This window comes from Gastrolobium bilobum, unplaced genomic scaffold, assembly GCF_033153095.1.
Source record: "Gastrolobium bilobum isolate Gb01-03AN ecotype WA unplaced genomic scaffold, APGP_CSIRO_Gbil_v1 utg4894, whole genome shotgun sequence".
Classification (NCBI taxonomy): domain Eukaryota; kingdom Viridiplantae; phylum Streptophyta; class Magnoliopsida; order Fabales; family Fabaceae; genus Gastrolobium; species Gastrolobium bilobum.
Window position 1 is genome coordinate 1 of NW_026897359.1, and position 72,089 is coordinate 72,089.

The window sequence follows — 72,089 nt, forward strand, 5'->3', positions numbered from 1 at the left end:
GAAGAAGGAAAAAGTAGAAAAATAAAGCAAAATTAGAGATGGAAAAAAAAGGAGAAATGAGTGATGTGAAAGTAAAAGAGATAATTTGGGTCCAATGATTATGGTGTGAGCAAAGATTTGATTGGTCAGGGATTTTCCAAGTGGCCATTTTATGTGGATCTTTTCTTAAACAAAAGGAGAGTTGAGTTCAATAACTCCAATGTTAATAAATTTTTTTTTACTTTTTGAAATAAAATATATTTTTCCACCATTCTTAGGCATTGTCCTTGTCATTCACTCTCAAGCATTGTGGACTATTGGATGAAATCATTGCAATTAATTCCTAGGTTCGTATGCCATTTCAATTTACATTTCCTATCTGTTTGTCAACTCATATTCAGTTGGTTACAAACATTTACTTTTTTGTCTGTTTGTCAATCCATATCCAATTTTCTATCTGTTTGTGAACCCATATCCAGTTGGTTGCAAACATTTAATTTTTGTCCGTTTGTGAACTCATATCCAGTTGGTTGCAAAAGTCTTTTTATTTTCCTTTTGTCAACCCATATCTAGACGGTTGCATAAGTCTATTTATTTTCTTCTTATTAATCCATATCCAGTTTGGTTACAGAAGTCTCTTTATATTTCTTTTGTCAACCCATATCCAGTTGGTTGCAGAAGTCTCTTTATTTTATCTTTATGAACCCATATCCAGTTGGTTGCAAACAATTAATTTTCTGTCCGTTTGTGAACACATATCCAGTTTGTTACAAATATTTACTTCTCTTTCCTCTTGTCAACCAATATCCAGTTGGTCGTAGAAGTCTCTTTATTTTCTTGTTGTCAACCCATATCCAGTTTGTTACATATTTTATGCTCTGTCTGTTCGTGAACCCAAATCCAGTTGGTTACAAATATTTTATTTCCATTTGAGATACCATATCCAGTTGGTTTCAAATATTTCTTTTCCACTCAATTTGTCAACCCATATCCAGTTGGTTACATACATTTATTTTCTGTCCGTTTGTGAACTCATAACCAGTTGGTTACAAACCTTTATTTTTCTTTCCGTTTGAGAACCCATATCTAGTTGGTTACAAACCTTTACTTTTTTTGTCCGTTTGTTAACCCACATCCAGTTAGTTGCAAACGTTTATTTGTGAACCCATATCTAGTTGGTTACAAAAATTTTGCCATTTTTTTATAAACCCATATCCAGTTGGTTGCAGAAGTCTCTTTATTTTTCTCTGTTCAACCCATATCTAGTTGGTTGCAGAAGTCACTTTATTTTTCCTAAATTTGTGAACCTCTATTTCCTTAAAATAAAAGAAAAAAAAGGGATTTGAAAAAGGAAATTAAAAGAGAGTATATTTGTCTTATAATTTGCAATGAGCTGATATTAAAAAAGAAAAAAGAAAAAGAAAACAAAAGTAACTAGATGCCAATTCCGCACAGGACAACATACGCATGCAAAGTCCAATACATGATTGAGGTAAGTAGACAGAGGGCAGAAAACAAATGCAAGGACCGGAAGCAGAGAGATATTCACAAGAAGGGAAATTTCAGTGAAAAACACAGGTCCAATAAAGAGGAGGTCTTCTTGGTCGACGCCTCTTTTGAAGAAGACAAACGCCTTACCTGCATTCACAACAAAAGAACAGAGTTGTCTGTACGCAGAGAGCAAAAGAATCAGAGTTGATTTGGGATTTAGCCTAAATAAGGCATGACAAGAAAGAAAAAAAGAAGATAAGGGCTTTAATGCAAGTTTTATAAACATAGCAAGAGTGTTGCTAGCAAAAAAAAAAAGGAGAAAGAGGCGATCAGAAAAGAACAAAAATCGTTCTTTATATAAGAGGGGGTTCTAGTGTTCTAAAAAAGAAAAGAATGGAGAGAGCATGCAAAGAAAAAGAGGAAATCGGAGTAAGAGTTTTGTAAAGAACCTTGGGATACACCACCCTAAAAGCTAGCTCAAAGGGTGGGAGTGTCCAAGGTCTTATAAACTCCACATTAGTTGCACATACAACCAATGTGAGACTATATATCTCAACACGCCCCTCCAAAGAGATGCTCCTCTGCCTTTTCCAAGGTCTCTGGCCGCCGATGAATTATGAGTTTCCTCTGAAGATTAGATTAAATATGTGTAGGAACCTTTACTTGGGTGAAAATCCCGTAATGGTCCTTAGCTAGGTCGCAATTGGGCTGAAGCGCGTTAAATTGCGCTATTTTGGCAGCAAAAATATGATTTTGGAGATGAGGGCCATAAAGTGAGCTATATTCGTCCAATTGATGTGATCTTAGTCTCGTTGGAAAAATAAAAGAAAGATATACAACTTCTATGAAGAACACGAGATCAAAATCCATAATCTTTGTTGTGAAAAATTGGCGAAAGATAGCTTCAAGAATATTTTCACTAAATCATTGCTCCATATTTATTTCTTTAATTCATTCTAGCTTCCACTTGGCTCTAAATCTCTGATTTAACAATTTAACCTGAAGCCAATATGTTTTTAAGTCAATATCATGTCCAAATATTAAAACCCTATAATATATTGCATTCACTAATTATCACTATGTTCTTGATCATATTCATCATTATTTAACCCAACATGCTAAATTATAGTATTTTGGAGGCGGTTGGGGTAAGAAAAAGGCCTACCACAAAATGGACTTTGTGAATTAAGGTCCAATATAGAGAACTTTGGGGGCTGGTTTGCATACTATAACCTATTTTTGCAACTTTAATCTTGGTCGCGATAATGAAATTTAAAAGTTCTTTATTGCTACTCCTAAGAAGTTCGTTAACACCATAAAATTAGGTCTATTGTAATGTGTGTATAAAAGTTATGAGGTACATATCAATTAAGTTATAGAAGTTACTTATGAGAACTCCCTCAAAAGAATAAGGATAGTGGTCTAGTGTCCTCCATAAAAACTCTAGACGAGGATCCAAGAGAAAGACTATGGTCCAATATCCTAGATACAGAGTCTAGCCCAGTGCCTCCATAAGTACTCTGGTCTAGTGTCAGGATAAGGACTATGATCTCCTATACTCGATAAGAACTCTAGTTAAGTATCAAGATTAGGACTCTGGTCAGTGTTAAAGATAAGGACTCTAGTCAATTATCCTCGATAAGGAATTTGTTCCACTTTTCTTCATGAAGACTCTGGTCCAGTGTTCTTCACAAGAACTTTGGTCTTTTATTCTCCATAAAGACTATGGTCCAGTGTCAAGATTAGGACTCTGATGCCGAATGCACATAGAAAATGTGGCTAAACAGAAAGTTAGGATTTTATAAAAGAGTAACCCTGTAGTTTTCAATTATAATTAGCAAAACAACAAAATTCAACTCCTACAATAAGAGTGTCAAACACCTTTTTATAGACTAATTACAAATTGATTTAAAATTTAAAATTCAAAATCCTGAAATAAATATAACAATAGCTACATCTAATATATATATATATATATATATATATATATATATATATAATTCAATTATTCAAAACACGTCCCAAATCTTAGATCTCAAATCATGCCAAATTTGTTGCTTTCTTTTTCTTGCAAACAAATCACAATCATATTTATTACTTCCTTTTAACTTGGATTTGATCGTAATTTGTTATATTTCAATTTTCTGCTTTTTTAAACATTCAGGTCATACTTATTGGAACATGATTTTGGCTAACTCCAAACTTTTTGAATCAATAGTTGAACCATATTTTATGAGCCAACTGTAAGTGCATCGGACTGATCTGATATAGCAATCCAAGATAAGGACTCTAGTTTATGGTTCTAAGACTGAGGTCCAATGTCCACGATAAGGACTTTGGTCAAATATCCTTGAAAAGGACTATAGTCTAGTGAACTCCATAAGAATTTTGATCCAGTGTCAGGATCAAGACTCTGGTCCATTGTCCAAGATAAGGACTCTCTTCTAGGGAATTTTCTTCTGTAAATCGGATGTACCCACTTGGGTATATCTTTTTTCCAAATAAAGTAAGTTTTCTTCTCATTTAAACCCACAGTTTCATTTTTATTCCATCCTTATCTCAATTTTTTTGCTTTTTTGGGACCGATGCATAGTGCATCGGTAGCACCAAAAGTTTACTCCTCTTATAGGGTCCTCGATAAAGACTATGAACTGATTTGTCATAAATATCATGGAGAATAAAATTTAAAGTAATTGAATATTACTCTATAAATTATACAAATTTGCCTCTATTTTTTTAAATAATTTAGCGTGATTGGATTTTGGTTAATGTGACAATAAAGATAGCTATTAACTGAAAGTAATTTAATGAAAAAATATGATTATTTTCCATGTGCGAATTTTTTTCAAAAATTTATCGCATTAAAATAATTTATAAAATAAAGAGATGCATTTGTATGATTCGTGAAGAAGCACATTGAAATTACTTGTAAAAACTAAAAATGCAATTAAATTTTTGAAAATTATTTTTCAGTTTATGTCTTACCCCTAAAATTAATTAATATCCATTAATTGCATGCATGGATCAATTGATAAGGAGTTGTTATAACTAATTAAAATCATCACTGTTCCTCACCCAAGTGCACTTGTTTCCCACAATCCCTTCACACCAAACAACACAGTAGATTCAGAAACATTTACACTAGCATAGCAAGCTCAAAACGAGAGACAGAGAGAAAGATAGAGGAACATGAAGTTACATCGTGATGCAAGAGAAAGCGAAATTAAAATGATCCCATATACACCTGCAGGTTTGATTTGACTCCAAATCGAACCATAAGGTGACTAGATTTTCCTAGGGTTTATCGATTCTCCATCAGAGAAATTTTCAGAAGAAATGCTAAGCTAGAATAAAAAGAACGAAAAAACTTCGAAGATGTGATTGCTAAGAATGGAGATTTGAAGAAAGATGAAATAAATTAAGAAATAAAAAAAATGAAAAAAAATGAAAACTGCTCAATTAAATTGAAGAGTGAAAAAAAATGAAAGAGATGAGTTTTTATGTTTTTGGTTTTACTTAGGTCACAAAGCATTTTTTTCTGGGGTAATTTGAGAGGTTAAAAAACAAGAAGTAAAGTGAAGGATATTTTTGTAATTTTAAGATGATTTCATTAAATGTGGCAAAACATATGTAGCTAAAGACAGCTTTTCTTGTAGTGATGGATCAATTGATAAGGAGTTGTTATAACTAATTAGGAGTCTTGAGTTCGAATATCTGATAATGCAACTATGTTAAAACTTGGTTAAGAATCTTTTGTATAATCAACATCAACAACACCTTTATCCCAAATTAATTGGGGTCGGTGGTAGATGAACTCATATGAAAGATACAAAACGGTTGAAAAAAAGTAAAAAAAGTAAATAAATAAAAATAAAAAATAAAATAAAATAAAATAAAAATATATGTATATATAAATAAATAAAAGTAAAAAAGAAAGGGACAAGAAGAAGTGGGGGGAATGAAGGGGAAAAGGACTAAAAAGGGACCATCTGAAACATAGGAATAACAGCGGGTCTAACCCTCCACCATACTTATAGCTTTTCTCCATTTCGTTCTAAGACATACTGTCCGCCAATCTATATCCCACTCCATTAAATCTTGTTTTACTACCTTCCCCCAAGTAAGCTTCGACCTACCTCTGCCTCTTTTTGTGTTTAGCTCTTGGTAACAAACTTCTGTTCTTACAGGAGCATCCATGGGCCTTCTCATCACGTGTCCAAACCACCTCAATCTATGTTCTCTCATCTTCTCAGCTACCGGTACTACTCCGACCTTTCGTCGAATATCTTCATTTCTTATCTTATCCATCCTTGTGTAACCACACATCCACCTTAACATCCTCATCTCTGCTACTCCCATCTTATGCTCATGTTGCCTATGTGCTGGCCAGCATTCCGCTCCATATAGCATTGCCGGTCTTACTGCCGTTTTATAGAATTTTCCTTTTAACTTTAGGGGAATTTTGCGGTCACACAAAAATGGAGATGCACTGCGTCATTTCATCCACCCTGCTCTGATTCTGTGATTTATATCCTCATCAATCTCTCCACCTTTTTATAAAATGGAGCCCAAGTATTTAAAAGCATCTTTTTTGGGTACCTCTTGACCTTTTAGATGCACGGGCTCTTGGTCCCCATCTCGTACCAGAGAAAACTCACACTTCAGATACTCAGTCTTGCTTCGACTTAATGTGAATCCTTTGGATTCCAATGTGCTTCTCCACAATTCAAGTTTTCTATTAACACCCTCCTTGCTCTCACCAATAAGCACAATATCGTCTGCAAAAAGCATACACCATGGCACTTCCTCTTGAATATCTTTTGTTAGTTCATCCATAACTAAGGCAAAGAGGTAAGGACTTAGAGCCGACCCTTGATGTACACCTTCCGTGATAGGAAAATAACTTGATGATCCGTTACAAGCTTTTACACATGTAGTAGCCCCATCATACATATCCTTGATTGCCTTTACATACTTTAATGGAACCTTTTTCTTCTCCAGAACCCACCATAAAACTTTTGTATAATATAAAAAAAAATGTCCGTTCTTTTTTTTTTGGGTAAACAAAAAAGTCTATTTTTTTTCTTTAATTATTAATCGGCGAGTATATCCTGGCTTTGAAAATATTATCAGTAAATACCTTCTTGTAATTAAAAATATTTATATTATTGTATTTTATAATTAACACTGTTTTTTTCATAAACACAATTTAAGTGAATGATGTAATTCAAATTTTTTTCCATTTTTTTCATGTCCAAATTTAAGTTTGATTCATATAGAACAGAATTACATCCATTTTTTAAAAAATTCAATCGCATTAGATTTGGCTTTTTAACCCTTTTATCTTTTATTAATTAAAAAATAACCATTTTATCCCTGTTTCAAAATTATACCCCCATCTGCCCCTTTAATCGATTACAAGCACACTTAATCGATTAAATATCCAAAAAAATATTTTAATCGATTACGAAAAAAAATTTAATCGATTACGTTTTCACCATCTTCGTCATATTATATTATATACAGAATTAATGGTACCCATTTCCCATCTTCCAGTTCTGAAACACACAAAAAGTAGTAAAACTGGTTGCTTATTGGTCTTGGCAACCGTAAAGAAAAAGAAAGGCACAGATTCAAAAGAAGGGCATGCACATCCAAAAACAAAGCAAAGTTGATCTTCACATGTGGGTGGAGATATCGGATTTGGATCTGAAAGAACCTGCAGTAGTTTGGATAAACTTGAAGACACAGGCTACAAATTTGGTGATTTAGGCTCTCCAACAAAAGTATCAATGGAAGTTAACATGTAAGTTGTGAGGAAAATTTTCTTTTGCTTGGCTCTTCTGCGTCTTCTGCATCTAAAACCAAATGCAAAACAGAAATGTAATCTTTTCAACTGTGATTTCTTCTTGCAAGACATTTCGAAGGACACAACAAAGGATCTCATGCTTACCCTTTAATTCTCTACTCCAGTTTGCTAAATCCTTCCCCTCCTTACTCTTCTCCTTCTATCGTGGAACACCAATCAAAGCTGGGAATTTTAGTAAAAAAGTGAATGAATTTGTTGGTTGGTGTGAAATGGCTATGACGAAGATGGTGAAAATGTAATCGATTAAAAGAATTTTGTAATCGATTAAAATATTTTTTTTTTGGACACTTAATCGATTAAGTGTGCTTGTAATCGATTAAACAAGGGTAGACGAGGGTATTGTTTTGAAACGGGGGCAAAATGGTTATTTTTTAATTAATAAGGGACAAAAGGATTCAAAAGCCCATTAAATTTACTAAGAAATCCAATCATATTTTTGCATTAAATTACTTTCTGTTAATAGCCGTAATTATTTTCCAAAATCTATCGCATTAAATTATTTGTAAAATAAAGCGGTACATTAGAATGATTCATAGAATAAAAAATTAAATTAATATTAATTTTATTCCCGTTATCATAGATGACAAATCAAATTTCAGAGATTTTAGTGAGATGAGTGAATTATATGGTGAGGGATGCTAGGCTTTTTGACCCTTTTGCCCCTAATTAAATAATTAATAACCAATTTGCCCCTCCCCCAGAACTATCCACCACCCTGCCCCCATTTAGTCGATTAAGTTGCACTTTTAATCGACTAAATGGGGTAAACTCAGAAATCATGAAACGCGAATTTTAGTCGACTAAAAACTCACCTTAATCGACTACATTGTTTGCACTTTTAGTCGACTAAGCACATTATTTAGTCGACTAAATGTCGCAGATCAGGTTTTTTAAAAAAAACCCCCATTTCGCAAAGGGGGTTATTTTCAAACCCTAATCGACTAAATCGCTCCATTCCGTCCCCTCTCTCCAACCAAGTCCGAATCTCAACCCTTGAAGGTGCGATTGAAGCTTCCTTGGTTCACACTTGCGAAATCGACATTTAGGTAACGTATTCTGACTTGCATTTGGTTTTAAGTTTAGTTTTTTTTTTTTTTCTCCATGCATTTGATTTCTGTTTGCGGTTTTGTGGATTTAGGTTAGGGGTAGGGTGCTAAGTTTGATGTGAGGGTGAGGGTTAGGGTTGATGGGGTGCCTTAGGCTTAGGGTTAGGGTTAGGGTTAGGGTTAGGGTTTATGTTGCTATTTTGTTTGGGTTGTAGTGTTAGGGCAAGGAATGGGTTTTTGTGATGTGCTAGGGTTAGGGTTAGGGTTAGGGTTATGGTTTCTGTTTTAGGGTTAGGGTTTCTATTTTCTGTTTTATTTTAGGATTAGGTTTTGTTTTTTATATTGAATTTTAAATTTTTTGATATTGTTATTGTTCATTGATTTTTGTTTCCACTTGCATTGTAGGTACAATTGTTCCATGGCTGGCCGTAGAAGATCGTCTAGCACTGGAAATGAGAGGCGACAGAAGCTACGACAAGACCGTCCGTCTTCGTCAAGGCCACAAGAGGAAGACCCCGCTGCTGTCGACCTCCCATTCAGATACTTGTTCGAGAATAACCCGGTGGTTCATGAATCTTTTGTCCGTGACTTTGTTAACTGACCGATTTGTGGGGCCAAATCACTTGATACAGCCTTTTTTGAACAAGAAGGTTTTAACATTGTGAGGTGGTTGGAGGAATCACATCTTAGGACCTTGGCTGAACTGTCGTGTTCATATTTTGAGCTGCATGTACGAGCCTTCTACCATAACCTCAGCTACCATCAGGGTGAGCTGAGGTCTAGGGTCTGCGGGGTGGAGATCATCATGACGACTCCGGTATGGTTGGAGTTACTGGGGTATGACTTTGATTCTGCGCAGACTGTGGAATATGACGCAGACAGCGGGACCATACTTCCAGGATATACACGCGGTGATGCCGTGCAGGAGCAGAGAAGAGTCCGTGGGCAATACATTGCCTATACGGTGGGGTTGCTTACCGTGGAGTCTCGCATACTACACTATGTCATCACCCACATTCTGTTTCCGCGAGCGTTCAATCATTCCAGGGTGTTGGAGCATGACATTCCCATCATGTGGGCTATCCGACATGGTACTTCGGTGAACTGGAGGCACTACATCTGTTGGATGATGTATAAGGCCAAACACAAGGGTGCACTTCCATTTGCTTGTCTTGTTCAGAGGATATTGGAGCATTTTGATGTTCCCATGGGTAATGTGACCTTGAAGAAGACAACAGGGTATAATCATAAGTTTGGAAAACGTCTACTGGAGCAGTGCAAGATGACAAAGAACCCCAAACAGGAGTGTGGCAGTTCACAGGTGCGGCTGATGTTGAGGTTCCTGATGTTGCTCCAGTTGTAGACATGGTTGAGCCCGAGGTGGAGGATGATGATGACGATGATGATGAGGGTGACCAGCAGGAGATAGCTGAGCCTGAGGGTGGGTTTTCATCACGTGATGTCATGAAGGGCATAAACGCCACGCTGAAGAAAATAGGAAAAATGGCGCTGAAACACAAAAAATGGAGGAAGAGTCACGTGCAGAAGGGAAATGAAAGATTTAGACATATACAGGGACGGTTCAAGGGTGTTGAAGATAGGCTTGCTCGTATAGAGCTTGGACGAGGACAACAGATTGAGGATGTTGCAGGGCAGGGGGCTGATGTGTCAGATGAGGATGACGAGGAGACGGCGTCCGAGGAGGATGAGGATTAGATTTAGGGTTTATGTTTCTATTTTACGTTTGTAGTGTATGTTGTTATGTAATTGACTTCGGTCTTCCTATTTGACATTTGTAGTTTATGTAATATTATGGTTATGAAATGAACTATTTGATGTTCCCATCATGTTGTGAACCGTTTACGTAATTATTGCTGTTTTCTTGTTTACCAAATGAAGGAACAAATATCTTTTACCTTCTTGTTTTCAATTTGTGTCTAATCACAGTCCAACGGGTCTAAAATGTCCAATGAAATTCAGAACAGGTGCTCATAACAGAGTTAAATGAAGAACACAAGTTTTGGATACCCTAACCTACGGGTGGCAATACGGGTCAACCCGACACGAAACGACACGACACGTTTTTGACCCGTACACTATTTGACACGACCCTGACACTATATGTCCCTGTGCTTTGTTAAAAAAAAGAAACCACATGGATTTATGTGATAAAAAACATACCCTTTTACAAACCACAGAGGAATATGTGATAAGAAAAAAATCACAGGGGCATAAATGATTCTGAAGTAAACCACAGGGCTATTGGTGAATTTTTCCCTAAAAAAAATCAATCAATCTTACTCTTTTTTTTTTTGGTAGAGATCAATCAATCTTACTCTGTTTTAAAAGTATTAATACAAAATTTTAGTGGGGTATAATTTAGGGATTTTTCATTTTAAATGTGTTATTATTGACCCAATTGTGACTAACTTAGATTTGTTAGATTAATCACATTCTCACACGCTTTTATAGTCTCTTAAGCGGTGTGAATTGAGAGTAAACTTTCTGTACAACGGGTTTACATACACCCTGATTAAATGAGAAAAGTTTGTGGGACATAGAGAAGAATATATATATAAAGGTTAAAATGAAAAAAAAATACCTATTTTAATAAATAGGTGTAGCGAACTATATTAAAAAAATTTCCGGGATCTGATCCTATATGATGGAGGAAATGTGATAAAATTGTTATATATAATTGTAATCATTCTTCTATGATGTAAGTGCTTGGTCTTATAAAATGACATTTAATACATGTTTATGCATGATTTTAATTAATTTTATATATATTTTTATCAATATTCAATACTTGTTTATGGATGTGTTTAATTAACATTTAAAGCGTCTCACATTCTACAGCAAAAACTAATTTCAAGGGCGGTTTCTTGGAGTCGGTTATACGAAAAGCCGCTGATTTTAAAATTTTATTTTCTAGAAACAATCAAGTAATTAGAAATAGGGGTTTGATTTTCTCATGTAATGAGAATTCAATTCTCATGTTGTAGAGATAAAAAGCATGTGAGACTCATGTATTAGAAAAAATTATATCTAAGACCCATATTAACACGAAAATCGAAGAGTGTCCAAGAAAATTTAAATCTCATGTTAGAGAATTATAATGCATTATAATGATAAGAATAATGCATTCCACATTGAAACTCTAAACCATTCCCAACGCAGAAGACTAACTTTGTTTCTTTTAACACACATTGCAAACAGATCTGAAAGGCCATTCAAATACAATGACTATTGTCTTCGTTTCCATCATCTCACGTTTCCAGATCTGAAAAAAAATTATTTTATACTCTCAATCACACAGATCTGAAAGGTATGCATTGGAGACTCTCTCCGTCGTGAAGAATGTGGGTGTCTCTTTATATCTATCTTTCTCTTTTTCGTTGTTTTTCGTAGACAAAATGCTTGTAAAAATGTCTTATTCATTTGTTAATTTTCACACAGTATCACCATCAATGGCACCATCGTATGTCACCGCCGTGCAGGTCGACAATGTGACTTTCCCTCCCACCGTCAAGGTTCCGTCCTCCGCCAACAGCTTCTTCCTTGGTGGCGCAGGGGTCAGGGGCCTGCAAATCAAGGACAATTTCGTCAAGTTCACCGCCATTGGGGTTTGCCTTCAGGTACTGTACTCTCTTGACTCTTCTTTTCGGTCATGCCTATTTTGGTAAATTTCATCATCACCGACGAATAAGTGCCTGTTTAGTTAATGTGCCCCTGAAATCTATTTAGAATGGCTCTAAATAAGAATGGCTCTTTTTTAGTGCAGTAATAAGGTTCATATTTTTTTATTAAGTAGAGAATTTAATGTTAAGTTGAAGTGGAACAAGGTCAAAACCATTAGGCTTTAAGAAATTATAACATTATTTATTTTTTTTTTTCTTATCTCACGCTTAAGGTTGGACACCTGTGTTTCCAAACCATGAAAGTTCACTCAGGTAATGATATATTTCGTGAAGTTAAAGAGTGTTAATGAATGTCAAAAGAATACCTGCCTTGAAATAATTTTGGATTGTTTTTGAAATGACATTTTTTGACCATAAATATAATTGATTAGTAAAGCAAAATCAGGTAATGATAATTCATACTTCAAAAATAAAATAAAAATGAGGGTGTTTATTGAAAAGAAAAACCAAAAGAGGAAAAAGTGAGGGAACTTCATTTTACTCTTTGTGTCACTCTAAAAATTATCAAGATTACTTTAATTTGGAGATTATAACCACCCATCATGAGGGTTGTTTTTGGACTGACTAATCCGTATTGCAATCTAGCTTCTAGAAGTAGGCATGCTGTAAAATGACAATTGGGTTAAATTTTCTGGGTACTAGTAACAACTCATTGGGTTAATTTTTTTTCAATTATATGGGTCAGATATTATGGAAGATGTTTGAATTTAATAATGGTAATGTGAACATATAAACTCGACAAATTACAAGTCTATAGGGTGAGGAAAAGTACTAGTCAATAGTCATATAGTGCATGAGTTTTGTTAGAAGTCAAAAACCAGAAATGTCTTTCGAAACTGCAGTATCAATCGATGTTGGATTGGGGATGATATTTTTCATATGGGGAATGAATATTTGCAGCTTTAAAAAAGTAAAAGGGTGAAACATATATGAACATCATTAAAAGCTGAGAGTACTCAAAGAATTTGGATTGGTCAATTTGATAAAGAGCAACAACGCCCATGTACTTGTGAAATTAACACCATTTCCATTTTATTGATTTGTCATGATTATTTGTTCATGAAAAAGAGCAACGTACGTAACACAGGTTTTGGCTTATCTTAAGAAGATAGATAGGATTATAAAATTATAGGAGTTAGGCCATTTCCATGTGCTCTAACAGAGCTGTTTTTTGACTGTCTTAATTTTGTAGGTGCTACTTGGGTGTTGAGCTACTTATATCTAATAGCGAGGGAAACAAAACTTTACTCAAGTCCTTCTGGCATCACTCAGATGTCACTACAAGAAAAACGGCAAATAATGGCTGTGTTGAATGTTGTGAAGCAAAAAGATCCACTTTCTAGTGAGGTAATTACTTTTGTGCAATCTATCTTTTTTATATTTTTATTAATGTTTGTATGGAGTATTATAATTCTATCTTTTCCATGATCCGTATTAGAGTAGCGTAGGCTGCCATATCTGTGATTGTTGATTTTTAGACTGTATGAATTAGAGTCTCGGGAAAGTTTCTTAACTTTAACTACATGTGCTGTATGTTTTGGTCTCATGCAGGCATCTTTTGTTGGAGCCATGGCTATTGCTGACTTAGTGAAGACTACCTTAGGGCCAAAGGGAATGGTAAAAACTCCTCTTCACTAAATGATTTTATTTTTTACTGTTAACTAATTCATATATCTTGGATGTGATAACTGCAGGATCAAATTTTGCAGTCAACTAGTAGAGGACGTGAAGTTTTTGTCACTAATGATGGTGCTACAATCTTGAAGTCCCTCCATATTGATAATCCATCTGCTAAAGTCCTTGTTGGTATCCTTATCATTTTTTATTGCTATGTGAAATCAGCTTAGAAATTGTTGGATGGTAAAGGATTTTGGAGAGAGCTAATATGAAAGGCCTGAAGCGCACACGCAAAGGTAATATATTTCCTGAAATTTACCTTCCTATGTTACAAGATATTTGCGATTCTGATTGTTTTTTATTCATGTTCTCTGCAAGCTCTCTTTGTTTTTTCATTTCTCACACTAGTTTCATTAAGCCTTCTATGTGTGCGCTCTGTTTTTTCTGTAGTGTGTGTACTTGTTTCAATTTACTATTAGACAAGCATTTTCTGAATTTCATATACATTTAATTTCTCTGTGTGGTGTGGTTGGATTCATAACAGATCAAGAAGTAGAGATGGTGAGAGGAAAGACTCAGATGAGGCGCATAGAGAACGCCACAAGAAGACAAGTCACTTTCTCAAAGCGGCGTAATGGGTTGCTGAAGAAGGCTTTTGAACTATCTGTTCTTTGTGATGCTGAGGTAGCTCTTATTATCTTCTCTCCAAGAGGAAAACTTTACGAATTTGCAAGCTCCAGGTATGGATCCTCAACATTTATTACAAATTCTTTTATGTGAGAGTTAGTTTAATTTTGTCGGCTAGTAAATTTCATGCATACTTTACGAATTTTATTTGATATTGTTATTATTATTATTATATAACCTCTTAAGTACAAGAGCTTATAATATGACATATGATCACGTGTAAATTTTTGTCTATATTTAGAAGAATTTTCCGCTGAATGCTCAAACCCTTGATGAGCTTCACTTTCGACAGAAGAAGAAGTTCGCACCCACCACCCTTGTCAAAGGGAATCAAACTCCCTTTGCCATTCTCTCTGAACAAGAGCGCCAGAAGCTGCAACTACAGTCTATCAGGTATATATTTTTGTCGCTTTTTAAGAACTGCAAATTAGTTTTACTGATTTGATTAAGTAAATCAAATTACTGCAAATCAATTTTCTAGAGTTGATTGAGAAAATCAAATTACTGCAAATTATTTTTATTGATTTGATTGAGTAAATCAAATTATTGCAAATCAATTTTCTTGAGATGATTGAGTTAATCAAATTACTGCAAATAGTTTTCTTGAGTTGATTTTGTATTTGTTTTTTTATAGAATTTTTGTATTTTTGTGGATTACAAAAGTTACTTTTTTTAATAGAAATTAAATTATTGACAACTACAACAGCACGATGGTTCCTGCTTCTGGCCAAAAACCTGCTTTTGATCCAGTTATATCTGCTATACTGGATCCAATAATTCAGGTATTTTTCTCAATCTGGTACCTGTATTTGATAACATGACCATTCTGTGTAATCATGAAAGAGAATGATGTGAAATTGTGAATATTTTCTCAATCTGGTAATTTTTTTTTGGTACCTGCATTTGATAGCATGACCATTTTGTGTAATCATGAAAGGGAATGATGTGAAATTGTGAATATTATTCTAAAATTTGACCTTTGTGATTTTATATGGTTACTTACATAATGGTAGTCTTTGAAAATCTTTGTACTTGGCAGCTATATATAACACTATGAGATGGTGTATCTGTGTAGAACTGCTGCCCTTGGGTTCCAAAATAATGCTATTATTTTTGGTTCTTACCTGAGGTTTTTTAAGATTTTGCACTAATAGTTTTGCACCTAATTCTCAGATTGATTCTTAGACCTTTGACTTAAAAAGAGATATTGTCTTGATAGATTCGTGGCTTGGCATGGCCTGCGGTTCTTTACGGACTGGTTGCTCAAAGTGCAAGGTGTGCCTCTACCCATGCGTCATCTATTATTCACCTGCAACTCTTGAGTCTGAAAGCATGTGCGGGTTGTTATTTTCTGATGGTTATGAATTTTACATTCGCTCATCATGTTGAGGTTCTATATCGGTCCAGTAGTGTAAGCAATGACCATACAGGATACACAATATATGAAATGATGCATATTAGCATATATGAATATAAGCAAAATTCTTTCTGTAAATGATATGATTTGGTTTTTTTCTTTTCCAGGGCTAGAACGGAGTACTCTCATGCCATCAATTATGAGAGTAAATAGAAAAGAGGTATGTGCTACTTTTTCTTGTTTTGCTTTTTCCCTTCTTAACCCTAAGCATAACTGCTGCATTTTTATGTATTTTTATAGTTTACTATTATAATTTGCTATTAGAAAGGATAAGAACTTAGAATAGATCCACCAACACAGGAAAGGATGAAGAATCAAATGATAAAAGTTCAGTTGGTGTCAGAGAACTGAGTAGGTAGGGGTTGAGAGTATGTGTTCGATCTTTCCTAATACCATCTTTGGAAGGGGTTTAAAACTTTAATTCAGGAATCCGCTATTAGCTTTGAATTATGTATATTTTAATGGTTTGGTTTCTGATTTATTTAGGCTGAGTGAAGTGTGATTTGCATGTATTGGGCCCAAAAAGAGAAATCCAAGGAGGTATTAAAGTCCAGCACAATTGGTAGATAGCTGAGTTCCTTAAACATGCTGACAGGGGTTCGATTCCGAGTCGTGCGTATGGAAAAGGCTTTGTTGGGAGAGGTTTACTCATTTAATGTGATCTCCCGCCTCGAAAGGATTAGTCTTCGGCTGTCGGCTGGAGTATACCTTAGGAAAAAAAAATATAAATTAGCCAATAGATCTTGGGAAAGGATCCTTCTGCGAATTAAAGCAAGAATTGGAAAATTCCAATGAAATAGCATAGTAAGTCGAATTCTGAGATTAAAGTGTCATAGCATAGCAGTGCGATAAATGCAGAAATTCAAACTATTTAAATTTGAATTTTGAACTTGATTAGTACTGGAAGAGTTCAGCATTTAATATTTTTGTAGTGGGAAAAAAATATATAATAAATTTAAATATAATATAAAATTATAGATTAAATGAAAAAATATTTAAAATTATAAAAATATATGTAGAGCTGATAAAAAAATAATTTAAAATTTAACTGCAAAAAAATAGTAGTAATTAATATACATATTACGAATAAGTCTAATTGCTGATGTTAATAATGAGTTGCCAATTTCATTAATAAAAATGAGAAATAGTTAATCCTAAGATGAATGAGATATGAATGAAATCCTTATAAAAATGGTAGTTGTCAATGCTCATAATGATAAGATGAAAAATAAAAAATAATTATACGAGATATAGAATTTAAAAACACAAATAAATGAAAAACATTTTATTTCAAATCAAAATTTAAAATATTTAAACTAAATATTAGTGCGAAAAGAGTTTAGTATTAATTAGTCGCGGACAGGTGCATTAATATCCTATTTCGTTTTTGAATGGGAAAATAGTTTAACATCTTTTAATGGGAGACAATTATATTAAATTCTCATTATTTTCTACATGCGAATTAGTGGCAGACAGGTGCATTAATATCTTACTTCTTTTTTAAAATTTGAAATTTGAAGTTGATATAGGTTGGAAAATAGTTTACCATCTTTTAGTAGGAGACAATTATATTAAATTTCCATTATTTTCTACATTGGAATTGTTAACTCTCATTTTAAAAACCATTGAATGCTTTTTCCCATAATTATCAAAAAAACCAAAAGATCCCAAGAAATTTCTGAAGTTGAACATATATATATATATATATATATATATATATATATATATATATATATATATATATATATATATATATATATAGTAAATTTCTTTTAGCATTTTAAGTTTCTGCACTGGGAAAAATATATATAATAAATTTAAATATAATATAAAATTATAGATTAAATGAAAAATATTTAAAATTATAAAAAATAAGTAAAGTTGATAAAAATATTTGAAATTTAACTGCAAAAAAAATGACTTAATTATACTTTAAAATAAAATTAATTAAAAATTTAACTTAAAAAAATAATACAAAAGAAAAGAAAAAATCGTACAAGTATTTTTTTTAACATAACTGTTTTAAATTATATGTATGACCAATATAAAAATTATAAATTAAAAGATAAAATTAATTTTTCAAAACATATTTATAATTAATACAAAATAATTGGATACCAAAAAAATACAAAATAATTCAAATTTTTTATTGAAATAAAAAAATGACATCTATCATTCAGTAAAAAACTAATTATAAAAAACTAATTATAAAAATTTAATCACTGTAAAAAATGAATGATTCAAAAAGAGAATGAAAAAAATATTTTTGTAGAGCTGATATTTTTGTAGTGAGAAAAAAATATATAATAAATTTAAATATAATATAAAATTATACATTAAATGAAGAAATATTTAAAATTATAAAAATATATGTAGAGCTGATAAAAAATAATTTAAATTTAAAATTTAACTGCAAAAAAATAGTAGTAATTAATATACATATTACGAATAAGTCTAATTGCTGATGTTAATAATGAGTTGCCAATTTCATTAATAAAAATGAGAAATAGTTAATCCTAAGATGAATGAGATATGAATGAAATCCTTATAAAAATGGTAGTTGTCAATGCTCATAATGATAAGATGAAAAATGAAAAATAATTATACGAGATATAGAAATTAAAAACACAAATAAATGAAAAACATTTTATTTCAAATCAAAATTTAAAATATTTAAACTAAATATTAGTGCGAAAAGAGTTTAGTATTAATTTGCGCGGACAGGTGCATTAATATCCTATTTCATTTTTGTTCGAAATTTGAAGTTATATAGATGGAAAAATAGTTTAACATCTTTTAATGGGAGACAATTATATTAAATTCTCATTATTTTCTACATGCGAATTAGTGGCAGACAGGTGCATTAATATCTTACTTCTTTTTTAAAATTTGAAATTTGAAGTTGATATAGGTGGAAAAATAGTTTACCATCTTTTAGTAGGAGACAATTGTATTAAATTTCCATTATTTTCTGCATTGGAATTGTTATCTCTCATTTTAAAAACCATTGAATGCTTTTTCCCATAATTATCAAAAAAACCAAAAGACCTCAAGAAATTTCTGAAGTTGAACATATATATATATATATATATATATAAATTTATTATATATATACATATATAGTAAATTTCTTTTAGCATTTTAATTTTCTGCACTGGGAAAAATATATATATAATAAATTTAAATATAATATAAAATTATAGTTTAAATGAAAAATATTTAAAATTATAATAAATATGTAAAGTTGATAAAAAATATTTGAAATTTAACTGCAAAAAAAAAAGACTTAATTATACTTTAAAAGAAAATAAATTAAAAATTTAACTTAAAATGTACTAATTTAGAGATTAATTTTGAATATTTTTTTAGAGATTAATCAACAACAAAATTTTGATTTTTTTTTTCTATGGATCGCATGAATAATGTACTAATTTAATATAAATTTAATTTAGCGGAATTGAAGCAACAATCCAACTACTGAATATAAGTATTAATCCAATACGTTGACCAATCAATTAACAATCAGAATTTAATAACATTGACAGAACATGTGAAAAAGCTGTGACAGGAGTCCATTGGGTACACATGTTTTGGTTTTCAAAGTTGCACGTGCACAAATAACCTAGGACTGTAAAAGATCACGTGGGGGCAATCGCTACACTAAGTGGGCCCATAAAGATCGCCACATAAGCAACAATGGAATGTGTATAGCAGCTGATGATTAATATATATATAGAAGTCCGACGTGCATATGCTCAGGATATAGATATATATGTTAATTTTATATAATATTTCAAATTTCAAATTAATGTTAAATATAAAAAGTTAAATTAAACAAGAGTCTTAATTACTATAAAAGGATTATAATATATGTTCTTTCGTGTGAAAGGCGGCATTCTCAAAACTGAAAAGTATCCAATGGCTGTAGAGGGAGTGATGGATTCTCCAAGCAAGAAGCCTCAAGGAGGATTCGCCAAAAAGAAAATGTTCTTTGGAATCAATGAACGTGTTGAGGTAATCAATTTCTTGACAAAAAGAATGTTCTTTTCGTTATTGGAATTTCTGGGGTCTTTTTTAATTTATTTATTTTCGCAATTCTTTAACTTTTGTACGATGCTGTTTTTTTTTAATTGTTTTTCTATCCTTGTCAATGTGTTTCAGTTTGTGAGTATTTGGTTTTCATTGTTGTTGTTGTTAATTCTTGGGTTTTGATTAGTTTCAACGATTGGTTGTCACTGTATTTTGATGGCTACATTACACATACCATTGATGTTTTCATTATTAAATTCCCTTTTTTTTTATCTACCAAAAAAAAAAATTTCCCCTTTTTTCACGGTTTATTGTGCTGTGCATTGTTCCCTTTGTCGTTCTTGCAAAGTACTTTTTTGACTTGTGGCAATGTTTATGGTAATATAATATTAAGTTTTCAAAAATTTCCATCATGATCACTATGTTTTTTTTTTTAAAGCTACTTTGTAGTTAAAATTAGTGTGTATTTTTTTTTTATCTGGAATTTCCTTTTCTAGAATTTGAAAAGTTTTGACTTTTGAAATTTTCAGTTGAGGAGTGTTGAGGATGGGTTTCTGGGGTCATGGCACCCGGGGATAGTTATCCATTGTGAGAAGCTAAAGCGCCTTGTCAGATATGATAATATCTTAGATGATGATGAGATTAATAATCTTGAGGAGTTAGTGAATGTTTCTGAAGCTTTGGATGGTCAAAGTAGCTCTTCAGATTTCTATAAGCGCGGTTTCATTAGGCCAGTGCCTCCTTTGATTGAGTTTGATAAAAGGAACCTTAAATTTGGTGTGTGTGTTGATGTGAACTATCAGGAAGCTTGGTGGGAAGGTGTTATATTTGATCACAATGATGAGAAGGAGGAGAGGAGTGTGTTTTTCCCTGATTTGGGTGATGAAATGAATGTTGAAATTCACCAACTTCGGATTACTCAGGACTGGGATGAAGTTGCAGAGAAGTGGGAGCAGCGAGGGAAATGGGTGTTTCTTGAATTGATTGAGGAGTGTGAGAGGACATCATTTGTTGGAGTTTCAGCAAAGCAGATTTGGTATGATGTACGGGGAAAAAGTGATTTTAACAGGATTGGGGAGTGGACATTCAATGTGAAGGACTTATGGAGAGACATGGTATTGGATGTTGTTGATGAGTACTTTTCTCTTACTGCAGAAGAAGTTTTCTCAGTCTTAAACCTTCCAAGGAGTTTATTCAATGAAACACCAGAGGTGGAGTCTGTTGAACCTGTAGCTAATGGGGACTTGAACACAACATTACCTGAAAAGGAAATTTTGATGCAGAAAGATCCTCTTCCTCCATTTGAAGAGGTCTTATCAGAGTTTCAAACTGAAATCCCCCCTGATGATGCTGGTGAAGAAGTTTCAGGTTCTAGCTGTTTTGAGAATAATAGAGAAAATATATCCTCAACTCGTTCAAGGTCCGGGCATTGGAAACCTCTTAAGTTTTCTGAAGTTGAATTATGTCCTGATGCTGTTAAGCAATATGCACTTGGTTCTAAGAGCATAGCAACTAGGAAACTTTGGACTAAAAAAGTACATAAACATCTTGCATACCTTGGATGGAAAATTGAGTGGACATCTAAATTTCGTGGGTATAAACGTTACAGGTACAAGTCACCTGATGAACAGGACCAGAAGTTTTACCTCTCACTCACTAAAGTTTGTAAAGTTATGCAAAATAACTCCAAAACAAACTTCTTGATGTCCCAAAATGATGAGAGTATAATGCATCATACCTTTGACTCCCATCTTTCACATGTGCCTCTTAATCCATCCGAAAAGATTCAGGATCCAGATACTTCTCTTGCAACTTTGCCACCTCCTCCTGTTGAAGTTGTAGATGAACCAGAATTTGCAGATGAACCGGCGTTTTGTCCTCAAGCTGTTGTGGAATATTATAATGCATTCAAAAAGAACAGGACTGATAAAAGAAAATGGATACAGAAAGCAAAGAAGCATCTGCTAGCAGAAGGATGGACTTTGGAACATCATCCAACTAATAAAAGAAGGGGAATTAAATATATATGTCCACAAAAGAAAATTTTTCTGACACTCCATGCAGCATGCGGATTTTGTATCAAAGAAAGCATTCCTAAATGGACTAATTCTGGCATGCAACTTGTAAATGAAAATGACTCAGTCATTAATGAGGAAAATGTTGATCAAGTTCAGAATGGTTATTTATTAAATAGAGTATCCCAATTGCCTCCGGAGAAACCTGCATTACATGGCATAGATGGCGTAGCTGCAAGTGGATCTACTGCAAATAGGAAGCGGAAACGCTTGAGTAATTCAAAGGCTAGCCTACCTAAGCGCCAAAGGAATGGATTACCTGTACGGGTGCTTAGATCAAGTAAAAGGGTGCAAGAGGTGTCTACCCCTTCTCTGTCACACCAGAAGCCACAAAATGTTCTGTCTTGGTTGATAGACCACAATGTAGTGCTACCAAGGTCTAAGGTTTATTACCTGGAAAAAAGCCGGTACCGTGCTATGGCTGAGGGGCGAATAACTCGTGATGGAATCAAATGTAACTGCTGTCAGACAGTTTACAGTCTTGTTGGCTTTGAAAAGCATGCTAGTGGTAGTAGTACCCCCAGACCTGCTGCTAATATCTTTTTGGAAGATTATGGTAGGTCACTCTTAGATTGCCAGATTCAAATAATGCAAGATTATAGGATAAGGGAAACTAAAGAAAAACCATGCAATGGTTTGTTTCAAGGGGAGAATGACTACATTTGTTCTGTTTGCCACTATGGTGGTGAACTTATTTTATGTGATCAATGTCCGTCTTCATTTCACAAGACATGTCTCGGTTTGGAGGTAGATTAGCCTTTTCCTTCTCAATCATGCAATATTTATTTAATGTTATCTTGTTTTTACTTATTACTTCAATTTACGTGGGCTGGTTTCATTTTTCCTCTATAGGATATCCCTGATGGTGACTGGTTTTGTCCATCGTGTCGTTGCGGGATTTGTGGCCAAAGCAAAATCAATGGAGATGAGGATGGACATTTCCTTGCTTGTACTCAGTGTGAAAATAAATGTAAGTACGCTAATATGTATGTTCACTTTAACATTTCGTTCATGCCTGGATATCTTTTTGAGTGTGTATTTTTCTACATATGTAATAATGTAAATCAACATTGCAATGCTTATGGTGTCATCTTTGTCAATCTTATGTAGATCATGTTAGGTGCGTGAAAAGTAGAGCTGTGGATGAATCAAGAAGGTATCAGGAAAACTGGTTCTGTGGAAAAAAGTGTGAAAAGGTACATTAAATCCACCTCCCTCATTTCTTCTAGTTTTAAGAAATTTTTAGTCATATTTTGCACCAAAAATTAGCAGTTCCTTTTTATTTACTTCCAGGATTTTCTTTCCCTTTTTTTGTTATTGAATTTATTCTGCTTTTACTTTCATTCGAAGCATTATTTTACTGCTCGTTTATTGAAACAAAATTGTATGTATTGTCAATACTTCTGCATATGTGATTCTGGTCAACAGTTACACGTGATTTCATTGAATTTATGAGGCTTTATTTTCTTGAAAAGCAGAAGGTATTTGTTTAATGCCAGAGAAGCATATAAGGCTGTCTGTCTTTGATATATGTGCTGCTAGAAAAGGTTTTTTTACTACACCAGTTCTACTCTACACTCTCATATCTATTTTTTGCAGATATATGAAGGCCTCAACAAACTGTTAGGAGTGCCAGTTACAGTGGGTTTGGGCAATCTAACTTGGACACTAGTGAAGTTCAGCAACTCTGAGAGTTGTAATCTTGGCAGTGCTAAAAGTGAATTGCTAGCAGAAAGTTACTGCAAACTCAACGTTGCTCTTTCAGTGATGCATGAATGTTTCGAGCCCCTAAAGGAACCTTTCTCTAGCAGAGATCTCGTGGAAGATGTTATATTCAGCAGATGGTCAGAAATTCTTATCCTTCAAGATATGCTCATAATGTTTTATTATAATTCTTTGTATATTGTGTTTGTGTTGTACTCATCATATACGTAGTGTGTAAATCATAGGCAGAGGGACCTGCTGACCATAGTTCTATCTTATATTACGCCTTTTAATCTCACCTTTCCTGGGATGTTCAATTGGAGTGGTTCTAGTTTTATCTATAGGGTAAAGTTGTTCATGTGAGAATGTTTCATAAGTCTTATTTAACAAGAGGATCCTTTACTTCCTTTTGATTTGTATTGTATTTTCTGCAGAAAAAATGTATTCCATTTGACTAGTGATTTTTGAGTCTTTTTACTATCTGTATTTTCTGCAGAAAAAATGTACAAATTGTATTGCACAAATAAGTGTTGAAAAAATGTATTTTCTGCAAAGGATATAATTTCTAGGAGTAATTGTTATTGGATAATATCGGGTAGGTCATTCATATTTATGTGGATTTTTTGGCTTCCTACACGGCTACTGATAGAAATTTATTTTCAGTTAGAGACAAGTAATGGATGTAATTCAGTTATGTAATGTGGTTAGTTATTCTTGTAGTATTTAGGAGTTAGTTATTTAAATAAATAATTAGTAATTGTATTAACTGCAATTTAATGGGCAGTTATTGTGGGAAGATCTGAATTAATGTAGCTGTTATGGTTAAATGCAGCATTTATTTTAGAAAATAACTGCAATATTAGTTAGCAGTGTTTAATGCTCTCTATATATGAAAGTAGGAGGGATGAGTAGCATTATTCTGGTTTTTCATATTGTAAGTTCTGCATAGCAGGGGCTTGGAGAGATCCTCCAATGCTGGGAGCAGTTTTACACTTTTATTATTGCTTGTAATTCTCTTTTAATTCAATAAACTCTCTTTCTTTGTTCACGATAGGAATTTAAACCTATCAGCTACACATTTATACCATTTACTAATGGATTTGTTCACATCTACCATATCTACTCTGACCATATGATCATGATATCTTCTCTAAATTGTGCTACATTATAGTTTTATCTGAGTCAATACCTGATACCTGTACTTTGGAATTTTGTAGGTCAGAGCTTAATCGGTTAAATTTCCAGGGTTTCTATACCGTACTTCTGGAAAGAAATGAAGAACTGATTAGTGTGGCAACCATTAGGTGAGTATAGGATCAATTTCCATCAAGTACTAGGCTTTGTTGGATTGTATGATTCCCTTTTCTATTTGTGCTGCATTTTCTTATGCCTTGTTGTGCTATGCTCATCTTGATTTACTATTTCAATCTTTTAGGATCTATGGAGATAAGGTTGCAGAAATACCTCTTGTTGGTACCAGATTACAGTATCGTCGACATGGAATGTGTCGCATTTTAATGAATGAGCTTGAAAAGGTAATCCACAAAGCACCCATTTACCCTTTTTTTGTCTTTTTCCCTTCATTACTTATTTTTTTCCTGGAATAAATGGTGTAATGACTGCACAGTCTGCACTGCATTGTTTTCTGAAGGCAACTACAGCAAAGCTTTCTCTAGAATAATATACCTTTGAGGCTAAAAGATGTACTGAAACCAATCTCATTCTCTAGAATAATATACCTTTGAGGCTAAAAGATGTCCTGAAACCAATCTCATTGTCACAAAAGCATTCTCCCTGATCCTAGCATGACCATTTTTATCCAATAAGCTTTCATTCTTTCAACTTTTTGAGCTCATTTTTAATCCTACTTAATACGAAACTTCCTTTGTCTGTGAAGTCTGCCACATATGTGTTTGTTTTTATAATTCAGAAGAAAATTAAAGGAAATTAAGTATTTATAATGGAGCAGCACTATTTCACCCGAAGTTTTTACTGTAAATCGTCACTTTGAATTTAGGTGTATGGTTGAAAAACATTAAAAAATTTCAATATTTATAAACTTTTCTGTTCATATTGATGTTAAGACTTCAATCCTAGACTAAACTCAGGTTTGAAGCAATAATCTTCAGTACAACTTTAGCAGAACAATATATTTTGTAGGGACAGGATATTAAGCCTATCTTATTTCATGCCTACTCTACCTATACCATTAGATCACAATCTCAACTTACCTTTATCCTTTCTCTTTCTTCTTGAGATTATGATCTAATGGTATTAAGGAATAGTCATGAAAAAAAGATGGACATGATATCCTATCCCTATTATGTAATATGTAGATTGGCTATGAAAGTCCTATCCTTACTTTCTATTTTAATTAATTCCAATGATGACCATATGATTTTGACATTATGATCAAAATATTTAGTATGATATTCTTGTCACAATAAAAAAGTCCAGTTTGGCGAATTGTTAAAATTTTATGATAGCTACAACTCAAGAATTATGAAAACTTCAACAAGACAATTTATTTATCAATTAACCAACGGCAATTCGAGGTTGCCGACAACTCCAGAAATGATAAGAGGAAGGAGAGAATTCAGTTATCAGTACTAAGCTACCTCTACTACAGTTCCTCTCAGCTACTTAAGGCAGAGCTAAATGATAGAGCAACACTTTGGGTTGGTAATAGTCCAGACCCATTACAATAGAAGGAAACTAACAACGGGTAAATGGGCTAACAGTAACAACTCAAGCCCACTAAGAATTAATAGACCAACTCCATCAGATGATGCCACCTATTGTCCACGTGCCCCCATCACAAAGTCTTTGTGGTCCACTTGGCTCTTACTCTGACTCTCTTCCCTCTTCTAAGTACTTCATCTTCCTTCTCCATTGGTACGCTTCCTTCTGCCTCATCTTCCTCCTCTCTTCCGGTGCTCTCACCTCTGTTCCCTGGCTTGAGGTTCGTATCATTTTCCCCTTCCCTTAAAGACTCGATCTTGCCCTCAAGATCGAACTGGGGGTAAGCCTTACAAAAATCAGAAACTGACACCCAAGAGGCATCCTCTAATGGTAGTCCCTGCCACTGAACCAAAATCTGAAGATCAGAGCCCTTTCCCTACGGCACCGTCCTTGAACGCACAATAGCTAGCAGTTCTGTCACTGGATGATTCTCCCACATTGTCTCTGGCAAAGGCTGGGGATGAAAGAATGAATTTTGACGAAACGCCTTGAGCAATGAAACATGAAAGATAGGATGTATGTGTGACCCTTCTGGAAGTGTCAAACGGTAAGCTACCGGAAACGGACCATAATACCGTCGTCTCAGCTTGGAGAAAGTCTGGTTTCTCACCGAGCTCTGACTATAAGGTTGGAGTTTTACCAAGACCTGGTCACCAACATCAAATTGCACATCACGACGGTGCTTATCAGCCTGGTTCTTCATGCGCTGGCGGGTGCGGTGCAAGTTGTCCCTGAGATTCTGGATGATGGCGTCCCTCTGTGTCAGGAGAGTATCCACCGCTTCAATAGGTGAGGTTCCTCCATCGTATGGCTGCAAGGCTGGAGGTAGACGTTCGTACAGAACCTGAAATGGTGTTGACCCAATCGAGGAATGAAACGAGGAACTATACGAGAACTCAGCCCAAGGTAAGTATTGAACCCAGCTCTTTGGATTCTCCATGGTGTAACATCTCAGATAATGTTCTAACCCCCGATTAGTAACCTTGGTTTGTCCATCGCTTTTAGGGTGATTGGCAGTGCTGAAATGGAGACGAGTTCCACGTAACCATGATAGCTCTTGCCAAAACTTGCTGATGAATACCCGATCTCGATCTGAAACAATAGAGCGAGGGACTCCATGGTGTCGGCAGATGTCAGAGACGAACACAGATGCCACCTTCGAAGCTGTGAAATTCCCAGCCAGAGCAGAAAAATGGGCATATTTTGACAGCCGATCTACAACAACCATAATGGTTGTTTTGCCTTCTGATGGGGGAAGGCCCACTATGAAATCCATCGAAAGATCTTCCCAAACCGCATGAGGAATCATCAACGGCTGTAGGAGTCCAGTAGGGGATAGTGGTTGATACTTGGTGACCTGACATATGGGGCAGGTTCGCACAAACTCTTGAACATCGTGTTTCATATTTGGCCAATAGTAATGGGTAGAGATCCGATGCAGTATTTTTCGGATTCCGCCATGTCGTCCAATTGCTGAGGAGTGGAATGTATGCAACAAAGTGATTTTGATGTCAGAAGTACTAGCAAGGACTATTCGCCCTTTGAAGAAGATCAAGCCCTCTTTGAAAGTGTAATGTTCAAACCCCTCTCTCTGTTCTTCAATGGCTTTGGCTATGCTCATTAATTCTGAGTTGCTTTTGACCTCAGCTTTACGAATGGAACGCAAATCAACGTAGAATCACTGATGTGTTCTGAACGGACGAGACCCACAACGAACAGAGGGCAGATCTGGAAAGAAGGGAGGAAGGCGAGTTTGTCTGCCCTAGAATGGCAGGAAAAGGTGACTAGAAAAGTGCTCACGCGCCGCTGAAAGGAGGCGCGTGAGCACCACGCGCAGGAAGGTCAGTCGCGCGTGTGGGCGCGTGAGATGGCTGCCGGTGATGGGCCTTCCACAGAGACGGTCGTCGGAGGAAGGGGAGCCTGATCGCAGGTGTTCCGGTTGAAACCGTAGCCGGAAAAGTTTTCCGGTGACCGTGAACAGTAGCAAACGGCGGTTCCGGCGGCAAACGGAGGCTGATGTCGTCCTATTCAAGGTTGAGGAGGCTGGTTTCTGACTATTCAAGGCTGAGGATAAGTATTTTGTGACAAATTAAAGGTTAGGTCTAAAAAAGGGTTGCCGGTATGATGCACGGCGAGATAGGGGTTTTATGCGGAAGCGAGGTTTCTTAGAATATTAGCTCTGGTACCAACTTAAAAGTAAGAAAATATATTGTATTCAATTGTATATAGAATTGTACAAAGGACCTCTATTTAAAGAGGTTAAATGACCTAATGGGCTAAGCCTAAATAACTTGCTAGAATAACAGAATAATAACTAAAAGGGCCGACCCAGTTCAAACCCACTGCGTGAGTGTTTGGGGAAGGGCAAATACGAGTCAAGCCTTACCCTTGCTTTGCAAGGAGGCCGAGTCGAATCCAGGACCTTGGACACCCCGGCAAGCAAGCTTACCGCTGAGCCAAGCCGGCCTTTCACAAATTTTCAGCGGCGATTATGAAAACTTCAACGAGACAATTTGTTTATCAATTAACCAACGACAATTCGAGGTTGCCGGCAACTCCAGAAATGATAAGAGGAAGGAGAGAATTCAGTTATCAGTTAACCTACGGCAATTCGAGGTTGCCGGCAACTCTAGAAATGATAAGAGGAAGGAGAGAATTCAGTTATCAGTACTAAGCTACCTCTAAAACAGTTCCTCTCAGCTACTTAAGGCAGAGCTAAATGACAAAGCAACACTTTGGGCTGGTAATAGTCCAGACCCATTACGATAGAAGGAAACTAACAACGGGTAAATGGGCTAGCAGTAACAACTCAAGCCCACTAAGAATTAATAGACCAACTCCATCAGATGATGCCACCTATTGTCCACGTGCCCCCATCACAAAGTCTTTGGTCCACCTGGCTCTTACTCTGACTCTCTTCCCTCTTCTAAGTACTTCATCTTCCTTCTCCATTGGTACGCTTCCTTCTGCCTCATCTTCCTCCTCTCTTCCGGTGCTCTCACCTCCGTTCCCTGGCTTGAGGTTCGTATCATTTTAGCATTTAGTTCCTAACAGAAGCTACATCTGTGACATAATTTAAGATTGATTATTTAATTGAACTTTCCATGTTTGATATGGAAATGGATTAATAAATTTGTTTTTATTATCGGTTTTCTATAGACCTTTGTTCTACTTTCTCATTTCTGGTATCTCAGCGAGTTTATTTTTAATAGCTTATTCAGTGATCTGATATGGCTAGCAGTATAATCTGGATATAGTAACTAAGGATGATTTCGAAAGCATGTGTATTCAGTACTGATGTTGAATTTGTGTAATTAAAGTGATGGGGGTGGATGAAATGTGGATAATTACAATGTCATAGATTTTTTAAAAATAAAGTCCTACAGTTCCAGCTATTTTTTAAGTTATAATTTTCTAACTTGTGTTTTTCTTTCATCAGAAGCTCATGCAATTAGGAGTTGAGAGGCTTGTGTTGCCTGCTATTCCTAGTGTGCTAGAAACGTGGACAAATGCTTTTGGGTTTGCAGAGATGACAAATTTTGAGAGATCAGAATTTCTGGACCATACATTCCTAGATTTCCAGGGTACCATCATGTGCCAGAAGCGGTTGGAAAAGATTCCTTCTCCAGATTCAGTTTTGTCAAAAGGTTTGTAACTTTTTATGATTCTTGTTGTAAAAGTAACAATTAAATAAAATATTTCTGCTCTAAGTGGTTTACTAATTTAATGTTTCATTTTGCAGATTCCCAACTAAAACAAATTGATGTTTTCAATGGAAGTTGTAGTGTTGACTTTGATAAGCCTTGTCCAGACTCTGAAGTATACCAAGCTAAAGAGATTGACAAAAGAGGGATGATGGATCAACAAATGAGGGAGTATGTCTCACCTCGGTCTATTTAGTTAGTCCTAACCTTACAAAAAAAACAAGATTGTAATGGCATAAATGCTTCTTAAGAGAGAGAGAGACTGCAAAGGCAATATAGTATTGTGGTCTTGTGGACCATTGATCAGGGAAAGGAAGAAAAACAAACCCTTTGAACTATTATTAAATACATTGAAAATTGTAACCTTAGTTGCAACCAAAGTTCATATTTCTCGGAGTTTTATAAGAAAGGTTTTTTTATTACATAATATATCCTGCATTAATGTTCTTGTGATCTATTTGGGTATGATTCACATGTTAGACTATTAATAATTAAACTATGTCTTGATAATACGATTAATGTATTAGCGGATATGTCTATGGTTGTCAGGGATTCTGTGTGTCCTAACATATGCCAAATTTTTAGCAATACATGTGTTCTCTCATATTTCTTTGCTAAATTATTTATGGGCTTCTTTGTGAGTTTCAGCAGATGTTTTTATAGGATAGTATTTTTTTATTGCCAAGGGGGGCCAGTTTAGAGCAGTGGATTACTTGTGATTGAAATGTTACGAATTTGAATGCAGTAAATAACCTTAAACATATCTAGTTCTTTTTTGTTACTAGATTGGGAGGGGAAATCCCCAAAGAACTGAGAAAACTACACCACTATGCTACCAGAAGAAAGAAACAATAATAGAAAATAGGTTTATCAATCTCCTCATATGCAGAGTGTCACGTTGGTGTACCAATATGATCTGCTACAGATCAATCTCATCATCAACATCATCATTTTCCCCCTATTTGCCACCGTAACTATGTTGTTCAGAGATTTTATGTTGGGAAGTGATGATGGTATTGTATCTAACTAATGTGATATTTTTCCAGTACTTGCGCACGCAACAATGATCACCTTGGCAATGGTGTTATTGACTCAGTCACCATGGTACTTTCCATGTCGTTCTTCGATTTGTTTGTGATTCAGACTTTGTTCCCTTATTTTATTTTTTTTGTGTCATTTCTTGTTTCAATTAAGACTGATAACATCCTTGAATCTTAGGTGAAACAACTAAGTGCCGAGGATCAACGGTGCCAGAATGGAACCATTCCACAGTGCTCACTTGTACAAGAATCTGCTGGCAAGTTTAGTGGCTCATATAAGTACTACATCCGTCGGGAAGTGAGAAAGAAAGGCTAGAGTAGGATTTGGGAATGTCATCATGAGCTGCATTGCTGGAAATTGAAATAATTAGCATAGAAGATTTTGCTCAGGAGAATTGAAGTGTCCATCAACCCACACTAATCTCACAAGTTTAGCTTCTTTGTAGAAAGTAAGAATATGTGTATAAGCAGTAGATCAGTTATTCTGTCACGCATGGTTTTACAACGTTTCCCAATTGTACAGTTTGCTTTTACCTGAGTTTGTAAAATAGAAAAGGAAAATTTGATGGAGGCCATTTGTACTTTTTGTTTGTTTGCACTGTGTATATTTTCTACCTGACTGATCTTTAATTTAGACGGTGGAAAAGCATAAACAGATCTCGATTCATAATTATTTTTATCTAAAGGTATCTCAACTCAAAATCTTAAATAGTGAGTTTACCGATCTTTTTAAGTTATATAATCCTCACTTAATTTATTTCTCATCAATATGTAATTTTTTTTTATTTTTTGGTACTCAATCAATATGGAATTTTTACAGCATGCACTTTAACTTCATTTTTAAAATATTTTATATAGATGGTTATATGTCTTATTTCACAAGTGGTTTACTTGAAAAGGATGTTTTTTCAAAACTCAGCACAGACTAGCATGGCACTGACATTTTATTTATTTCAATGTACTTTCTAAAACTTCCTGTAAAATATATTTATTAACCAAACTTTGGTGTCAGTTCATAGCTTTTTCATTTATTTAACATAATTAAAATTTGATGTCCCATGTTAAACATCTACAAACTACAAAGCGAAAAAAAAAAATACTCTAACCTAAGGTGATAAATAATATTAAAACAAAAAATATAAAACATATTAAAATGGCATTTATAAATGTAATTTTAAAATATAAAATAATACATAAACTATCCTAGATATTAATATCTATACAAAAGAATATAACAATATTAAGTTCTATTTTATGGTTTAAAAAAAAAACACATATTCTAACATAAGGTTTCAACTAGAGGTGTCAAAATAGGTTGAAGTCGCAAGTCAGACCTCAAAGCACTATATTTGGCCCTAACCTATTAAGTCCTTTTGTGGTAGGGTTTTTTTTAGCCCGAACCCTTAAAACCCAAAAGTTTAGCGGGCTAAGTTAGGGTTGGACCGTGGGTCAAAATAAAAGGAAGAATAAAATAAGAACAAGTATGAGCTTTTAAAGGTAAGAAAATATTATTATATTCTAATTCACCAAGTACCATTTTTTCCATCTAAGATATGTCCTTATATAGGACTCTAAGCATAACTAGGGGAATAATTACAATTCAGCACACTATTTGTGTGATGGTGGTAGAATACATCTATAACATCCCGGGTGCTGACGAGGGCGGGGAGTGATCGCCGATGCGAAAAGGCATTGACAAGGAGCGGCTACTGGCAGGCTTCCAGCGGCAGGGGTACATGAATGAATCGAATCAACACCCGAAAGAGAGGGATTCCAGAGACTGTGCAGGTATGGGACGGTACAGTTGGGAATGGCTTATAAGAATTAATTAGTACTACCTATACTTACAAGATGCATCTACTTTTCGGTAGCCTGGAACGGAAGAACTCCATAGTTAAGTGTGCTTGACTTGCGGCAATTCTGGGATGGGTGACCTCCTGGGAAGTTTTCCCGGGAAGTGTTCAAGTGAGGACAAAGCACGCTGAAAAGTCTCGTGTTAGTGTGTGGGGATAGTCGTTGATCCTTGCAAGTTGCCAGGCGTTACAAGTGGTATCAGAGCAAGGCCTCTCTTCCAGTACGGTGTGGTTCGAGGACAAACCAGGCGGAAGCTGGTGAGCATGTAACATCCCTGGTGCTGACGAGGGCGGGGAGTGATCGCCGGTGCGAAAGGGCATGGACAAGGAGCGGCTCCTGGCAGGCTTCCAGCGACGGGGGTACATGAATGAATCGAATCAACACCCGAAAGAGAGGGATTCCAGAGACTGTGCTGGTATGGGACGGTACAGTTGGGAATGACTTATAAGAATTAATTAGTACTACCTATACTAACAAGATACATCTACTTTTCGGTAGCCTGGAACGGAAGAACTCCATAGTTAAGCGTGCTTGACTTGGGGCAATTCTGAGATGGGTGACCTCTTGGGAAGTTTTCCCGGAAAGTGTGCAAGTGAGGACAAAGCACGCTGAAAAGTCTCGTGTTAGTGTGTGGGGACAGTCTTTGATCCTCGCAAGTTGCCAAGCGTTACAACATCAAAGGTCATTAAAAATAAAGGGTCACATATTATGAACCATGTAGAAAGTCATCCACAATATTTTACACCATTTCCCCTTAGATGTATTCTACAATTCAACACACCATTAGTGTGATGGTTATAGAGACATTAAAGGTCATAAAAAAATAAAAAGTCACATGTTATGAATAATGTGAAAAATCATCCATAATTCATGCGAAATGTCATTCATAATATTTTACAACACTCCCCCTTAGATATATTCTACAATTCTACACACCATTAGTGTGATGGTTATAGAATACATTAAAGATCATGAAAAATAGAGAGTCACGTGTTATGAGAAAGGTCATCCATAATTCATTTGAAAAGTCATCCATAATATTTTACAACACTCCCCCTTAGATATATTCTACAATTCAATACAACATTAATGTGATGGTTATAGAATAGATGAAACTATGGATATTATACTTGGTAGGTGTTTTATATCACATAATAGGTACCACAAGCTCTAGAAGATAAGATTCCAAGCCAATCCTAATTTGAAATATGAATCATTGATAGTGGGCTTATCTAATTAGGTGTTTGAATCCTACTCGTACTCTCCCACCTTCAAGTAAATCCTCTCTATAAATACTGAGGTTAAACCATCAGGAATGCATATGGACTTTGCACACTCCATCCTTGATCGTATACTGACTTGAGCGTATGAGTCACTACAAGTGACCCATCACCTTTTGCCAATGGAGCATTGATAACATCAATAGCTAAGGTCAAAAATTCATATCATCAACCTGTCCAGGTATGTTCTATCTGATCAATAGGTGATCCTACTTTAGAGAACTTACCTTATTTTTGACTTTGGTCATACATATAGTAGGCAATCATAGCTAGGGTGCATAATTGGTCATACATTCTTTGTGAATTTGATCATTACTTCATTATATAACATGTAATTACTTGAGCACAATATTATGAATAAAGATTAAGGATAAGGATAAGATAATATTTGTATTATATAAACAACTTCTGTTTCTATCCTTGTATGTTAATTGCTTAGTTATTTATCAAATATGTATTTGGGCATCTATATATAGACGTCTCTTTAATAATAGAAATAACTTTGATTCCATATAATTTCCAATATGATTTCATCCTCCGTGATCTAATTGCAACTTTTCTGTTGCGGAGTTCCTTAAAGTTGGGAGCTCTATGTCATCATTTCCCAATTCCTAATGTCCCATTTATTTTTCAGCAACCCTTTAATTTTAATTTTTTTCAACAAAGCCCATGTGTTCCAGTTGTTGCCTACTTTAAAGTTTTCAAATGCTGTTGTTGACGAATTTGGAGGAGAAGTTTTATTTCTTGCTGCATATATTTGTTTGCCATAATATTTTTGCTGATGGTTATTCCAACAAACAACACATCTGCTAATGCTATTCTAGCAAAGTCTTTTATTTGGTCAAGTAATATTTCAAGCAGCTTTTTAGGTTGATAGTAATTCCAGGCATTTTAATGAGTTAATTTTTCAGCAACGATTATTTTTTTGAAGTCTCTGGTATCCCTGAGTTGTCTTTTTAACAATATTTTGTGGGCATTTTTCATCTCTTCAGGTTGATTGTAATTCCAGCCATTTTATTGAGTTAATTTTTCAGCAACAGTTATCTCTCGAACATCTCCAACATTCATGAGTTGTCTTTTTAGAAATATTTTGTAGGCTTTTTTAATAAAATATTGGGCATAAATTTTTTTATCTTTCTAGTTTGCAAGTTGGGCATCCATTGCCTCCATGCTCCAACTTGAGGGGAGCATTAGAATTAATGACTAATGATAAGGATAAGATAATATTTGAATTATGTAAACAACTTTTGTTTCTATCCTTATTTGTTAGTTGCTTAATTGTTTATCAATCTTATATTTGTGCATCTATATATAGATGTCTCATCAATGATGAGAAACTTTAATTTCATAGAATTTCCAATATGGTATTAGAGAACTTTCATCCTCTGTGACCTTTCTTCTAGTTTTCTGCTACAAAGTTCCATAATGTTAGGAGCTCTACATCACCTTTCTCAACTCTTGATATTTCATTTATTTTCAGCAACCCCTATAATTTTTTTTCTTCAAAAAATCCTATTTGTTCTGGTAGTTGCTGAAGGTATATCATCAGAAACGCGGAAGCGCATCGTACCGATACGATGATGAATGAAGAACACCGCTTTGATTACCTGAGATGAAGCAGCGAGCGTGCCAATTTCTCACGTTCAGTTCTCCTCCTCAAGCCTCACGATCTGCAGCAACGCACCACGAACGGTCACAATTCCGCTCTACGGTTGATCTTCCAGCTATGACTCAAGGGGATCAGGTGGTCGTGTGGGCAACCGTTCAGATGATGAACGTCTGCCTCTTAGGTGTGTTTCTGATGTCTGTAACCCTAGGAGGCACTAGGAGAAAAGAGAGATTATATACTCTGCCCAATCCAAAACTAACCCTAAGCTTCATGGGTTATAATTGGACTTTGGGCTCACTCTCACTAAAGCTATTGGGCTTAAGTGAAAAGAGCATACTAAACCCAACAGTTACCTACTTTATAAGCTTCCAAATGCTGTTGTTGATGAATTTGGAGTAGAAGTTTTAATTCTTGTTGCATATATTTGCTTTCCAATTTATTTCCTTGTATTTGTACGTCTATATATAGACATCTCTCCAATAATAAATATAACTTTGATTCCATAGAATTTTCAATACACAGCATGCCAAATTATTTATTCTATGCTATCTCTTGATCTTGAGTGTTAAATATCATTATGAGGTGGTGTATTTAATTCATTATACTACTCAATATTTGCACGTAGGACCTGCAATGCAAGTAGGGGTGCTAAATGAACCAGGGGCCTTTGGTTTGGCTCGTGAAAGCCTAAGCTTACATGTCTAAAATTGGTTATTGGACCAGGCTTGAACTTGTATAAAAGCTCGTTTAATAAAAAGGCCTCAGGCTCCAATTCAAAAGCTCGGCCTTAGAGCTTTTCAGGCTAGCCTAGTGTATATATATATATATATATATATATATATATATATATATATATATATATATATATATATTTTATAATACTTGTAATAGCTCTTTCTTTCTCCTCAATCCATTTCACCCCATTTTATTGGTTAAATAGAGTTTTTGAATGATTTTGTTCTATATTATGCTGTTTGGATATACATTGAATTTATGAATATTTATGAAATTACTAGTGTTGTTGATTGTATATTTTGTTTAGATAAATTTTTGTTGTCTTATTTTTTATTTAAACAGGCTAACAGGCTAAACCATGTTTTTATTTTTTGTAAATAAGTCAGGCCATAGGCCAATAATTATATTTATAACAGGTAACAGACTTGGTCAGGCTGACACATTTAAACACATATTTAGCCTTTTAAGACCAAAGCTCGGCTCGGCCCATTAACGCCCCTAAATGCAAGACCATTTTCATTACATATTTTTTGTGGTCATTTGATATTGGAACACTTTATTCATTGATATTTTGTCTTTCCTATATTTGTTTGGTATAAAGAATCATTTCAACCTAAAAGCTAAACTTGTTAGATGATGCTATATTAAAGAATTTTATATTATGTTTACCAAAAAAAAATTATATTATATTTCTCTAACACGACCCATTTTACACAAGAGCCCCTTTTACACAAGAGCATATTAGCTTGAAGTGTGAATAATAGATCAAGTTTCGCGTACATGTGTTAAGAAATTCCATAATATTTAATTATTATCATCAAGAAAGAACGTACCAAAAAATCTAGAGTACAAGAGAAGGAGGCTGCTATTGAGGGAACCTCAAAACCTTATTCTCAAAATCCCCTACTTTACCATGCATTGCATCTTTCTAATTTTGCATTCTTTCCTTTGCATATTTGTTTGCTTGCTTTATATTTTTGACATGGATGGATCATGTTTTATATTCAATTTTCAGAACCATTTTTCTTAAATACTTTTAGTTCATTAATAAGGGATAATTTTCATGTTTAAAATTGTGTTTATCTAACTTTGGTTACAGTAGCGAATCCATAAAATTTTATTTATGTATGTTTAGTACGAATATTTACTAGAGGGGGTTTAGGGGCAGTGATTTCAAAAAAAAAAAGTTAAACAAAGTTTTAAGTGCAATAAAAAATAAAAAACAAAAACAAAAATGGATTTATATCTCTCATGTTATATAAACCAAATTTTTATCATGTTAAAAAAAAGACAAGACTAATTCATTGAATTATGTGCCATCTCACTTTCTTTAATGTTATATAACTTGTCTTTTTCTTAACATGACAAAAAGTTTCGTTCATATAATATGAGAGATATAATCCTCAAACAACAAAAGAAAAGAAAACTTTAACTTAACATAAAAAAATAGTAATCAACTTAATGATATAAAACCAATAAAACATAAGCAGTAAATAAGAAGTGTTTCTTTCTTAATACATGTGCTTGTATTACTGGCAATGCAACCACTAAAATTGCTCCTCGAGTGACATTCCTAATTAATTAAAATATATATCTCTTTTTTACTATAAAAAATGTATGACCAAATTTATCTGTGCACTTGCATACATTGGCAACCAAATAGGTCCCCTAATGCTTGGTTATACATGCAGTCTATGCTAAGAGGGACAACGACCAAGTTTTCACTGTTTACCTAAAATATTACCAAAATGCCACACCCCAGAAATTTTTTTCCAAAGTGGCACGTCATAAGTTCCGCTATGTTTCGTGGCGAGTTAGGATTGGCCACGTGGCAGAACCTGGATGGCCACGTAACTAGCTGCACAATGCAGCTAGATTACGTGGCAGACAACCCCTGCCGCCGTTTGCCACCTGGCCTAAAGCGCTGGGCTACATGGCGTCTTACGTGGCCAAAACCACTTGACTGCGTAGCTGTTTACGTGGCGGCTGTTGAAAACTCAACGCATGTGTGACACGTGTCACATTGCGATAAACACGCTGGGCTAAGCAGCTGGTTACGTGCATGTGTGACACGTGTCATTTAAATGAAATTAAATAACATTAATTTAACACTCCTAAATTTAATTACTTAACATTTACAAATAATTTAAGTTAACATTTTGCTATTTAAAATGAAATAATTAACAATCTAAAAAAATAAATAATTAACAATTATAACATAAATAATGAATCGTTAGGATCAATTTAAAATTAATATAGATTAAATTAAAATATTTCAATTAACAAACATAAAATATATTGCATTAATTAACAACCCTTGAATAAATTAAGTAACGTAACAGTTCACAAATTTTTAATGTAACACAAACTACATTAAATTATTTTAGTTAACACCCCTAAAATTAACTAATTAATTATTCTAAAATAATTAAAATTAATATATACTGAATTAAAATAAAATAATTAATATTAATTTAATTTATTTTAATTCTTTAACACTACTCATTTATATTAAATTTTTTAACCATTACAAACAATTTCAATTAGCATAAATTAAATTAAATTAATATAGTTAAAACTCCTATAAATTATCAAATGATAATTGTAAAATAATTTATACTAATTTACACCACATTAATTAACAAACATAAAAACTCCTAAATTCATTAACACTTATAACTTATATTAAACTCCTAATTTATTTATAAATGTTAAGTAATTAAATTTAGGAGTGTTAAATTAATGTTATTTAATTTTTTTCCGTTTTTTAAAAAAAAAATTTAGCTATAAAAAAAATTCATTTAAATAACATGTGTCACACATGCACGTAACCAGCTGCTCAGCCCAGCGAGTTTATTACAATGTGACACATGTCACACGTGAGTTTATCACAATGTGACACATGTCACACATGCGTTGAGTATTTCAACATGTAAATAGCTATGAAGTCTAGCGGTTTTGACTTTTGACCACATAAAATGTCACATAGCCCGGCGCATTAGGCCACTGTAGAAAATAAAATTATTTTATAATACCCATTTTTATAAGTGCCGAAAGTAACAGTAAGATCAAAGTCTATGATAATAGTGTTTTCAACGATAAGATTTGATTGAAACACATACCCATTGTATGAGTACAATGAATAACTTGTGAGCAAGGCATTGACTTCACGTGTGTTTTTCTCTTTGAAATTTTCATTTTCTGTTGTTCCAAAAATCAATTGAGAACTAACGCTAACTTGTAATTACGTTTCCTCTCAAATCTTGATTAAATCGATTAGTATGCCTGGTTGTATTGTTGTGTTTGTAGAGATTCACTTTTAATATCCCTTGCTATTCAGATCTTTTCTATTCCTTTTTGCATCCTCTTTTATCTTCTTTAACTGAGGACAAACAAGAGTTCAAGTTTAGTTACCCTTACTTATGTAATAAATAATAAATAGTAAGATCAAATAAAAAATAAAAATAAATACTAATATAATAAATTAAACATTATTGTCGCTTTTGTTATTTTTAACCCATTGACATTCAATTCCTCCTCCATCACTCGGTTGAATTTTTTTAATTTAAGTCTCATTAAATAATTTTTATAAAAAAAAAACATAATATGCAATCTCTGTATTTACAATCCAAGATAATAACAACTTGAGGTTAAAAATATTGATTTTAGAGTTACGTGAAATATTTGTTTTCCACTTTTATAAAAGTAGAGTGAAATTAGATACAAATCTCATTAAATAAAGAATTTTTATAGTTTTCTTTAAGAGGGAGGATAAATTATCTACCTGAAGCCATATCAATTTTCATGGGTCCTCTCTCACTGAGTAGAGTCAAGAAGATCGCCACGTAAGCAAACATGCATAAGGCGATAATGACGTGGACGAATAGGATCCTCTCTAAAAAAAAAAGGAAAGTAGAGAGTCACGGTTTCACTTCGCTACATACACACACTCACACTTACTCAGTCTTAGTGAGAGAGAGAGAGAGAGAGTAGTGAGTGTTACTTGGTACCCACGAATCAACGATTTGATAGACCACCGAATGAACGGTAGAGAGAGTGATGGGTTCTGGGAGGAAGAAGCGTCAAAGAAGCTTCACAAAAAAAAAGCTTCGAATCAATGAACGTGTTGAGGTAATGTCAAATTTTTTTAAAAGGATATAATTTTTTTTATTGCTGGAATTTTTAGAGTCTTTTTTAGAAATTTTTTTTTTTTTTTAATTTTTTGGATGATTCTTTAACTTTTGTTATTTAAATGAAAAATGTGTTCTTTATTGGTTTTCTATCTTTGTGCATGTGTTTCTAATTTTGCTTATTTGGTTTACGTTGTTATTGTCAATTCTTCGTTTTGATTATTTTTAACGTTTGTCTGTCACTGTGTTTTGATGTTTTTCAGCTACATTACACATTACACACACGATTGTTGTTTTCATGATTAAATTACCTTTTTTCATTGTTTGCTGTGCTGTGCATTGTTCCTTTTGCCTTCATGCAAAGTATTTTTTTTATTTTTTTTTATTTGGGGGATTGTTTATGGTAAGATAATATTAAGTTGTCTTTTGTTTGCAGTGTTTTTGAAATTTTCGGTCATGATCACTTGCTTCATTTTTTTAAGCTACTTGGTAGTTAACATTAGTTCGTAGTTTTTTAATTTATCTGAACATTTGAAATGTGTCTTTTGGAATTTTTCAGTTGAGGAGTGTAGAGGATGGGTTTCTGGGGTCATGGCACCCGGCGACAGTTATCCATTGCGGGAAGCTGGAGCGCCATGTCAGATATGAGAATATTTTGGATGATGATGGGATTAAGAATTTTGAGGACGTAGTGAGTGTTTCGGATGCTTTGGATGGTAAAAGTTGTTCTTCAGATTGCTATAAGCGCGGTTTCATTAGGCCAGTGCCTCCTTTGATTGAGTTGGATAAAAGGAACCTTAAATTTGGTCTGTGTGTTGATGTGAACTATCAGGAAGCTTGGTGGGAAGGTGTTATATTTGATCACAATGATGAGAAGGAGGAGAGGAGTGTGTTTTTCCCTGATTTGGGTGATGAAATGAATGTTGGAATCCACCAACTTCGGATTACTCAGGACTGGGATGAAGTTACAGAGAAGTGGGAGCAGCGAGGGAAATGGGTGTTTCTTGAATTAATTGAGGAGTGTGAGAGGACATCATTTGTTACAGTTTCAGCAAAGCAGATTTGGTATGATGTACAGGGAAAAAGTGATTTTGACAGGATTGAGGAATGGACATTCAATGTGAAGGACTTATGGAGAGACATGGTAATGGAGGTAGTTAATGATTACTTTGCTATTACTGTAGAAGTAGTTTTCTCAGTCTTAAACCTTCCAAGGAGTTTATTCAATGAAACACCAGAGGTGGAGCCAGTTGAACCTGTGGCTAATGGGCACTTGAACACAACATTACCTGAAAAGGAAATCTTGATGCAGAAAGATCCTCTTCCTCCAATTGAAGAGGTCTTATCAGAGTTTCAAACTGAAATTTCCTCCGATTGTGCTGTTGAAGTAGTTTCAGGTGCTAACTGTTTTAAAAATAAGAGAGAAAATAGATCCTCGACTCTTTTAAGGTCCACACGCTGGAAACCTCTTATGTTGTCTGAAGTTGAATTTTGTCCTGATGCCGTTAAGCAATATGCACTTGCTTCACCTATTTGTTGGAGCATGGAACTTTGGAGAAAAAAATTACAAAAACATATTGCTTATCTTGGTTGGAAAATTGAGTGGAATGCAGATAGTGTTGGTGATAAACATTACAGGTACAAGTCGCCTGACAAACAGGACCAGAAGATTTTCCCCTCACTCATTGAAGTTTGTAAAGTCATGCAAAAGGACTCAAACACAATCTCTTTGCCGTCCCAAGATGATGAGAGTATAAGGCATCGTACCATTGACTCAATCAGTAATGAGGAAAATGTTGATCAAGTTCAGAGTGGTGATTTATTACATAGAGTATCCCAATTGCTTCCGGAGAAACCTTCATTACATGGCATAGATGGTGTAGCTGCAAGCAGATCTACTGCAAATCGGAAGCGGAAACGGAAACGCTTGAGGAATTCAAAGGCTAGCCTACCTAAGCGCCAAAGGAATAGATTACCTCTACGAGTGCTACTACGATCAAGTAAAAGGGTGCAACAGGTGTCTGCCCCTTGTTTGTCACACCATAAACTTCAAAATGTTCTGTCTTGGTTGATAGACAGCAACGTAGTGCTACCAAGGTCTAAGGTTTATTACCAGGCAAAAAGCAGGCACCATTCTATGGCTGATGGACGAATAACTCGCGATGGAATCAAATGTAACTGTTGTCAGACTGTATTCAGTCTTGTTGGCTTTGAAAATCATGCTAGCGGTAGTAGTACCCGCAGACCCACTTCTAGTATCTTTCTAGAAGATGGTAGGTCACTCTTAGATTGCCAGATACAATTAATGCAAGACCATAGGATAAGGGAAACTATGGAAAAACCATGCGATGGTTTGTCTCAAGGCAAGAATGACTACATTTGTTCTGTTTGCCACTATGGTGGTGAACTTATTTTATGTGATCAATGTCCGTCTTCATTTCATAAGACATGTCTTGGTATGGAGGTAGATTAACCATTTTCCTTCTCAATCATGCATATTTAATGCTATCTTTTTATTACATATTACTTCAATTCCTTAATTTTACCCTTGTTATTGGTCTTGGATCTGAGTTGTTGAAATGGACTGGTTTCATTTTCCCTGGATAGGATATTCCTGATGGTGACTGGTTTTGTCCATCGTGTCGTTGTGGGATTTGTGGCCGACGCAAAATCAATGGAGATGAGGATGGACATTTCCTTACTTGCATTCAGTGTGAACATAAATGTAAGTATATGTATGTTCACTTTGATATTTCATCCATGCCTGAATATCTTCTGAGTGTGTATTTTTGTGCATATGTAGATCAATATTGCAATGCTTATGGTCTCATCTTTGTCAACATTCTGTAGATCATTTTAGGTGCGTGAAAAATAAAGCTGTAGATAAATCAAGAAGGTACCTGAAAAAAAACTGGTTCTGTGGAAAAAACTGTGAAAAGGTACATTAAATCCACCTCTCTTCTTTCTTCTAGTTTTAAGAAAATTTTAGTCACATCTTGGATGAAAATTAGCAGTTCCTTTTTATTTACCTTGAGGATTTTCTTTCCCCTTTCTTTATTAATTTATTCTACTTTTACTTTCATTGGAAGCATTATTTGAGTGCTTGTTTTTTGAAACAAGATTGAACTTACTGTCAATATTTTTGCTTATGTGATTCTGGTCAACAGTTACATATTAGAATATATGGAATTAATGATGCTTGATTTTGGTTATGATACATTTCATTACTTGACAAGCAGCCATAAAAGCATTCAAGGCTGTGTGTCTTTGACATACGCTACTAGAAAAGGTCTTTTAGGACACTGATTCTACTCTACATTCTCATGTCTATTTTTTGCAGATATATGCCGGCCTGCACAAACTATTAGGAGTGCCAGCTTCAGTGGGTTTGGACAATCTAACTTGGACATTGGTGAAGTTTATCAATTCTGAGAGCTGTGATCGTGGTAGTACTAAAAGTGACTTATTGGTAGAAAGTTACAGCAAACTTAATGTTGCTCTTTCGGTGATGCATGAATGTTTCGAGCCCCTAAAGGAACCTTACTCTAGCAGAGATCTCATGGAAGATGTTATATTCAGCAGATGGTCTGAAATTCTTATCCTTCAAGATATGGTCATAATATTTTGTTATTATTGTTTGTATATTGTGTTTGTGCTACACCAATCATATACGTAGTCTGGAAATCATATGCAGGGACCTGCTGGCCATAGTTTTATCTTTCGGAAATTGTAACCTGATGATATTACGCTTATTAATCTCACTTTCCTCGGATGTTCAATTGGAATAGTTGTATTTTTGCCTATAGGTAAGGTTGTTCATGTGACAATATTTCATTCCTAGAAATGATATCACTGTTTCCATTAGTCTTATTTAACAAGAAGAGAATCCTTGCCTTGGTTGATTTTTATTGTATTTTCTGCAGAAAAAATGTATTGCTTTTGATTAGTGACTTTTGAGTTAAAAAAAAAAAAATTATTTTGGGTTATTGTTGATGGATAATCTCAGGTAGGTGAATCATACTTCTCATAGGGAAGTTTCATTTAAAATACGGCCCTATACAGCAAAACAGTTATACTATTTACTAATGAATTTGATCATATCTACCATGTTTGCTCTGTCCATGATCATGTTATCTGTTTCTAAATTGTCCTCACATTATTGTTATATCTCTGGGGCCAATACCTGATATCTGTGCTTTGGAACTTTGTAGGTCAGAGCTTAATCGATTAAATTTCCAGGGTTTCTATACTGTACTTCTGGAGAGAAATGAAGAACTGATTAGTGTGGCAACTGTTAGGTGAGTATGGGATCTATTACCATCAAGTGGTTTGCTTTATTGGACTGTATGATTCCATGTTCTATTTCTGCTGCAGTTTTTTATGCCTTGTTGTGTTATGGTCATCTTGATTTTCTGTTTCAACCTTTTAGGGTCTATGGAGATAAGGTAGCAGAAATACCTCTTGTTGGTACCAGATCACAGTATCGTCGCCATGGAATGTGTCGCGTTTTAATGACTGAGCTTGAAAAGGTAATACACAAAGGACACATTTGCCCTTTTTGTTCTCTTTTTTCCTTGATTGTAAGCCCTTAATTTTTTTGCCCGTTTCATCAGAAGCTCATGCAATTAGGAGTTGAGAGGCTCGTTTTGCCTGCTGTTCCTAGTGTGCTAGAAACGTGGACAAGTTCTTTCGGCTTTGCAAAGATGACAAATCTTGAGAGATCAGAATTTCTGGACTATACTTTCCTAGATTTTCAGGGTTCCATCATGTGCCAGAAGCTGTTAACAAAGATTCCATCTCCAGATTCAGTTTCGTCAATAGGTTTGTAAACTTTTATGATTCTTCTTGTTGTAAAGGAGACAAGTAAATAAGTTATTCTGGGCTAAGTGGATTACAAATTTATTGTTTCATTTTGCAGATGCCCAACAAAAACAAAATGATGTTTTCTCTGGAAGTTGTAGGGTTGACTTTGAAAAGTCTAGTCCAGACTCTGAAGTATACCAAGCAGAAGAGATTGACAACAGAGGGTTGATGGATCAACAAATGGGGGTGTATGTCTCACCTCTGTCTATTTAGTCCAAACCTTATAAGAAAAACAAGATTATAATTGCATTAAATGCTTCTTAATAGAGAGAGAGAGAGAGACTGCATAGGCAATATAGTATTCTGGACCATTGACCAGGGAAAGGAAGGAAAACAAAGAAAATGCTAAATGAAATCTTCACTTAAAAAGTTGCATCTGAATCAATTCTTGGTATAAGAACAAACCCTTTTAATTGTTATTAAATAAATGGAAATTTTGAAATTCGGAACTTTATTTGCAATGGAAGTTCATATGCTGGTATTTCTTTTATAGGAAAGAATTTTTCTGACATAATGTATCCTGCGTTAATTCTTGTGATCTATTTGGGTATGATTCACATATTAAACTATCAATAATGAAACCAGGTCTTGATGATATTATTAATGTATTAGTGGATATGATATGTCTATGGTTGTCAGGATTCTGTGTGTACTAAAATATGCCAAAGTTTTTAGCAATATATGTGCTCTCTCTGATCTCTTTGCGAAATTATTTCTTGGCTTCTCTGTGGATTTCCGAAAAATGTTTTAATATAAAATGTTTTTTTTGTCAAAGCGGACAAGCCTAGGCTAGAACAGTGATAAAGTTGTTCCGTTTGTAATTGAAAGTTACGGGTTTAAACTCTCATAGTAGAATAATCATTATATATATATATATATATATATATATATATATATACATATAGGCTATTTTGTCACCATAGCTTTGTTGTTAAGAGATTTTATGTTGGGAAATGATGATGGTGTTGTATCTAACGAATGTGATATTTTTCCAGTACTTGTGCAGACAACAATGATCATCTTGGTAGCAGTGTTATTGACCCGGTCACCATGGTACTTAATCTTGTTGTCCAAATTGTTTGTGATTCAGACTTTGTTCTCCACCTGTTCCTTTATTACTTTTGTAGTGTCATTTCTTGTTTCAGTCAAGACTGATGATATTTCATGGGATCTCAGGTGAAGCAACTAAGTCCTGAGGATCAACAGTGCCATAATAGAACCAATCCACAGTGCTCTCTTGTAAAAGAGGGTGGTAGGTATAGTGGCTCATATAAGTACTACAGTCGAAGGAAAGTGAGGAAGGCTTGAGGAGGATTTCAGAATGTCATTATGAGCAGCACTGCAGGGAATTGAAGTAGTGAGCTGGGAAGATTTTTTTGAAGAGAATTGAAGTGTTCAATCCAACCACGCTCACCTCAACTTTAGTTTCTTTGTAGAAAGTAATAATACCTGTGTATAAGTGGGAACCTGTCTGATGTTTTTGCCATGAATTGTTTTACAACCTTGCACAATTGCACAGTTGCCTTTATCTGAGTTTGTAAAGTCGAAAAGTAAATTTGACTGTGGTGGAGCCAAATGCGCATTTACTGCCTAATTGTGAATCCAATAATGGGTCTGAAGCAGCATTTTTGAATGGTTTTGGATAGATAAAAAATTGACAGGGCATGGAGCGTCTTTCAATTTTGTTAGTTTGCACTGTGTATATTTTCTACCTGATCTTAATTTTGAATGTGGAAAAACATAAAGCGGTACTGAATCTGCATGACTATTTCCTTCTTCCATCTCTTAAATGTTAATCAAAATTGTCATTTACAATTTTGTCTAAATGGAAGGTCAATGTGCATGTGTAATTGGTGGAAATTAAAAATCCTTCTCAACTTTATCTTTTCAATGGTTCTGTGTCCATCATATATGATATTCTTTTTTAAACTTTTAGGGAAACAACCATAACATATTCGACATCATGTACTAAGTCTTACGTCACTACAACTGTGACTGAATAAATGTAGTTGTTCACAGAATTGAAACCAAAAGCAGTACAAATATTTTAATATTTTATATAGATGGTGATGGATGGCTTTATATAGAAAACACCAAATAGATGAGAACAAATCATTATAAAGAAAAAAAAAATTACCACAAAGAATGGCAAGCTCAATTATTGAGGAATTAACTACCAAAATTATCTTTTATTAACATAAGTGCATGGAGTAATTTATTATTTCTCCATTAATAAGGGATATTATACTCATTAGCCCCCCCCCCCCCCCCCCCCCCCCCCCCCCCTCTTCTTTAATTAAAAAATAAATAAAAATCACGAGCGTTTAGTGAATCTAGCGCTTGTTTTACTTTATTTAAAGGAATAATTAATTTTTCCACGCACACATAGCCATAATTTTTTATATAAAAAGCCACCACACTTCAATGTGCTAATGTTAAGGTGACTCCTAGTACCAACTAGCAAGTCAAAATTGAAGTGTATGCTCCATATTCAAAGGGTAGAATTCTCTCCTCAAGTTCTAATGTAACTGTCTACCCAAACATGAGATGTTTAATTTATTTTTTTCACACTCATTTTAAAACAATCAAATTAATTATATGCGATGATACAAAATGTTAATCAAAAGAAGAACAAAATCTAAAATCAGATTTTCATCTTTTAAAGTAGATTTTATTCACACTTAAACATTGCAATTCATTTAAAAAATAATAATTTTAATCTTGTAAAAGAGTGCATTTTATTATAATAGCTAATATTTTTATGTATGAAGATATATGAAATAGTTTATTGTAACTATCTTTTTTATTGTCCTCAATTTATTGTGGAATATTATTCACTTGTATTCAAGAGGAACTGAGCTGATAAAAAAAATGGACAGCTGAAGCAAAGAACAATCTATTAGCGTAAGGATAGATTTTTCAAATTACTAATAAAAGAAGGGGCATTAGTTCAACCAATTAGACCCTAGGATTTGATTTGCGCACAGAGATTTGCGCAAAGAGTAGTGTGTTTGATTCCCAAGAGTGGCAACTACTCCACCAAGCATGCAGATTTTGTATCAAAGAAAATATTCCTAAATGGACTATTTGTGGCATGCAACCTTTAAATGTCTCACTCATTAATGTGGAAAATGTCAAATCAAGTTTGGAGTTGGTGATTTATTACATAGAGTATACCAATTGCTTTCGGAGGAGCCTGAGTTACATAGTATATATAGTGTGGCTGCAAGCCTATCAATTGGAAAAGGTCTAAGGCTTATTACCAGGGAAAAAGCAGGCACCGTTCTATGGCTGAGGGGCGAATAACTCTGTGATGGAATCAAGTGTAATTGTTGTCAGACAGTATATCTTGGGAATTCAAAGACTCTCTTTGAAGGGGGTGTTTGGTATAAAGATTTTGATAAAATTCTTGGGAAAGTGGGGTGGGGAAAAAATGTGTATCATGTTTGGTATGAGATATATTGAATAATACCAAGCTAAAATGTCTCCCATGAAAAAAAAATTGAACTAGACATTGGCAAGTTTAAATGCAATTTCACTTGCGGTATTTATTTTATCATATAACCGAAAATCTTGATATGCATATAAATAGTACACTGTCCTTTTATAAAGAAGTGACCTGTAAGCTATATCCACGGTCCTTTTATAAAAAAAATGATGGCAACAAATTTTCAAACAACATGGGTAATTTTGTAATTTTATTCTATATTCCCACTTATATTTCATAACCAACCAAACATAGTATTATAAAAATAACTCAATATTTCCGACAAAAATTTTGGCATACCAAACACCTTTTTTAACTTGCCTAGGATAAAAAATCTTGTCATATTCTCAGTAACTTTTTTTTCTCGGTTAAAAAAAATATCTCTCATATCAAACGCCCCCCAAGTGGAATAAACTAAAAACTAAAATGTTTTAAGGTTTTGAGTTGAGACGTCACGTTTGATCATCTGTGGTAAATTGATGCTTATCCTGCGGTTTTGTTCAATTGTAAAATCATCTAATATAGTTTTGGTAGATGGTAGGTCACTCTTAGATTCTCAGATACAAATAATAAGATCATAGGATAAAGGAAACTAAGGAAAAACCATGCATTTGTTTGTGTCAAGGGGAGAATGATCACTACATTTGTTCTGTTTGCTACTATGGTGGTGAAGTTATTTTATGTGATCAATGTCTGTCTTAATTTCATAAGACATGTCTCTGTAGGAAGGTAGATTATCCATTTTCCTTCTCAATCATGCAATATTTATTTAATGCTACCTTGTTATTACTTATTATAATTTTTCAACTCAGTACTTTCACACAAATAATTGGTCTTGGATCTTAGTTCTTTTCATGGGATGGTCTTATTTTTCTTGTATAAGATATCACTGATGGTGACTGGTTTTGTCCATCGTATTGTTGAGGGATTTGTGTTGTGGCCAAAGAAAAATCAATGGGAGATGAGGACAGACATTTCCTTACTTGAATTAAGTGTGAACATAAATGTAAGTAAGTTAATATGTAAGTTCGCTTAATTAATATTTCATCCATGGTAGGATTTTCTTATGACTAATCCAGATTCGAGTGGGGTAGAATCACAAGCGCGACAAAGCTCTCCCTACCAAATTTTTAATAAACATTAGGAGAGCCAACTTCGGTGGAATGGGACAATCTTACTCGGATAATGGTGAAATTTATCAACTATGAGAGTTGTGATCTTGGTGGTGCTAAAAGTGACTTACTGATAGAAAGTTAGAGCAAACTCAATGTTGCTCTTTGGGTAATGCATGAATGTTTCGAGACCCTAAAGGAACCTTTCTCTAGCAAAAATCTCATGGAAGATGTTATGTTCAGCAGATGGTCATAAATTCTTATCCTTTAAGATATGGTAAAAATGGGCAAAAAAATTTATTTATTGCATTTTAATTAAAAAATTATGCATTTATTGCTGTTTGAGGAATAATTACAGATCTATTGCACACTGTGACGCCTCTTTTGGGCGTCACATGTGACTCCCCAGTGAGGCGTCTCTCATGAAGGAGAAAACGCCCCAAAGAGGCGTCACATGTGACGCCTAAAAGGGGCGTCTCATGGTGCATCTATATAATCCTCTGTTTCACCATTTCACTCCTCACTCATTCACCTCTCTCTACCTCTCTCTAACCTCTCTTTAACCACGGTTCGTAGCGAAGCTCTGCCAACTTAGGTAAGGTCGTAATACCTCCTATGTAAACGTTTAAATTATAGTGGTAGTTAGTAATACATGTTAGGATTGGTCGTATATTAGAGACTTAGAACATTAGGATAGTCACTTAAAAATGAATATGCCATGCTATGAATGTTATAATGATACTTCCCTTTTTTTCTTACGTAGTTATTATTATTAATATTTAATTATGCATTAGGGTTTAGCGTATTAATTAGTGATTTAGAAAATAATGATAGCGACTTCGTAAATTTTGTATGTATGATGTTATTAATGCGGGAGTGTATTCATAATTTTGTAGTTAGTTAGGTGTGATTATTAGTATATATTTATGAAGTTATTAGTGACCTAGGGTTAAGTATTCTGTAAGTATTATATTATTTTTGTCCAATGTTTTTTTATTATTTAATTACAAATAAATGACTGTTAATAGTATTAACATTATTTCATTAATTTCGATTCTAGTAAAATAAATGACGCATATGCTTAAATTATTTGATAATAAATTATGGCATTGCTTAATTAATTTGTAAATTAAATGAGGCATTACATGTGATTAATTTAAATGTTGTTTTATATGATATAGTTGAGGGTAATGGCTGATTCATCATCTTCATCGGGTTCTGCATCGGATGTAGAGCCTACCGATCCCAGCATGTACATCATACTTGGGCCGTACAGATGGGACGTCCTTCGTAAAAGGACGCAGCGTGCTCATATTTCTCAGCGAGCATGGAATACGGAGCATGTCAGGAAAATAAAGACCAGGCATGGGAAGCCAACGGGGGGGCCACCTACCGGCGCTATCCCAGAGGTTGCCGCAGACTACCTGACACAGTCTGGATTTATACATGTTGCCCGGATGCAACATATCCAGGTATGCAATTTACGTTGTTTTGTATTTATGTAATTATTCAATACGATTCGTTAACACGCTGTAATGTATTAATTTATCACAGATCGATGCCCCTTTAATTAGTGCTCTGGTCGAGAGGTGGAGACCAGAGACACATACTTTCCACATGACCCAAGGTGAGAGATGACTATCACCTTGCAAGATGTGGCAGGCATATTGGGCTTGCCTACTGACAGGGCTGTCGTCACCGGCTCTACTGACGGGACTGTGCAAGGACCCGCAGATGATTTCATGCGTGCGGCGATGGATGACTTCCAGACTCCACCGCCACAGGCACATCAGGGAGACCCAGTTTGGGACAGACGTATACTTCCAGATAGGGATGCACGACATAGGCCATGGCCACCGTGGTCGTAGTTTCATTGCCATTTAGGGCTTTATTGTATTAGGGTTTAGACTTTATAATCTTGTTATTTTGTGGACTGTACATTATTCTACTTATTTGGACTACTTACCATGCAGTTTGTATTTATGTTTTGTTGGTCGCCCTTATTGCACTTATGATACGGTAACTAAACAAGACGGTTAATAGTATGAGAATAAAAACATACATAAAAGATGGCATCAATCCAACATAAAATACAGTACAATTCAAGCAATAAAATAACCAACAGCAGAAACAAATTTCTAAGTATCTTAGTCGTTTCTCCCACGATTTGGACATCCTCGCCGATTATGCCCGCGTTCCTTGCACAGTCCACACCGGATACGGCTTTGACTTGTCTCAACTTCGTCCATCTCATTGCGGATGCGAGTTGACTTTGGACGACCTTTTGCACGCAACATAGTGGCATCGAGAATAATCTTCGGACCACTAATTTCTGGTATTGCTTCCTCATTTTCTATTGGCTCCCACGGAAAAGAATAAGCCTCGACCAAGTTAGTTGTCAAGAAGACATCGTCTACGTACGTGAATGGACTCTGCCTAACACTTAAAGCAGCAGCAGCAGCGTGACTACATGGATACTTAAAGGCCTTAAACTTTCCACACTGACAGAATATCTGTGGGAGATTGACAGAATATGAACGCTCCCAACCAGCATCAACCTCGAAGACGGTATGTTCCACATTATATGCACGAACGTGGTGGCCTATTGCATCTACCTGGTTTTTCTTGACCAATTCAACAACATTTTTACAGTGACGATAAGCTGATTCAAGATTTGCAACGGCATTTGTTCCTCTCTCAACAAAATAATGAACCAACCTGCTATATGTATGCTTAACCCATGCAGTTATAGGCATATTTCTGGCCCCCTTCAAAACCCTGTTCACAGATTCTGCCAAATTTGTTGTCATATGACCGTACCTCCGTCCTTCAATATCGTAGGCACGCGACCACTTTTCCTTAGGGATGGCATCAATCCACTCAGCAATTTGAGGACTACTTTCACGGAAGCTCGCAAGGTTCCTTTCAAAATCAACCATGGTCGGAGTATAACCTGCACATAATGGACATCATCGAAATAAACATAAATTGAGAAACATAATGGAAATAAATAAATACGCATCTAATCAATGAGTATACCTAAATTCTTTAACATCCACTTCAAACCTTCATTCCGAAACTTTTGATTGAAGTTGCTTGCAATATAACGAATACAGAAGACGTGATGTGCATTTGGTGGCTGCCAATTAGGGTTTTTCTCCACAGCAGATATTATACTACGATGCCGATCGGAGATCAAACATATGTTTGACATGTCAGTAACATGCGCACGAAATTAACAAGAAAAAAGTCCCATGCATCCAAGGTCTCGCCTTCAACAATGGCAAAAGCAATCGGTAAACATTCATCATTACCATCTTGGGTCGTGGTCACCAACAATTTGCCTTTGTACTTCCCATATAAATGTGTTCCATCAATTTGTATGACGGGTTTGGCAAATTTGAACGCCTCACAACATTGTCTGAACGTCCAAAATATGCGATGAAACACATTTTTTCCAGTCACTGAGCTCTACTCTGCATAAAGATTATTTGTTTGGATATGATAAAATGAACCTGGAGAAAAGGGAAGCATGTATTCGCACCACCTTGGCAAAAAAGCATATGATTCCTCCCAATCACCGTACATAATTGCCATCGCTTTCTACTTCGCATACCATGCCTTTCTGTAGGAAACTTTAAAGCCATATTTAGATGTTATCCTTTCTTGCCCCAAAGAGATTGACACAGATGGTTCTTCCTTTATCATCCCTGCATTGAAGAGTAGCCAGGCTCAATAACATCAAAAAAATTTAATTACACAGCAGTACGTAAACGTTGACATGTCATACAAATAAATAAATACATACCTATGACGAGATCTGCTATAACGTCCGCATCGAGCTGTCTATGTCCCTGGGAAATGAGCTCATTTAAACAATTGTGATCTCCACCCCATCTCGTAATCTTCCAATTTTCACCAAACACTGGTTTTATGGCCCTAACGCGCCACGGGCAACCCTTATCATACACACAACATTTCATGGATAACTTTGCAGGTGTGCTCTCAATTACAATTGCTTCTTGATGCTCCCTGATGAGGTGGTGCTTAAGTGGCATTTGGACATCTTTTTTTTGTAGCAAATTCTTGATTGACAAATAACTTGTCACCTAGTTGCCACGGACCTTGTATTGAACCCGATCCTGAGATCGTACCATCAGTGCATGATTTTTGTTCGCTCCGATAACTCCAATCAATGTAGGAATAATCTGGAATTCCTTCCCAAAAAGGAATTACAGCTTCGTCACCTGCAACTGCGGATTGTAACTTTTTAATACAAACTTCCTAATTCAGGTATTATATCAGGTGCAAAATTCAACTATATACAAGTTATTTCAATTACCTTCATCATGAAAATCTAATGGGGCAGACGCAACGTCATGCAACTGCGGCATTTGCGCGACCACTGGTTCATGGAATATTGGGAATTGAGATGCACCCATCTCAGCAGCTTCATCTCCTTCGGAAGCACTAGCATCCTCCGCAAGAAGACGTTCTTCCATTGCGATATTTTCATCATCATTGTCGTCGTCTTCGTCTTTCATTTCCCAAGTCGGATCATTTTCTTCTCCCTCAGAACAGTTACCAACTGGAGACGCATGAGCGGAAAACAAAGATGGAAGACGGGGAGAATTTAAATCCACTGACTTCACCGATAACGGAACATTCTCGGTTGCGGCGATGTCGACATACAACTCCAGAAAATCTGTCCTTGACTGGTTGGAAAATTCTTCCATTGTCATCTCCAGGTCTTCATCGTCAACCACTTGCAAACTAATGTATTTATCACATTGCCATAACCTTGTCGTGATCTGAGTGATACATTGGTTGCCTTGAAGACTTAACTTCTGCCGAATTCTCTGATGCAATTCGCCAATGATTGCGTTGCGTTGGATACGTGTCGACCTTTTTTCACCTTCAAACATGACACCTCGTCAACCTTCTTCCTTCCTACCATTGTAATATAACACAACACGAACAGAATCAGGACGAGAACTCATTCTAAAATAGAATAAGAAATAAAATTCAAATACTAAATTGAAGAGAAAAGATATGAAGAGTGAGAGAAGAGGTGTGAAGAGTGAATAGAGGGGTGGGGGATTATATAGGGTGTACAATGTGACGCCCCAATGGGGCGTCTCCCCCTAGGGTGAGACGCCCCGTTGGGGTGTCACATGTGACGCCCAAAAGTGGCGTCACATTGTGCAATACATTTGTATTTATTTCCCAAACTGTCATAAATACGTAATTATTTAATTTAAATACAATAAATAAATTTTTTTGCTGGTAAAAATGTTTTATTATAATTCTTTATATATTATGTTTTTTTTACATCTACCATATTTACTCTGTCCATGATCATGATAACTGTCTTTAAACCGTGCTACATGATTGTTATATCTCTGGGTCAATACCTGATATCTGTACTTTGGAACTTTATATAGCTCAGAGCTTAATCGATTAATTTCCATGGTTTCCATACCGTACTTGTGGAGAGAAATGAAGAACTTATTAGTGAGTAAACTGTTAGGTGGGTATAGGATCAATTACTACCAAGTGCTATGCTTTGTTTGAATGTAGGATTCCATGTTCTATTTGGTTTATGCCTTGTGTTATGGTCATCTTGATTTTTTTTTTTTTTCAATTTTTTACTGTCTATGGAGAGAAGGTAGCAGAAATACCTCTTTTTGGTAGCAGATTACTGTATCCTCAAAATAATTAGTAAATGTGTGATTTTCTTATCACAATAAAAAAGTATCCAGATTGTTATCAAAAAAAAGAAAAAGTATCCAGATTGACGAGTATTTCAGATTGTAGCACTTTAGTTCTTAACAAAAGCTACATCTCTGAATGAATTTCAGATTGACTATTTAATCAAACTTTTCATGTTTTTGGATTAGTAAATTTTATTATTATCTATTTTTTGTGGACCTTTCTACCACTTTCTCATTTCTGGTATCTCGGTTGATTTTTAAAATCTTATTAAACAATATGATATAGCAAGCCGTATAATCTAGCTATGGTAACTAACAATGATTTCAAAAGGGTATGTTGAATTTGTGTAATTTTAAAGTAACGAGGCTTGATGAAAAATAGAAATAATTACAATCTCGGTGGTTACAGTTATTTTTGAAGTTATCATTTTCTAACTTTATTTTTCTTTCATCAGAAGCTCATGCAATCAGGAGTTGAGAGGCTCATTTTGCCAGCTGTTCCTAGTCTGCTAGAAACGTGGATAAGTTCTTTTGGCTTTTCAAAGATGACAAATTTTGAGAGATCAGAGTTTCTAGGCTATACTTTCCTATATTTTCATGGTACCATCATGTGCCAGAAGTTGTTGAATGAAGGTTCCTCCTACAGATTCAGTTTTGTCATTTGTGATTTTTTATGATTCTAGTTGTTGTAAAGGTAAATAAGTCTTTTCCACGCTAAATGGATTACAAATTTGATGTTTCATTTTGCAGATTCCCAACAAAAACAACTTGATGTTTTTTTTTTTGGAAATTGTAGTGTTATGATGCCGAAAACGTATAGAAAAGTGGCTAAATAGAAAGTTAGGATTTTAACAAAAGAGTAACCCTCCAGTTCTCAATTATAATTATCAAAATAACAAAATATTCAACTCCTCGAATAAGAATCATTAGCACCCTTTTATAGACTAATTACAAATTGATTGAAAATTCTAAATCTAAAATTCTAAAAATAATAAAACTTCCTAAAATAAATAGAATATTAATTAACATCTAATAATAAATAAAAAATTACAAATAAATAATTCAAAATACATCTCAAATCTTTAATCTCAAATTATGCCAAATATGTAGTTTTCCTTTTCTTCCCAAACAAATCACAATCACATTTGTTGCTTTACTCGGACTTAGATTCGATTGTAATTTATTATATTTTAAATCATTGCCTCTTTCAACAATTGGGTCATACTTATTGGGCCACAACTCTAGTTGACTACGAGCTTCTTGAATCAATGGTTGAGCCATGTACAATGGGCCAATTGTAAGTGCATCATTCTCCTCTGCTAGGAAAAGATTCGTCCTTGAATCTTGTTTATCTCCACTGATCTCAATTTCTTTAAATAAAAATTCAAATGATAAATCTTCCTTTATTAGATCTTCATAATCTGATTCACCGTCAGATTTATTATAGACTGAATTATCATCATAAACTGAATCTTCATTATAAGATGGGTAATCATCATAAATGGGATAATTATCAACAATTAGATAATCATCATAAATTGGATTATCATCATAGATCGGATCATCATCACAAACTAGATTATGATCATAGACTTCAAAGTCAGGAATGCTGATTTGCATCTCTATATCTTGAAAAGTGGACTGATTTTCAGGTCGTACTTCCCAATTCTGTCCCTGTTTTAGAATCCTCAAGGGATTGACGTCCTCTTCTTCGTCATCAGATGCGTCATCTAATTCTATTCCTTCTTTGGATTCAATGCACAACTTTGTCCACGCAAGTCACCGTTTCAAATATTGAATTTCCATGCTCTGCACCTCCACAAGAGTTTGCTTCAAAATTTGAATTTTCACGCATACTCGCACGAGTCGTCGCTCCAAATCTTGAATTATCTTTCTCTATGTCCGCACACATAGTTGCTTCAAAACTTGGATTTTCTTGTCCAACGCTTGCTCAAGTTGTTGCTTCAAATCATGGATCCGCCTTCCGAGCTCTTCATTTTCTATATCTCGCGGGTCAATCTGACGCAGTTGTCTATATTCTTCAGGAACGAATCCACGTTCCCTACCCTCATGACTCTGCTGTCGTCGACCTCTACGGTTCTGTTCAGCCATTGGTTGAAGGCAACCTAGTGCTCTGATACCAAATGATGCCGAAAGCGCATAGAAAAGTGGCTAAACAGAAAGTTAGGATTTTCACAAAAGAGTAACCCTCAAGTTCTCAATTATAATTATCAAAATAACAAAAATATTCAACTTCTCGAATAAGGGTCATAAGCACCCTTTTATAGACTAATTACAAATTGATTGAAAATTCTAAATCTAATATTCTAAAAATAATAAAACCTCCTAAAATAAATATAACATTAATTAACATCTATAAATAAATAAAAAATTACAAATAAATAATTCAAAATACATCCCAAATATTTAATCTCAAATCATGCCAAATATGTTGCTTTCCTTTTTCTTCCCAAACAAATCACAATCACATCTGCTGCTTTATTGAGACTTGGATTCGTTTGTAATTTATTATATTTTAAATCATTGCCTCTTTCAACAATTGAGTCATACTTATTGGGTCACAACTCTAGTGACTACGAGCTTCTTGAATCAATGGTTGAGCCATGTACAATTAATGGGCTAATTGTAAGTGCATCATGTTAACTTTGACTTGTCTAGTCCAAACTATGAAGTATACCAAGCAGAAGGGATGATGGTTCAACAAATGGGGGAGTATGTCTCACCTCTGTCTATTTAGTCCTATCCTTACAAGAAAAACAAGATTACACTGACAGTAAATGCTTTAGAATAGAGAGAATGCAATATAGTATTGTGGACCATTGACCAGGGAAATGAAAGAAAACCATGGTACTTTCAACAAATATTTACTATTGACCCGGTCACCATGGTACTTTCATCTCGTTTTCCAAAAATTTTTTAGAGTAAATATCATTTTTGGTCCTTAGCAAATTTCACGATGTCCACTTTAGCCCCTAGCAAATAAAAAGGCTATTCGTGGTCCATAAGAAATTCAAAATAGACCCATTTAGTTGAAATCGTGGTCCCTCACAAATTCAAAATAAAACCCATATTAGTCCCTCAAAAGGACTAAAATGGATCTATTTTGAATTTCTTAGGGACCACGAATATCCTTTTTATTTGCTAGGGACTAAAGCGGGCATCATAAAATTTGCTGAGGATCTAAAAGGGTATTTACTCTCTTTTTTACTGATTCAGACTTTGTTCCCTTATTTCTTTTGTTATGTCATTTCTTGAAATGTCCATCAATCCACACTCAACTATTTCCTAATTTTCTACTCAGAGTAAAAAATTTGTGTCTTCTAATTCATCATATAAGAACACAATGGGAACTTAGCAATTCACTCTTTTCACATTCATAAATTTGAAATTAGGGATACTAACCTTTAACAATGATTCTTGCAAAGCATATCTTGTTGAGCCATCACAAAGTTGAAGGAAAAGGGGACTATATGCCGACATCTTTCTTTTATCGCCTATTTCGAAAGTGACAGCCTTAGAGTATGATGGCTCACCGCTCATTGGACTTAACCTCAATATAAATAAGCTAAAGAGGGGATCTAGCTAAATATCATGAAAAGAGTTTGTATCTACGATATTCATTTATCAAGAAAAATCAGGGTCACACTAAAGCTTATGATGCTGCCTAACTAGGTAATAGGTACAATACCAACAGATGACATAACCTCAACTCAATATGATCATAATGGATTAATCAAAATAATACAATTGGAATATTTATTAACTAGATTAATTTTAAAATAAAAAACTAATTAATTAATGGGAAAAGTGTTTGTCATTTTAAATGACATAAAGTTATGTCATTTTAAGAGAGAGATAGACACAAAAAAATATTTTTATTTAAAATTTAAATTAAAAAAAAACTACTTACTTTCTCCCATGATTTCCATTTCTTGTGTCTTTCTCTCTCTTAAAATGACATAACTTATGTCATTTAAAATGACAAACACCAAACCCTTAATTAATATTGTCAACATAAATAAATTTTTTTAACATTATCCCATTTGGGCTATATTAATTAATTTGATATTACTTTGAAAATAAATTTATTTTAAAAATGACTCTATTGGGTTAATAACTAAAAATCATTTTACGTGACCACGATTTGGAAAAACAATATTCCAATTCAAGCATCTCAATATAATTCAATCCAACATAACCCTATCATAGGAACGTGACAGTCAATATACCGAAAATATCATAGCATATGACCTTCCATACTCACATACAATAAGTATTACATCTTCATGAATAATCGATCTAGTAGTGAGTAAGAATTAGTGCCAAAATATGATCAACATTATAACACACTAATTCTTATCGATCCTCCATGTAATTTCTAAACAACATGAAATTACATTAGTGCAATTTCCAAGCAACATGGAATTACACTCCATAATGCAATTTCTCAACAACATGAAATTGCATTATCGCAATTTCTAAACAACATGAAATTTCCCCTTTCAATCCAATTTCTTAACTACATGAAATTGAATTAACGCAATTTCCAAACGACATGAAATTGCTTAGTTTAGATAAACCAATATGTCATAATACAACATAAGATCTCAAAATTTGTGACATCCAGTTATCTTTAAGCTCACAACATGCTTAAAGATACTATTCATACATATATTTCTCAGTTGACAAGAGAAATAACAATAACGATAATCATCAATTATGAAAATTCAAACAAATATCACAAAATCATCATCATTTTGCATAGAAAAGTGATCAAAAAATAAACTGAATATGATTCCCATTGATATAGAGGAGAGGACCTAGGTGTCCCTTGGTCCACCACATTCATGTGTTGTTGCCTCCATCCATTTGGCCGGCACAAGCATGTGAAATGCCCGTGATTTTTTGAAAATTTCTTGAAATGCCCTTGAATTAGTTTCTTCATCTCCGATGCTTAATGATTTTCACTGACGAGTGGAAAGGTTTGTACATCGTGATCATTTGATTTCTATAAAATCAAAATAGGGATCAACAAGAACAAACTTTTTTCCTATCGTCTTTTGTGGTCTCCCTTTTTTTTGTATTTAATCCTTACGTAACCAAACCCTATCCAATGTGATTCCTCAGACATTTCGTTGCGTTCGAGGGGGTAAATATTAGATATGCCAACACCATACAAACATTAATTCGTTATATCTTAGGAGGCAATTGTCTATTTTCTTGGACACCGAAGAATAAAGGCTAATTTGTCTTAAGGACGCAATTCTACACTGGCTTGTATTCTAATCCTACTTCGATCTGCATTCTTTTCCAATCAATTTTTGAATTCCCATATTTGACATTTGGACACATACCCAAAGTGTTAGAGCTTCATATTACAAGTGATTTTCAACATATATGCACTTTATCAAAATAAAATTATTTAAATTTCTTTCAAAATCATTCTAAAAAAATATAGGAAAAAATAAGGGAAAACGTAAAAAAAAATCCTGTAAGTTTCCTCTAAAATAATTTACACCCTTACTTAAAATTTCTTTATCACTTACCCCTAACTTAGTTTTTCATTAAAAAATAAAGTTAACGGAGTTAATTTTTTTGAAAAATACCTTAACTACCCTTAAAATAAAACAGAAAAAAAGTGTAGAGGAACCCTTGATGCCCCATGGCTGGGACTTGTGTCGCCTTGTTTTCATCTGATGCACCATAGCCTTCTTCTTTATCATTGTAGAAGAAGAGAGATAACACAAAGCACAAAACTACTTAGCTCCGAAATAGGAAGAGGATAAAAATTTATAAGCGTTATTGCATTCGATTTTGCAGATCTGGGTGCATATCTATCTTTTAAGAAGCTTGTAGTTCTATGATTTTTGTCCTTTATGTTTATGTTTTTGACGACCCTTTTCCTTTTTTTCCGTCCAAATGCCAACTCTCACACAACATAACCCATCCTTTATGGTGAACTGGATCCTTTTTGTGTTCTTTTTTGTGGTTAACGCTTATTTTGGATTTTGGGTATTTGTGTGTGAGTATGTTGAATCAATGTAGGTTGGAAATCTTTTATACAAACACCCACAATGTTAGCTTCTTCTTGTTGGTTTTTTTGTTATTTTAAGGATAGTTTTGGTATTTTTAAGAAAAATTAACTCTGTTAACTTTGGTTTTGGATGGAAAATCAAGTTGAGGGAGAAGTGATAAAAAAAACTTTAAGTAGGAGTGTGAATGATTAAAAATTTCGGGGAGGAGAGTAATGATTATGAGGAAAATTATAGGTTTTTTGAAGTTTTCCCAGAAAATAATGATAGATTTATTCATATTTTGCTCTTTTTTTACTTGTTTTTTTTAATAGACAAAAGGTTTTGATTAGGAGAAGGTATACTCCTTTGTCAAAAACCACTAACTTCTTGTTATCAAAAAAAAAAAACCACTAACTTCAATGACAATTTATTGTGAGATTACATTTCGCCTCCTAATTAAAAAGAAAAACTTTAACGCAGAGAAAAAACCCTAACGCAGCACCGTCAACAGAGACCAAATCGAAATTGTCTCCAGAGGAGGCAGACAACCTGAAAAGAAGTACGAAAAAATGCAAAGGAGGTGATGTTGATTTCAGCCATGATCAGACTATGGTTCCTAGAAAGGAAGAATGGATGAAAGAGAAGATTCCTTCAAGGAAATGTTGATGCACCATAACGGGGAATGGGAGATGCAGGGTGAGGAAGAGGAAGAGCATCTGGAAGGAGAAGATGAAGAAATTCATGATGTGCAGGCTGATCCGGAAGAAGGAAACCAAAACAATGAAGTTCTGTGTGAAATAGATGGTGATGATAGAGCTAATTTTAAGCTCTCAGATGCGTTTAAGAAACGTGCTTGGAAGCCATGGAAGAAAGAGATTTATGTGAAACTTTTGGGGAAAAGGTTAGCAATCACTGTAATACTTGAAAAAAGGTATTCTAATATATTATAGAATTGTAAATAATCTGTACAAAGGGTTCTCTATTTATAGAGAATATTTGACCTACTTTTAACCTAATGGGCTTGGCCCAATACAACAAAGAGCTTGGCCCAATACAACAATAAATGACTAAATAAAAACTAAATAATAACTAAATCAATATTATTTACAACACTCCCCCTCAAGCTGAGGAATAAATATTTATCATTCCCAGCTTGCTAGTAAGTTCTTGAAATCTGTCTGAAGGAAGCCCCTTTGTTAATAGATTAGCCAATTGACGCCCAGTGGGAATGTATGGAGTGGTAATCAACCCGCTATCAAGTTTCTCTTTGATGAAATGGCGGTCAACCTCAATATGTTTAGTCCGATCATGTTGAACTGGATTATGAGCTATACAAATAGCGGACTTATTATCACACAGCAGCTTCATAGGTCCCTCACATTTTATTTTGAGATCATCAAGAACAATTTTCAGCCACAGTAACTCACAAATGCCTTGAGCCATAGCTCGAAATTCAGCTTCTGCACTTGATCTGGCAACCACATCTTGTTTCTTACTTCTCCATGTCACCAAGTTACCGCAAAGAAACATGCAATAACCAGTGGTAGAACGACGGTCAGTCACGGATCCAGCATAATCAGCATCTGTGTAGACTTCTAAAGATAGATTGCCATCACGTCGGAATAACAATCCTTTACCAGGAGTACCTTTAAGATACTGAAGAATTCTCTCTACTGCCTGCATGTGTTTTTCTTTTGGATCGTGCATAAACTGACTAACAACACTAACAGCATAAGCTAGGTCTGGTCTAGTATGGGCCAGATATATCAATTTCCCAACTAGCCGTTGATATTGTCCTTTATCAACTGGAGGACTCTCTTCTTCATAGCCCATCTTGTGATTCTGCTCAATAGGAGTATTAGAGGGTTTACACCCGAGCTTTCCTGCTTCTTTGAGAAGATCAAGAACATATTTCCTCTGGCTGATAAAAATTCCTTTGCTTGAATGAGCTACTTCTATCCCTAGGAAATATCTCAGTTTCCCAAGGTCTTTGATTTCAAACTCAGAGGCAAGCCGTGTTTGCAGAATCTGTCTCTCCACAAAATCATCACCTGTGATAATAATATCATCAACATATACAAGGAGCACAGTAAGCTTCCCATTTTGGGAGTGCTTGAAGAAAAGAGTGTGATCTCCTTGGCTCTGTCTGTATCCTAAGGTCATCATAACCTTAGTAAATCTTCCAAACCAAGCACGAGGTGACTGCTTCAATCCATACAAGGCCTTTTTTAATCTACAAACTTTATTTTCCCCCTTCACAGAATCAAAACCAGGCGGGATTTCCATGTAGACTTCTTCTTCTAACTCACCATTGAGGAAAGCATTTTTCACATCAAATTGATTTATATCCCAATTGTAATGGGCAGCAAGGGATAACAAGATTCTCACTGTATTCATCTTTGCAACTGGAGCAAAGGTTTCTTCATAATCAATGCCATAGGTTTGAGTGTAACATTTGGCCACTAATCGAGCCTTATATCTCTCAAGAGTGCCATCAGAATTATATTTCAGGGTATAAACCCATCTGCACCCTACTGCTTTCTTTCCGTTGGGTCTATCAATAACCTCCCATGTTTTATTTTTCTCCAAAGCATTCATCTCCTCTTACATGGCTTGAGCCCAATTCCTATCTTTCAAGGCTTCATGTACTGATTTTGGGATTGCAATAGAATCTAGTGCTGGAACAAAGCTTTTGTGCTGCACAGAAAGATTAGCAGAGGAAACAAAGTGGGAGATAGGGTATTGAGTACAAGAGGGACAGGAGGAACAAGTTTTCTTGTGACAAGATCTTTTTCCTTTTCTAAGAGCAATAGGTAAGTCATCAGAAGTAGAAGCAATGGGTAAGTCATTAGAGATATCAGAAGAAATAGACAAATCATGAGAGGAAATAATATTAGAATCAGAAACAGGAGATTCAGAAGAAATAGGAGATTCAGGACTTACCAGTGGTTCAGACGATTGAGGTTGCTGGTGAGACAGTATGGGTTGTATCTCAGGTGTATTTGAAGGTTCTGACGCACCAGGAGCAGACACACTAGGAAGAGAGAAGATTGATCCAGACTCAAAGAAGGAAGGGGACGAGTCTTCTGAAGAACTATTCTCCCCCTGACGATGAGGACCCAGGAAATAAGATTCAGATTCTTGAAAGGTGACATCCATAGAAACAAAAAATTTCCGACTTGGTGGATGATAACACTTGTACCCTTTTTTATAAGGGTTATAACCAAGGAAGATACACTTAAGAGCCCTAGGATCCAACTTACTCCGATGTTGTTTATGAACATGGACAAAGGCAACACATCCAAACACTCTTGGTGGAAGGCTCTGCAATATGGGAACAGAAGGAAAGAAGGAAGTCATGGAATGAATAGGACTGATATTGTTAAGGACCCGTGAAGGTAAACGGTTGATCAAAAAAGTTGCAGCTAATACTGCTTCTCCCCAATAAGAACTAGGAACAGATGTCTGAAAAAGTAGTGCTCTAGCAACTTCAAGAAGGTGACGATTTTTCCTTTCAGCAACCCCGTTTTGTTGAGGGGTATCAACACATGTGAGCTCATGAATCATACCTCTGTCTGAAATGAATTGTGACAGGCGTTGATTGACGTACTCAGTACCATTATCAGATCTGAGTCTTTTAATACCCTTACCAAACTGAGTCTCAACCATGTGATGAAACCGAATAAATATCTCTGGTACTTCAGACTTGTCTTTCATCAAGTATATCCATGTTATCCGAGTACAATCGTCAATAAAAGAAACAAACCACCTAGCACCTGAAACACTGTGCACTTTAGAAGGGCCCCAAACATCAGAATGGATAAGAGAAAAAGGTTCTCTGCTTTTAATAGTGCTAGAAGGAAATGACACTCGATGGTGTTTTGCAAATTCACAAACATCACAATGAAAGGTCTCAACCGACTTATTGAGAAACAGAGAGGGGAACATAGACTTCAAAAGACTAAATGGTGGATGCCCGAGACGCTTGTGATGGAGCCAAATCATAGACTCTGCAGTAGAAGGATGACGTGTCATTAATAACTGATTTTTGCTAGCATGGTCTGGAAGGAGATGATACAACCCATCCTGTTCATTAGCAACTCCAATTGTCTTCTTCGTGGTAAGATCCTGAATAAGACAATGAGAAGGAAAAAATGTGATAGAACAATTCAAATCAGTTGTAAGTTTTTGAGTGGAGATAAGATTAGTAGAAAGCTGAGGAACATAAAGAACATTTTTAAGAAACAAGGAAGGTTGAATTTGAATGTTACCAGAACCAATAACTGATTTATGGGATCCATCAGCTACGGATATAGTATGACTACCAACAGTAGGATGATAAGAACAAAATAACTCAGTACGACAAGCCATATGATCAGTTGCACCAGAATCCAAAATCCATGAGGTTTTAAAATCAGTGCAAGAAGCAAGAAGAGATATAGAACGTGTGCTCTTACCAGATAAGATCGAAGAACTATCATGCTCAGCCATTCTTTAACAAAAAAAGTTAACAACCAGCGATAAAATCAACCAAACAGAATATCAAATGACCTCTGATCAGAAAAATAATTACAGATCCAGACAGAAGACAAGAAGACGAGAAGAATGGTGGTGGTCCGGTCCAAAAACACGGCCGCACGCGCCTCCACGCGCCGGAGAAAGGAGCTGCGCGTGGGATTCACTCGCCGGGAAAGGGGCGGCGCGTGAGAGCGCGTGGATGGGCTTCGCCGGCTGAGATTTTTCTGGTGTGGTCGTCCGGTGAGCGCACACCTGTCTGTGGGTGGTCGCGGTTGAAAAGTCGCCGGAAAGTGGTCCAAACGGTGAAGACAGATCTGATTGGAGGCGATCGGAGGTGTTTCGGTCGTTTGTGGCGGAGGAACACTGCGTAGAATGATAGATCGGAGGAAAAATAAGGTCAACAATGGTCCCCTTGGTCCAAAAGGTCCCCGGAAAAATTTTCCGGTGGCGGCTAATGACGGCAAGAGGCAAAGAAATTAGGGTTTTGTTAAAAAAGAAGATAATATGTGCGGAAGCAAAGCCCTCAGATCGAGAGCTCTGATACCAACTTGAAAAAGGGTATTCTAATATATTATAGAATTGTAAATAATCTGTACAAAGGGTTCTCTATTCATAGAGAATATTTGACCTACTTTTAACCTAATGGGCTTGGCCCAATACAACAAAGAGCTTGGCCCAATACAACAATAAATGACTAAATAAAAACTAAATAATAACTAAATCAATATTATTTACAACAGTAATGAAAAAAGGACTCGAGAACATATGGGCGAGGGATGAGCAAATATTCGTGACTGATGTGGAAAACAGCTTCTTCTTGGTAAGGTTTACTAAAGAGAAAGATATGGAATTTGCTCTTACTGCAGGACCTTGGGTCTTGTTTGATCATTACTTAGCAATCAGATTGTGGGAGCCTGACTTCCAGTCTTATTTTGCTTCGATCAATCAGATTACGGCTTGGGTTCGGCTGCCTAGTTTTCCAGTGGAGTATGTAAACACAGGATTGCTCAAGACGGTTGGTAATTGGTTAGGAAAATTTGTGAGGATGGATGCTGCTACAACTTGCTTAGCTAGGGGAAAAGTTACAAGAATATGTGTTGAATTAGATTTGAGTAAACCACTTCAGGCAGAATACAAAATTGAAGTGAGGCTGAAAATGTTGAGTATGAAGGGCTACCTCTAGTTTGCTATAGTTGTGGAAAATATGGTCACCATACTGACAGCTGCTTATCAAAGGCAACACATCTTAGTTCTTCTCTACAGGACACAAATATGAGCCAGCGAGAGGGAGAATCAATTATCAATGATTCCAATAATCAAGAAAATAAAGAAGATGAGAGGTATGGTCCTAGGATGTTGGTTAATAAGCAAAAAGGAAATAGCAAAAGTGGGCCATCTCAAGTTGGTAAAAAAGAGGGTTCTTCTTCTTTGATCAATCACAAAGTAGGGAAAACAACTGAATCGAGATTTAGTGTCTTAAATCAAGAGGAAAGAACTGAACATTGAGCTAATTCAGAGAAGGAGTAGAGCTTTGGGATGACACGAATTAGGCCAGAGAAAGGAAAAGATTCTGCAGAGAGGAGAAGAGGTAAATCCACGGTTCAAATTATTGAAACCCCTTCTGCCTATATGTTGGTAGATGAACAAGCTAGAGTGGAAGGCCAATATAGAGCTAGGGAGAATAATTGTATTCTTGAACCAAGAGTGGAAGGAAGTCAGGTCCAGGAAGATAAACAGAAAAGTCATATGATTGTGGATGAGCAGTCTAAACCAGAATAAAGATGTCTGTGGAAGAGTTCAAAGAGAGTTTCCTTCAATCCAAAATAAAATCCTTGCTTTTAATGTGAAGAAAAGCCCTCATCAGGAGCATATGTCGCTGGAGCAATTTAAGTTAGCTGCATCTAGACCCCCTGATGTAATTACTGCAAGTAGGAAGGACTCAGTCAACCAAGGAGGGATCAATTCTTTGGCTAGGACACAACTGGAGAACATAACAGTGGAAAAGGTTCAGCAGGTAAATCCTAATCCTGCAAATCTTTACCCTGGTTTTTAATGTCTTTGATCTTTTGGAATGTTAGGGACTGCCAAAAAGGATCTTTGGCATGCTCTTAAGCTAAAAATTAGGAAGTATAATATTGGTATGGTTGTTTTGCTGGAAACAAGAACTCAAAGTAAAATTTGTGAAAAAATCATGAAATTTATTGGATTTGATAGTTGTTGGGTAGAGGAAGCACATGGGTTTTCAAGAGGGATTTGGGCTATCTGGTCATCTAAAAAATTGCAGGTGGATATCTTAAATCAGTCCAATCAATTTATGCATATGAAGGTTAAGTTTCATGGTCAGTCTCAGTTTATTTGCACTGCTGTGTATGCAAGTCCTCGAGAAGTGGAACGCAAACAACTCTGGAAGGACTTGAAAGACATTGGTAATTACTGCACTGAACCTTGGATAATAGGGGGAGATTTTAATGAAATTGCTAGATTGTATGAAAAAATGAGGTAATCCACCTGATCCTAATAAATGTGATTTGTCTAGTTCAGTACTAAATGAATGTAATGTGACTGGCCTTGGTTGCTCTGGATCTCCTTTTACGTGGCAAGGTCCAAAATGGGGACATTTCGACAGAATATATAAGAGGTTGGATAGGGTGGCTGCAAATCTAGCTTGGAGAATGGTTTTTGAGGAGGCTAAAGTTACAAATCTTCCTAGAATACAGTCAGATCATAGTCCAGTTTTGCTGGATTTGTTTGATCCTAAATCTGATCGCACTAGTAGGCTTTTCCGGTTTATGACTGCGTGGCAAGATCATCCTGATTACAATAATCTATTCAGTTCAATATGGAGTAGCAATTTTGATATTCCATATATGCTCCAATGTTTTGTTTCGATTTTAAAGAAATAGAATAGAAATGTGTTTGGGAATATTCAAAGGAAGAAATAGGGACTTATGAAAAGGCTAGAGAGAATTCAGAATCAAAGAACTCACAGTGATTTAGAGAGACTATGTTGGATGGAGGATTGTTGCCAAAAATAGATCGCAAAAATTCTGAATGAAGAAGAGAAGTTATGGTTTCAAAAATCAAGATAGCAGTGGATTAAAAATGGGGATCAGAATACTAACTTCTACCACCTTTGTACAATTGTTCGTAGAAATAGCAACAAGATAACCAGACTTAAGGATGATGCTAATAGGTGGATTGCAGAGCCAAAAGAGTTGAAAAGCATTGCTTGTAGCTTTTATCCTAACCTCTTTACTGAAGATATTGTTAACAGGAGGTGGCTGGATTCAGGAAATTTGTGTCCTCAATTGACTCATGATGAAAAAATGCAGCTGGGAAAATGGCCTTGCCATCAGGAGATTCATCGTGCAGTTTTTGATATGGGTTCTCTAAAAGCTCCCGGGATTGATGGTTTTCCTGCTATTTTTTTTTTCAGAAAAATTGGGATAAGGTGAAGGATCAAATTCTTAATCTTGTTTATGTTGTTTGGGAATATCTCCAAATTATTTCTTCTATAACTGCAACTCTACTTGTCCTTATTCCAAAGAATCAGGCACCAACACACATTACTCATTTTAGGCCGATTTCATTATGTCTTGTGATCTATAAAATTATCAGTAAAATTGTAGTTATGAGATTGAAGCCAATAATGATGAAGATGATATATCCGGTCCAGGCTAGCTTTGTGCCTCATAGACATATTCAAGATAACATCATAATAGTTCAAGAAATTATCCACATTATGCACCGGATGAGGGGGAGAAAGCCTTTCATGGCTGTGAAGGTAGATATTGAGAAGGCATACGATAGATTAAATTGGAATTTTTTGAGAAATTCTATGCAGGAAATGAAGATCCCTCATATCATGGTAGAGATTATTAGGCAAGCAATTTCTTCCTCCAAAATTAATATCATGTGGAATGGTAGTTTAACTGATGAATTTCAACCTTCCCAAAGTATAAGGCAAGGTGACCCACTATCCCCCTATCTGTTTGTTATGGGAACGGAAAAATTGTCCCATATTATTGATACGGCTGTCAAAGGAGGTTTGTGGAAGCCCATTCGAGTTGGTAAGGATGGCCCAGAATTATCTCATTTAATGTTTGCAGATGATCTTATGCTATTTGTTGAGGCTAGTGTTGACCAGGTCCAGGTTGTTATTAAATGCTTGGAGTTATTTGGTGAAATGTCAAGTCAAAAGGTTAGTACTCAGAAGACAAGTATTTTCTTCTCCAAGAATACATCAGATGAGGTAGCTAACAACATTATAGAATCTTGCAATTTCAAGAGGGTCAGGAATGTAGGGAGGTACCTTGGTGCCTGGATGCAACATGACAGAGTCACTACAGATTCATATAAGGAAATAGTTGATAGAGTTAAACATAAACTTTCTGGTTGGCAATCTAAATGTCTGTCACAGGCAGGTAGAGTTACTCTTTTACAGTCATTTCTTGCTTCTATTCCGTACTTTCAAATGCAGGCTGGTGGGTTACCAAAGTCAGTTTGTATGGAGATAGAGAAAATCCAAAGAGGAAAATCCAAAGAGGATTTATATGGGGAGATTCTGAAAATAGAAGACGTATGCATCAGGTAGGTTGGGATATAATTTCCAAACAGAAATCAAAAGGTGGGCTAGGTCTGAAGAAGCTTATTTATATGAATGAGGCGTTTATGGCAAAAAATACTTAGGCTACTTTTTCTCAGCCCAATGCTCTATGGGTTTAGGTCCTTAAAGAAAAATATGCTAATGGAAGTGAGGGGTTTGACATTTTTAGATATAAACCAGGGGATTCAAGGATTTGGAGGGATACTTGCAGTGCTTGGAAGAAGCTAGAAGAAGCTTTAGTGTGGAAAATTGGTGATGGTACTTCAATTCACTTCTGGAAGGATAAATGGGTTGACAATACAGGGAGACTAATGGATCAGGCTACGCAACTTATTCCATGGGATGAGGTAAATAAAACCATTAATTATTATGTGGATCATCTTGGTAACTGGAAAATAGATACCATGAGGAGGTGGCTGCCAAATGATGTAATTGATCGCATAAAAAGCTTCCTTCCCCCTGTAATAATGATGGTGTAGATAGCTTTCTTGGTTTATTCCTGGTTATCCCAAGCTGTCAATTAGGGGTCTATATACTGTTTTTACAGATCCTGGGAGTGTACAAAGCGGATCTCCTAATTTATGGAAGGTAATTTGGAATTGGTTGGGGCCACAAAGAATCAAATTTTTTCTTTGGAAAGTTGGTCATGACAGCCTTCCAACTAGAAAGAAGTTAAGCAGATTTCAGCTGGGGAATTCAAATTGTCCAGTGTGCATTCAAAGAGAAGAAAATACACTTCGCTTATTAAGACACTGTGCAACCATCAAAGCTATTTGGCTTCGGTTATCCCCTTGTTTGGCTGATACCTCTTTTTTTAATTTAAATTTGCAGGATTGGTTGCTTGTTAATTTAAAGCAGGTGTCATCTAGCTTGGTGGGAATTCTGTGGGCGATTATTTTTAGTATAACCTGCTGGAAAGCTTGGATTTGGAGAAATGAAATTATTCATAATTCTGGTTGTGTGGATAACAGATACAAGATAGAGTTAATTGATGCTATGGCTATAGAAGTAATGTCAGCAAACTTTTCAGATGATAACAAAAAAT

The 72,089-nt window shown here is 35.1% G+C and overlaps 4 protein-coding genes across 4 annotated transcripts; 3 read left to right on the plus strand and 1 right to left on the minus strand.

The window, feature by feature from the left end:
* Positions 1-14,422: 14,422 nt before the first annotated feature.
* On the plus strand, positions 14,423-31,417 carry LOC133306220 (uncharacterized). The gene is made up of 16 exons (XM_061506514.1): positions 14,423-14,443; positions 14,683-14,783; positions 15,070-15,172; positions 15,610-15,665; positions 15,915-15,967; positions 19,697-19,821; positions 20,367-22,658; positions 22,764-22,881; positions 23,022-23,107; positions 23,511-23,755; positions 24,833-24,919; positions 25,051-25,150; positions 29,797-30,004; positions 30,100-30,232; positions 31,108-31,165; positions 31,280-31,417. The coding sequence occupies exons 6-16, from the start codon at positions 19,726-19,728 to the stop codon at positions 31,415-31,417; spliced, it is 3,561 nt and encodes a 1,186-aa protein (XP_061362498.1). The 5' UTR covers positions 14,423-14,443; positions 14,683-14,783; positions 15,070-15,172; positions 15,610-15,665; positions 15,915-15,967; positions 19,697-19,725.
* Positions 31,418-40,638: 9,221 nt separating this feature from the next.
* Positions 40,639-46,903, plus strand: LOC133306221 (uncharacterized). The gene is made up of 11 exons (XM_061506515.1): positions 40,639-40,710; positions 41,269-43,173; positions 43,317-43,434; positions 43,560-43,648; positions 44,050-44,294; positions 44,921-45,007; positions 45,139-45,238; positions 45,323-45,530; positions 45,628-45,760; positions 46,568-46,625; positions 46,749-46,903. Exons 1-11 carry the CDS (start codon positions 40,639-40,641, stop codon positions 46,878-46,880), a joined length of 3,147 nt encoding a protein of 1,048 aa, XP_061362499.1. The 3' UTR covers positions 46,881-46,903.
* A 5,415-nt stretch (positions 46,904-52,318) lies between these two features.
* Positions 52,319-53,385, minus strand: LOC133306222 (uncharacterized). The gene is made up of 2 exons (XM_061506516.1): positions 53,238-53,385; positions 52,319-53,124 (listed from the first exon to the last, which is right to left on the minus strand). The coding sequence occupies exons 1-2, from the start codon at positions 53,383-53,385 to the stop codon at positions 52,319-52,321; spliced, it is 954 nt and encodes a 317-aa protein (XP_061362500.1).
* Positions 53,386-67,180: 13,795 nt separating this feature from the next.
* On the plus strand, positions 67,181-67,944 carry LOC133306223 (uncharacterized). Its single transcript, XM_061506517.1, has 2 exons — positions 67,181-67,620; positions 67,662-67,944. The coding sequence occupies exons 1-2, from the start codon at positions 67,181-67,183 to the stop codon at positions 67,942-67,944; spliced, it is 723 nt and encodes a 240-aa protein (XP_061362501.1).
* Positions 67,945-72,089: the final 4,145 nt, after the last annotated feature.

Coding starts and splice junctions, on each gene's coding strand:
- LOC133306222 (XM_061506516.1), bottom strand. CDS start 53,385: ATGTCAAACATATGTTTGATCTCCGATCGGCATCGTAGTATAATATCT. Junction 53,125..53,237: donor TCAAAAGTTTCGGAATGAAG/GTTTGAAGTGGA, acceptor CATTATGTGCAG/GTTATACTCCGACCATGGTT.
- LOC133306220 (XM_061506514.1), top strand. CDS start 19,726: ATGGCTGTAGAGGGAGTGATGGATTCTCCAAGCAAGAAGCCTCAAGGA. Junction 22,882..23,021: donor TACTCAGTGTGAAAATAAAT/GTAAGTACGCTA, acceptor AATCTTATGTAG/ATCATGTTAGGTGCGTGAAA. Junction 30,005..30,099: donor AGATTCAGTTTTGTCAAAAG/GTTTGTAACTTT, acceptor TTCATTTTGCAG/ATTCCCAACTAAAACAAATT.
- LOC133306223 (XM_061506517.1), top strand. CDS start 67,181: ATGAAAAAAGGACTCGAGAACATATGGGCGAGGGATGAGCAAATATTC. Junction 67,621..67,661: donor AGTATGAAGGGCTACCTCTA/GTTTGCTATAGT, acceptor CCATACTGACAG/CTGCTTATCAAAGGCAACAC.
- LOC133306221 (XM_061506515.1), top strand. CDS start 40,639: ATGGGTTCTGGGAGGAAGAAGCGTCAAAGAAGCTTCACAAAAAAAAAG. Junction 43,649..44,049: donor GTGGAAAAAACTGTGAAAAG/GTACATTAAATC, acceptor TATTTTTTGCAG/ATATATGCCGGCCTGCACAA. Junction 45,239..45,322: donor TAATGACTGAGCTTGAAAAG/GTAATACACAAA, acceptor CCGTTTCATCAG/AAGCTCATGCAATTAGGAGT.